This window comes from Musa acuminata, chromosome BXJ2-2, assembly GCF_036884655.1.
Source record: "Musa acuminata AAA Group cultivar baxijiao chromosome BXJ2-2, Cavendish_Baxijiao_AAA, whole genome shotgun sequence".
NCBI lineage: Eukaryota > Viridiplantae > Streptophyta > Magnoliopsida > Zingiberales > Musaceae > Musa > Musa acuminata.
This window is the reverse complement of record NC_088339.1, coordinates 28,091,966-28,149,340: the sequence shown is the minus strand read 5'-3', so window position 1 is coordinate 28,149,340 and position 57,375 is coordinate 28,091,966. Positions and strand designations below refer to the sequence as shown.

The 57,375-nt window shown below is 37.5% G+C and overlaps 6 protein-coding genes and 1 long non-coding RNA gene across 12 annotated transcripts; 2 read left to right on the top strand and 5 right to left on the bottom strand.

Annotated features, from left to right (window-relative positions):
• Positions 1-8,498: 8,498 nt before the first annotated feature.
• Positions 8,499-9,465, bottom strand: LOC108952033 (uncharacterized). Its single transcript, XR_010484282.1, has 3 exons — positions 9,423-9,465; positions 9,279-9,340; positions 8,499-9,074 (listed from the first exon to the last, which is right to left on the bottom strand). It is a non-coding gene; the product is annotated as an uncharacterized LOC108952033 (long non-coding RNA).
• Positions 9,466-10,462: 997 nt separating this feature from the next.
• Positions 10,463-22,971, bottom strand: LOC135605815 (serine/threonine-protein phosphatase BSL2 homolog). Its single transcript, XM_065096305.1, has 21 exons — positions 22,187-22,971; positions 21,778-21,838; positions 21,497-21,575; positions 21,268-21,347; positions 21,090-21,184; positions 20,877-20,976; positions 18,976-19,045; positions 17,135-17,236; positions 16,955-17,036; positions 15,952-16,131; positions 14,042-14,315; positions 13,634-13,877; positions 13,299-13,469; positions 12,727-12,965; positions 12,281-12,365; positions 12,064-12,162; positions 11,778-11,977; positions 11,602-11,677; positions 11,387-11,522; positions 11,166-11,305; positions 10,463-11,039 (listed from the first exon to the last, which is right to left on the bottom strand). The coding sequence occupies exons 1-21, from the start codon at positions 22,548-22,550 to the stop codon at positions 10,956-10,958; spliced, it is 2,961 nt and encodes a 986-aa protein (XP_064952377.1). The 5' UTR covers positions 22,551-22,971; the 3' UTR covers positions 10,463-10,955.
• A 934-nt stretch (positions 22,972-23,905) lies between these two features.
• LOC135605813 (nuclear transcription factor Y subunit A-7-like) lies at positions 23,906-30,393 on the bottom strand. 3 transcript variants are annotated; one of them, XM_065096302.1, is made up of 6 exons: positions 30,230-30,386; positions 28,954-29,214; positions 27,931-28,040; positions 27,762-27,830; positions 25,102-25,242; positions 23,906-24,775 (listed from the first exon to the last, which is right to left on the bottom strand). In XM_065096302.1, exons 2-6 carry the CDS (start codon positions 29,048-29,050, stop codon positions 24,371-24,373), a joined length of 822 nt encoding a protein of 273 aa, XP_064952374.1. In that variant the 5' UTR covers positions 29,051-29,214; positions 30,230-30,386; the 3' UTR covers positions 23,906-24,370. The 3 variants fall into 3 exon arrangements, with proteins under 3 accessions (XP_064952374.1, XP_064952375.1, XP_064952376.1); XM_065096303.1 differs by lacking the exon at positions 30,230-30,386 and adding an exon at positions 29,976-30,102; XM_065096304.1 differs by lacking the exon at positions 27,762-27,830 and having other exon boundaries at positions 30,230-30,393.
• A 3,070-nt stretch (positions 30,394-33,463) lies between these two features.
• On the top strand, positions 33,464-38,650 carry LOC103975676 (uncharacterized). Of its 4 annotated transcripts, none has more exons than XM_009390701.3 (11): positions 33,464-33,515; positions 33,901-33,947; positions 34,317-34,373; positions 34,491-34,729; positions 36,183-36,297; positions 36,374-36,454; positions 36,541-36,682; positions 36,759-37,201; positions 37,438-37,562; positions 38,006-38,095; positions 38,391-38,650. In XM_009390701.3, the coding sequence occupies exons 3-11, from the start codon at positions 34,353-34,355 to the stop codon at positions 38,494-38,496; spliced, it is 1,362 nt and encodes a 453-aa protein (XP_009388976.1). In that variant the 5' UTR covers positions 33,464-33,515; positions 33,901-33,947; positions 34,317-34,352; the 3' UTR covers positions 38,497-38,650. The 4 variants fall into 4 exon arrangements, with proteins under 4 accessions (XP_009388976.1, XP_009388979.1, XP_009388975.1 ...); XM_009390704.3 differs by having other exon boundaries at positions 33,468-33,515; positions 34,311-34,373; positions 36,541-36,664; XM_009390700.3 differs by having other exon boundaries at positions 33,468-33,515; positions 34,311-34,373.
• Positions 38,651-40,942: 2,292 nt separating this feature from the next.
• Positions 40,943-44,000, top strand: LOC103975677 (uncharacterized). Its single transcript, XM_009390706.3, has 4 exons — positions 40,943-41,093; positions 41,838-41,939; positions 43,020-43,180; positions 43,736-44,000. Exons 1-4 carry the CDS (start codon positions 40,994-40,996, stop codon positions 43,838-43,840), a joined length of 468 nt encoding a protein of 155 aa, XP_009388981.2. The 5' UTR covers positions 40,943-40,993; the 3' UTR covers positions 43,841-44,000.
• A 121-nt stretch (positions 44,001-44,121) lies between these two features.
• LOC135605812 (methyl-CpG-binding domain-containing protein 11-like) lies at positions 44,122-49,647 on the bottom strand. The gene is made up of 3 exons (XM_065096301.1): positions 49,399-49,647; positions 45,098-45,248; positions 44,122-44,972 (listed from the first exon to the last, which is right to left on the bottom strand). The coding sequence occupies exons 1-3, from the start codon at positions 49,516-49,518 to the stop codon at positions 44,344-44,346; spliced, it is 900 nt and encodes a 299-aa protein (XP_064952373.1). The 5' UTR covers positions 49,519-49,647; the 3' UTR covers positions 44,122-44,343.
• An 897-nt stretch (positions 49,648-50,544) lies between these two features.
• Positions 50,545-55,681, bottom strand: LOC103975679 (uncharacterized). Its single transcript, XM_009390708.3, has 4 exons — positions 55,069-55,681; positions 53,164-53,313; positions 52,232-52,894; positions 50,545-51,864 (listed from the first exon to the last, which is right to left on the bottom strand). Exons 1-4 carry the CDS (start codon positions 55,402-55,404, stop codon positions 50,785-50,787), a joined length of 2,229 nt encoding a protein of 742 aa, XP_009388983.2. The 5' UTR covers positions 55,405-55,681; the 3' UTR covers positions 50,545-50,784.
• Between the last annotated feature and the right edge of the window lie 1,694 nt (positions 55,682-57,375).

Genomic DNA, 57,375 nt, shown 5'->3' with positions numbered 1-57,375 from the left:
TTTACAATTTATCACAACAGATGATTTTATTTTCATCGAAAGCATAAAATATCTTTACCTAACTATGAAAAAGAAAAAAGTTATAAAGCTAACCATTAAAGAAACATAAGAAGATGCTATTAATACTGATATGAAGATCATTATTGTTTAAGATCCAAAAGCTATAAAGATAGATGAATATTCCATGATAAGTCAGATATATATGCAAATGATTATGTTGATCAGATAGATTCTGTATTTGAAGATTGGTTCAAGAAATCTAACAATTCTAACCAAATCACAAAGTTTTATAATCTATCAGGGCAATTAAGATAGATCGAGCACATGGATGACTATTATGGATTTTATCTCAAAATTCATATATTCAAGAAAACATTATATATAGTAAGAACATCAAAGGAGATTACATCAAGCTTCAAGGCTTTTCATAATTTTTTTTTATAAAATTTAATTTATGGGAGGAAATTAGAATATAAATCATATTTTGTCACTAGATAAAATTGTTTGAGTCTCAATCAAAATAAGAGTTCTCGTAGTAGAAGTCAAAGTTTTGAATTTACCCCTATATAAATAAAGAAAAAAAACTCATGTAATGCTTTAGGCACACACTCGTGTAATGCTTTTGTCACTCCTCTTTGATTTTTTTATGTTCACCATTTTTTTTCGAGAGATTTTCTAACTTAGTATCAAAGTTTTTCTATTTATAACATGATATTAGAATATGTTTGATCCTGAAGATTAAGTTAGAACTTATAAAGAGATAGATCAAGAGAGAGAGAGTAATCCACCCTAAGAAAGAAGTGTGGGAGCCAAGAGATTACCGAGATAAATATAGGTGCTATGAGTATCTATTTTATCTCGTATAGAGTTCTATTAGAGAGAAAAACAGATATGTTAGAGAAAGAAATAGACCTATAAAGAAAAAACACTACTATTAAAGAGAAAAATAGTAGAAAGAAAAAAAATCCAATAAAAGAAACTATAGAGAGAGATGATTTGAGGAGAAAAAAAATTCTGGAGAGAAGAATTATTCACAACATCAATGTGGAGTAGATCTGATCGTGACAACCATCAAATAAGAGAAGATACCGATTTCAAAATAATAACTAACATATTAGATTGCAATAACAAAAAGATGATCAACAAAAGAGAACATCACGACGTTGATTATTTGATTAAAAAAATCGAGAGATTGAAAGTTTGATCACTTTCAAAAAAAAAAATTTTGAAGGTATGGATGTTTTAAAGATATAACAGATAGAGATTTTGAGTTACTCATAAAGATATAACAGAATCACGAGAAGAGACGAGGTACAACTTAAAAATGGTCAAATATCTAAAATTTAAAAGTAGTAATTTCTCATATTCAATAAGTTTTTATGAGTTTTAAGGTCTCATCTATTCTCTTTTATTGTCACTCTATGATTTCTCGATGTCCATTACTTTTTTCGATAGATTTTTTAACATGATATTAGATATTTTTTAATTTCTAACATAGTATTAGAGTGGGTTTGATCCTGGTAGTCTTACAATTTAAAGAATAACTAATTACATATTACCACTTGTAGTTAGTTCTTTTTAGCATCCCGATCCTTAAGAAATATTTTTATCTAAGAAAAATCTAAGGATCGGAATGCCTAACTATAAGAGATAATCTATAATTAGCCCTTAAAGAGATAAATCAAAAGAGTGAATAATACGCTAAGAGAGAGGTGCAAGAGTCAAGAGATTGTAGAAAGAGAAATGTATTAGGAGTATTTATTTTTTCTTGTCCAGAATCCTAATTGAGTCTTATTAAAGAGAAAAATAAATATTTTTAGAGAAATAAATAGATCTATAGAGAGAAAACACTTCTATTAGAGAGAGAAAATCCAAGAGAAAAACTATAAATAGAGAAAAAATCCTAAAGAGAAAAGAATTACTCATTACATCAATGATAAATAGATCAATAACTATCAAATAAGAAGAGATACCGAGATAAAAAAAAAATCAACTTATTATATTATAGCAAAAGAAAGATGGTCAATGAAAGAGATTATCACAATGCTAATTAATTAATAGAGAAGGATCGACAAATTAAAATTTTAATCACTTTCAAAAGAAAAAATTGAAAATATGGATGATGGCTTTTATAAGTTATTTTGGATCATGTTATTACTTAGATTTGATATAAAAGATTACAAGAGATAAAAATTATGATGAAAACTTTTCTTAGATAAAAATATTTTTAAAAAATTATTTTAGATGATTTTAAAGATGTGACAAATGAAAGAGACTTAGTTACTCTTAAGAACAATTAGTTTTTAATAAAAAGAGAGAGATAAAAGAGCATTAAAGGTTATCTCTCAATCAAGATGAGAGCATTATTTTCTAAATTTTTAGAACTAAGATAGGAAGACAAGTCTGCTTGATTTTAAAATATATTTATGAAAGAGGTGTCCCAACTATAAATTTTAAAATATATTTGAAAATGTTAGAAGATATTCATGTGTGAGAATTAATTAAAAAAGAATAAAAAATAATCTCACATTGATAAATATCAAGAGAATCGAATGATATATATTTGAGTCTCACCTATGGTCTAATAACTTCAACTTTTAAGTTGAATTGATGTCCGTCTTGATATATGTTTATCCTGACTAAAATTATTTAGACTAATCAAGTTTGCAAAGCCAAAGTTCATAAGATGATAACTAACTCAAGTTTGCAATGCGAATAAAGTTAACTATACCAAACAATCAAGCTTATGATTGCAAACAAAGTTAATCATATCACTTACTAAGCTAAGGTTATGGATAGAGTTAGTCGGACCATCTATCTAATGATTGAGCCATATGAATAATAAGAGATTGTTAAAAAGATATTCAAATGTGAAGAGATTAGAAAAAGATTAAGAAAATCGTTTGATATCGATAAATATCGAGTTAGATAATATATATTTGAATCTATTTAACAATCTAATAACTTAAGCTAAATCAAAGATAAATGATACAAAATTAAAAGAGACTAAATTGAGATCTTGCAAAAACAAAATCAAATTACGATATGGATAATATTAATTTTGTTGGAGCAAATAATTTTCTTTTCATGAAAACATAAAAGTATTCTTACCTTCCCATAAGAAAAGAAAAAATTACAAAGCCAACTATCAAAGGTACAAAGGAGGAAGTTGTTAATGTTGATATAAAGATCATTATTGTTCAAGATCCAAAAGTTGATAAATTTTCTATGATAAGTAAGTTAGATATATGTGCAGATGATCATATTGATCAGATTAATTTCGTATTTGAAAAATGATTCAAGAAATTTGATAATTTTAAATAAATTAGTTTTACAATTTATCAGAACAGATAATTTTATTTTTATCAAAAGTATAAAAGTATTTTTACCTCCTTATGAGATAGACAAAAATACACAACCAACTATTTAACATACAAAGGAAGATGTTAGTGTTGATACAAAGATCATTATTATTTAAGATGACGGTTAAAGACAAATGAATATTCTATGATAAGAAAGTAAGATATATGTGGAGATGATTATGTTGATCAAACTAATTTCAGATTTAAAGGTTGGTTCAAAAAATCCACTACTCTAGACAAATCAAAGCTTTACAATTTATCAATCAATTAAGATAAATTGAACTATTATAGATTATGTAATTCAAAATTTAGATAGTCAAAAGAAAACTACGTATAGCAATAACATCAAAGGAGATTACATCAAGCTTTAAGGCTTTTCATAATATTTTTTTTATAAAATTTAATTTATGAGAGGAAGTTAGAATATAAAATAAATTTTGTGATTAGATAAGATTGTTTAGGAGTCTTAATAAAAATAAAAGTTTTTATCATAATTGAAATCAAATACTTGAGTTTACTCCTTTACGAATAAAAAAGCTCATGTGATACTTTAGATACACAACTAGGTGAAGAGGTTGATAGAACCTGAAAAGACCAAATATCTAAAATTTAAAAGATGATAAGTTGTCGTATTCATTAAGAGTTTTTGAGTTTTGAGGTGTCCCAACTATAAATTTTATATTTAAACCCAATGCATTAGCTATCAGTGGTTCATATTGGATTGTGCAGCTTATATGTAATTAAGTATTCTCAATATTCAAATTGCATTGCATATGCTTTAGCATACTGTCATACGCAATACTTTTGACTGTCGAATGTCGGGGCTGCTTCTTTCAGTATAACTCACGTCACGCCTCGGAAGAGTAAAGAAAGAATATATCGTGGCTATTTTTATTATAGTTGTCGTCGCCCATATGAATACTATATGACACACAAACCCATCCATCTTATAGTCCAGACACTCTTGGGATGTCAGACGTCAACTCATCAAGAATATGATGATACTTTTGACTAAAGTAAATTATCTGCCTCAACATCGTCTGCTGAAGACCACGGAGGAGTGTGACGAAAGAGATGATGGTAAATCATACAGCACCATCCGACAAACAAGAAAAGACACCAGCATCTGCTGGTTGGAAGTCAAAGGTTAGATCAAGTCATTTTCCCGAAACCTCACCAATCACGGTCCATTCTCAAAATTGCATAATCCAATGTCGACACTGATATCCCATGCTCGTCTTCTTTATAGACACGGAGTTATAGTTGAAGTCCCTCAACCTTATTCGAACTTTTGTGTCATTAATGGACAAAATTGGAAAGGGGAGGAAGTGGCCACTCAAACACCTCCCACTTCATCCATTGGTCGGCAAAGCTGCCCTTCAGAATGGAGGCTAACGGGAAGTGAGCAACCCTAATCCCTAGAAGGATAAGCAAAACAACACTAGAAATAATTCCCTAATTATGAACCCATCTGAAGTGGGCGGCGGCATCAATGGAAGGTTGACTTCAATTAAATTACTACGAAAGAGGAAGAGGTTTCAAAAGTCAGACGCTATAATATTTATGTCAGCCACATTCTGATCAAGTCTACTTGTGAAAGTGGAATCACAGGCAGCAACATCACATGGGTCAAATGATCTTCGATTTCATTATACTTCCTTGGACAAAGTCAACATGCGACCAAATCTTAGAGTCTGCTTCACAAAGTGGCTTCCTAGGCAAGCATATCATATCTAAAAAGTAGTCCCAAATGGGATTTGGACTGAGGCCTGTGATGATATGAGCAAGTTTCCACCCAAAATAGATATTTTGAGTTGACTTATCTCGTCCATGTGGTTCCAAGCCACTGGTGAGGTATGATACGATACAAGAGCAACAAGACACTCGCGTAGTATGAACGACAATGGGATCTAATCTGCATCCCGATGACCATCTAATTTAAGTTTACGATGTATGAGTCATACATTTAACCTAAAAGAAGACCTTATTATTACTATTTTTCAGCGTTTTGATCAATGAAACCTTCGGATTTAGATTGTGACGTCACAGCCTCTCCAATGATCCTCGCTCCTCCGATAAAATACTATGATGGATTTCTAGAATGCCCAAAAGATATACAAAAATGAAAGTGCAACATTCGGATCATCACAATGAACATCAGCGGCAGCAAGGAACTGCTGCTGACTGGAGATTGATAACTCATTACAGCCACTAGGTGGTGCATACACTTTGGTGGTAGAGCACAAGGAATCAATCGGATCTTATGTTTATAATAACATCCAATCAAATCGAAGCCGTTAAAGAATATCTTTGTGTGTCGAATGATATTCAAAGAGGGGCAGAGCAATTGACCGAGCCACGGGAAAGGCACAATCAGACCATCCCACTATAGAACTATTCGTCGATTGGTGGAGAACATGTGATCAGTAGTGCTCGTCTGATGGACTGAAATGTCGACGTCTACCAGCTAGCACAATCTATCCATCCGTTAAGGGTCAAAATTAGTGGAGGTTTGGAAGCAATGTGGACTTTTAACACCATAGCAAATGCGTCGGCCGTGATGCCATCAAGCAGACGAGGCCCAACCGAAGCATGATGGTAAATGAGATACTTGCAAGTGGCGTCTCCAATACCTTGCTGATTAGGCTGGTAAAGAGAACATCACTTCTTTGAAGGGGCCGATATATGATCAGCCACATCTCTTGGACAGTGGACTTCTAGTCTGGCTTACGGCTCTGGAGTTGACCAAAACAAACATGGTACTTCACGACCAAACAATCCCCAAAAGACACGTGAGCCTCCCAGATACCATGAAGACAACGGTCGATATACCCTACTTCAACTCGAATTTGATTAAAGATTATAATCCATATCGAAATCCAACTCAACCACCTATTTTCCTTATTCGAAACTAAAACAACGATCTATCATCATACCATCATTTAACACGAATTAGAATGAGCAATACACTTACTTGCTAACCCTACTAGAACCTGGATCAAGTTGAAGTTGAATATAAACCAGTCTCAAACCCAATTAAAAAGTACCCCAACATGATGATTTAATAAGGGCTGAGTAGGGGGCATATATCCAGAAAACCCCCAGTACACTGTCATTCCTAAAGAACGGAGGACGCTACACTAGACGTGCACAATGACAAGCACAAACACAAACACAAAAGCTAAGATTTCAATGTCAGAAGCTCCAATGTCCCGTAGATGTCTTTTCTAGCACTAGTTTATGATATACATTCCATTCAAATTAGATATCCACATTTTGGTCGGAGTTGATCTCTTCACATGGACGCATGCACCCAAACGCAAAGCATAGTTTTTATAATTGCAAGTCCCATCACGCCATCTATAAGTCCGCCCTTCTATCAGTTGTTTTCCTTATGGCGTCTATATCCGATTAAGACGCATATGGACCGACCAACGATCTAAGGCCAGGGTGATGTTCGTGAATAGCTGAAACTCGAAACAATTTTCTGCTTGTAAAGCATGAGAGCCAAACCCAAACGACGAATAAAGATGATGATTAGTAACGGGGCCTATTTAGTTCATGTTGGGCTTAGTAAAAGCCCAATAGTATTTAGTTAAACCAGTTTGTATATCACAAATAATATGACGACAACTACAAGCTAGATAATGATTTAGATAACTACAACATAACTACCTCGCTTGTAGTAATCTATAATGATTTAGATAATCAAATTAGATCGGAAACGCAAAGCCAATCCCCGCCTTGCTCTCTTTCTCTCTCTCTCTCTCTAAAACTCTCTTCCTCTCTTCCATCCTACCCCTTTTTATCTTTACTCAATAATCATTCTCCCTAACCTGACGATCTATCAAAATCTAACTCTGTTTAACAGAGCTGTCGCATCTATCATAGAGATTTTGGATGATTGATCGACAACCTCCAATACTAATTTGCATGGATAATTACGCTTTTGCCTATAAGTTAACCTTGCCATCCACCTACTCGGTGACTTAAAAAGGCTACTAACTACATTGGCCGCACCATTATAATGTCCTTCACTTGTCCCAGTCCGGCCTGATATCCTCCAAGTCCAAGACCTGGGCTCCTTGGCTCCCTTCAAGTCACCTTCGAGCTCAAAGCAACTCTGAAGTCAAGCAATGTAAATTTGAGGCTAAGCCAAGCCCAAACACGAGAAATTGATCTCTTCTAAAACTTGAAGCAACGATAACAAGGAACATAAGAAGATAGAAGGGTCATGATTTAGCACTACGTAACTACTATAGTGCTTCAAATGTTATTCAATGCTTATGAAAATAATCATTAAGCTTAGGAAATGTAGAAACTAGATGCAGCAGGAAAGTAAATGGTGAGTACAACTGACGGAACAAAATCAATGAGACAGTGGGTAGCTGAGATACTTACAAGATGATGGAAGTATAACGAGATCCTTGATAGACAATGGAGGTAACCAACATTTTTGCAAGATGTCACACCCAGCGAGTCATTTACACTGTTGCAGAACTCAATGGTGTGTAAATTGGAACTAGAGCAGCAAATCAAAGAAAATTTATGACGTCTTATGCAGCAGACACTAGATGTGATTGTTATTGTTCATTAGTAGCCATCTATTCCACAGCAATGTTGCATAAAGAACAGGACACTGATTGGGAACAAGTGTAACATTCATTAAATGATAGCTGACACTGATTGAGAACAAAAGGGTGACGGAAATTCATGACAGGAATAGGATCAAACAATATTGAAAATGAATCAGTGTCACAATTTTAGATTTCAAATTAGGAATCCTATGGCATAACTGGAATCATTCCCAATTGCAGACAGAAATTTCCATGCACTCGTAACCAAATCAGTTAAAAGCTAACCCAAAACAGGGTAGGCTAACGGGGTTTAAAGTTGGTGAATACTCATTTAAATGTTCCTCCAAGTCAGGAACACAAGATAATTTAAACTACTCAAAATCGAATCAAAAGCAAAACATGAAAGGTAAATGAACAAAAATCATCTTGCTATTATGTTTCCAGAAAGCTAAAATTGCATGCCTGATATAACTCCTGGTAAGAGATCCTACATCTGTATATTACCATCTGCCTGTGCATACATGAATAAGCACATTCAAAGTTTAACATATCTCCAAATCTGAAAACCCAACTTCTGGAACATAAATTGAACTCATTATTTAAAATTTGATGCCACAACAAAGCATCTTACCCAGTCCTTCTAATGCTTAAAGTTCAAACTTCTAATCAATATTGAGAACTTACTGATTTATCGTTTTCCATCATGCATTGTCATATAAATAACTAGTTCCCCTGTCCATAGCTCAAAATAAGCCAATATATCATAGTTTTGTTCCATACATGGCTAAAATTTAAACCGTCCTCTCTAATGAGTCCAAGAAAGTCTGAGTCTACAATATACAAAACACAGGCGCAAATTTAATATTAATTTACCACTTTACTATACTGTTCCAACTAACACCAAATATAGAACTGAAATCATCTCTTCGGCTTCTTCAATCCTTCGCACAGCAACTACAACAACCACGTCTATCAGGCTTCAAGAGTTCAGCGGCACTCAGCGACTAATGAATTGCATTGCAACGATCTTATTAGTGAATACTGATGTTGCATTGTAACGATCATGGAAGACCAATCACTATGAAGCGACTAATGAGCCATCTATACTCAGCATTGCTTGAAAACCATATCCGTCCTAATAAACCAACACCCAAATCACCACCATCAAGGACAAAGTAATCTGATCTTCATCAAAACACAAGTCGAGGAACAAGAACCAAATTCAACATTCACATGCCATCTCGGTGAACGACACTAAACCGTAAACGCATCGACAGGAAGTAAAAGAAACACGCAAAAATATAAGATCAAAGAGGTAAAGACGAAAAAGAACCCTAACCTCCCGAACCGGCGATCAGCTTTCGCGCGACACCACCTCTCCCTGATCACAAACCAGAGGAACTGTGCTGCGATTAGAGGTAGAGTGATCAAGCCAACACGGAAGAGAAGAACCAAGGAAAGAGGGCGAGCCAAGATCGCTTACCTTTCGGTGAATCTCGACCTCAAATGAAACAACGAGAAGAGGAGAAACCAGCGAAATGTGCCACAGCATCGTCTTCCCTCATATATATACCTCCATGGCATGTAATTTTCCAATTTACCCCCTACAAAGTATAGTTTATCATATATGTCTCTATCACAATATGGATTAACGTGTTGTAGGAATGTTTCCACATTTAAATAGGGTCGAATATGTTATTTATAAACTTCGTAAGGATTGATATGAAAAAATACCGAAGGCAAAGACAAATCGAGTTCTCACTGTCAGTTGGGATCCTCTCCAATCTATCCCTGACACTTCTCTCGTTACCATCCGTCGCCATACGTTATGGATGTCCGCCTGTCACACGTGGCAGATGGTCAAGATGATGGAAGTCATAAGACACAAGCAGAATTGAACAGGATCCCATTGTCTCGACTTTCTCTCTTTGGCAAATGCCCGCGCTGGGTGACTTGGGCGCCAAAAGTTAGTTAGGGAATAACTTTTATGTTTTTTGAAAATTCAATGAGACTATCTTTGTATTTATGTTTCTAGAAAACACTTCACACATGATTTTTTTAGCTGGTTTCTCTTCCCAACGTTTACAAGAAAAGTGATCAGGATTTGCGAGAATTTTTATTTTTGAGATTTTTAGTTTTTATGTAATTTAATTGCAAGCATTAGATTAACTTAAACGAAATAAAATGAAAAAACTTCAAATTTCAATTATCATTCCATCGACCAATAAAAGTTAGATAATAAATAGGAAAATAAAAAAACACTAGATGGTGTTATAACAGTAACCAACTGATTCCCCCCAAAAATATGTCAATTGTAAATGAGATGAAATCTATATTTGAGTGTCAGATTTTTATTTCAAATTAATAGAAGAAGTAAAGAAAAACCTCAGAGAACATGGAGACGACTCATGTGTTCATAAACGACTCAACGATCCAGCAATCTTAGGTCAACCTTGATCGTCGGTCTTCATCCCAAACTGCGTTGTACAGAACACAATCACACAAATTACATGGCACGAGTGGTAAGAAAGAAAAAATCTACTATATTTATTATACAGGATTTCTCACAGAATTGCCAGACTCAACGTTTGCTTTCACCATCAACATTATGTCTTCTACAAAGGAGAGATGTAAACATAAAGAATACCCGCCATGGCATGGTAAGCCTATTGATTTGAAGAGATGACACGACCACATACACTAGCCTACTCAAGCAGAATATACAGGCGTGAAGCTTCTCTCGGTCAGTGAGGCAATTTCGAATCCATTTCTTCCTGGTGCAGGTAAACCAACAGCCTGGGTTTCAGTTTACAGGATGATGACCCTGAACCATCAACATCAGCTACTATGCATCTTTTTGGATTTAGCTCTCCCTATCTGGAACCATCTAGATCTTTACAAGTTTGGATGGTTATCTCAGAAACCCGTATGCCTGGTTGTAAAAAGAATGGGTTGGGCAAACCCCCACCAGGAGCCTCAGACCAAAGAACACGAACGACTGCGACATCAAAGATGGCTAAATCCAGGCAAGAGAACCCCGATCACTTGCCACTTGAGGACGGCCCCTGGTAGGTGTCGGTGGTCGATTGGCATTGAGCTCCTAATGAAACATGAAAAAGGGAAAAGGGTCAGAAACCCCAAAACTTCTGGTGGTGGTTACAAACTCACAGTTATACTGTAAACATCAAAGATCCAAAGATGTAGACTGAAAGAAATCATGCCATACCTGCATCCATGTATCTTCAATGTGATGCTCTGGTGATGCTTCAGGTGAACTTACGGCAGGTGGTAAAGGATGAATCAGCTTTGGAACAACTACAAGATCTCTGCCCAAAACCAAGATTGCGCCTGCATTGTTTGCAGTGCCTGTTTATAGACCAAAAAAAAAAATCAGGGATGAATACCTAAATACAGACATCTAGGCACATCATGAAAACCAATCCTTACCGCAATAATTAGTTGCAGAGAAAAGAGTAATCAAATGACCCTGAGCAAAACGCTCAAAACCATCCATGACGCACTCATGTGCTCGAACTATCAACTGGAGGTCATTATTATTGCAGAACTCCATAACTCGGTCAGGCTGTGGCCACAACAAGCAATCAATCTTAACAAACTAGCAAAAAACAGCAGAATAAAAAATCAAAGGTAAAATCACTAACCCCAAAGGTAACCAGGCCTGGACCCCTGGCATTTGGCCTTAAGCCCTCAACACTATCGTTCTCCGTTGGATCAGACCTGCATGAATAAGAAAAATGCCAGACAATTATGTACTGACAGACCAGAACACACATACCTAACAAAGAAGTCATTTTCTTTTAGCTGTTGGAATATTGACCATAGTAAATCCATAAGAACTACTGAGCCTGTTTCCATGGTGATGGGTCGTTGAAGGTTTTCAATCTGTTCTACATGATTTATTGACCGACCAATTCCGCCATGCATGCAGATAATTTTCTTCTCAATTAAAGCTGCTAATGGTAGCCAATTAAATAGTCGATTAATGCGGTGCCAAGTCCAGATTCCATCACGCTCACCCTGTATCCGAATAATGAAAAATGACAATAAGGAGCAAACTTTACTCAATAATTTCAATAATAGCAGTAAAGGGTAAATAATAATACCATTCGCTCAATGCACTCAGTCCGGAACCCAAATAAAGCATTAATATCTGCTGCCTCATGGTTTCCACGAATTAAATGTACATTGTGAGGATGCTCAACCTGAAAATATCAATTAACAGATTTTTTATTTGGCTCCTTAGATGACTATTCTCTTAAAAAATATTTGCAAAAAAAGATTGGATCTAATTAAGAGCTTGCTTGCATTATATACAATAACCTTCAATGCAAGGAGAAGGGCAATAGTTTCCAGACTATGCTGGCCCCGATCAACGTAATCACCCAAGAAGAGATAATCGATATAACTGAAAGTGGAAAAAGTAAAACACCATTATCTTCAGAGAAAGTGGGGAATGAACAATACATGATATATTTCAGAACAGGGAACATAGCACGCTATTGTGTTGTAAGAACTAAGAACTATAAGTGAATAATGGCCACCTATTTGCACTTCAATATAAGCCATACGGGTGGAAAAAATTGAGCTTGTTGGCTGACATACACATGTTAAAGCACAAGGGAACAAGATAAAAAAGATCGATAATGTTTTACACTAATTTAATGACAAATTATATTGTATTAGATAACTTCCAGAAAAGATCAATCTACAAAAGAAATCCAGCCTCGTCATAATTGATGTATCTAATGTAGTAAAAACAAACTTACGCTATGTCGCCTGCTGTTGAAGGGGCACCATACTCATCAAACAAACGCATGAGATCTCCAAACTGACCATGTAAATCACCAAAGATTTTGACAGGAGCCTTAATTTGCAAAACACTTGGCTCACTAGTAAATATTCTTTCGGCACTATCACAGAGATCAGCAATTTCATTGCAGTCTAAGAAGAACTGCCTGCGGACAGGGGGCTTCCAACCACGGGGTTTCAATAGATGAGCAATAACCTATATATTGAAAGCATGAGGTGAAGTCACTATCTGCAAACACATACTTTACGTACATCGTTAATAAGATAGCATAAGTGTCATTCTGATGCCTTGGTCTGAACTCTTTCACTTCGGTTTGCAGTAAAATAAGAAAAAAGGAAGTATAAAATGTTAAAACAAATTATTTTGCATCCATATTACATGCTGATAATTTACCAAGATTAAAAAAATTCACATAAAAAGCCTCTTGATTATTAAATAGCAAGGGAAAAATACAAGACTACACCTTCATGAACAGTACAAGCATACTATATCTAACTATCTAACAGTACAAGCATGCTGATAATTTACCTTTTTTGGCACACTGTTGATTGACATTTGCCGATCTAATAATTTCCTAGCTGCAGTTGCACTCTCAGGAGTGCCATAGCTGACCCTTCTGCCTTCATTTTCAAACTGATCAATTGAGAGCTGCCTAACCATACCACCCAATGCACCCCCTGTCTCGGCAGCAACGATGACCTGCATAAAGGATACTGTTATTTCATGACCCAACAAAGCAGCAATTGTTTTTTTTTTTTCCCCTCTAATAGCTATTTTCTCAAATGAATAACAAAGTTATGTTATTTCATATATTCTGGCAGAACTATGGCAAGGGACCAAATTTCATGTCTCAGTGAACTGACCGCTCTGTGATGTAGTCGGACCCCAGTGGGTGTGCCATTATTAGGTAGCGAAGAATCTGATGCTTTACTCAGGTTACACACTTGCTTTCCACCTAGAGTAGCCTCTGAACCATGAGCTTGATCAGGCAATTGCTCAACCTCACCATTAACTTGCCGAGCTTTGGCTGCAGCTAAAGCAGCACTAATTGCCTCAGCCTCTGCTGCTGAGGCTTCAACCAAGTATTCAACACCTTTGCTCAGTCTCCTGAAACCAAATAAGTCCCAAGTAATGATTCAAAATAAATTCCAGCAAATCCATTCTAGTGAAATACAAAGGAACTAAAAAGATTCGCAGTCTACGAAAAAAATCCAGATATATTAAGTCAAATAAAATGCTTTGACAAATCCTAAACCTAAGCAGTATGCTACCTTGATCCCTGGAACAGAGCATTTTCAGTACTTATGTCAGCAAACATATCTCCATTGACAGGAGGAGCCACTGGAGTTCCCAAGGCAACTGCACCATCAGGAACTGCTTCAGGACTACTTTGCCTTGATCTTTCATCAGAAAACATGTATCTTCCAGCTGATCTTCCTACTTGTACATTTGAAGCAGCAGCTACTGCAGCGGCATGGGAAGCCGAGTTTGTTGTTTCAGCAGCAGCCAGGTCTTCGGCAACAAGTAGGTCATCAAGCAGAACACCTGCAACAAAAAACATCTAGCTAAAACTATAGTGACAAAACTTGATGGATATCAACAATGAAAGAGCTAACCAATGGACCTAAATAGGCATCATAAATGCAGCATTCAGAAATAGAAAAATCCCAGTGTATTCATAGGGTTTGAACTTATGATCTAGGTGCGCTTTAATCCAACGAAAACTAGATAAACAAAATAGCTAAACTGATCCAGAATGTCAGATAGAATTGAAAACCAAAAAAGGTTCGTATATATGGTTAGACACTCCGGGTATTTCCATACGGGTCAACCAATAAAGATATGCTTCTATTTAAGATGATAAATAGTTCATACATGTTTATATTCAGAAACAGAGCAATGGGTGTGAATCCATCCTTTATCATCTACCACCTGTGCTTATAAGACTTTGATCTCACTAATCTAACAAGTCTTTGAAGTCAGTGGTTTTTCAAACATTGTCCTTTTAGGATAACTATGCTAGTCGACAGTCATTTCTTCTTTCCTTGTGCGATTCAGAGAGCTGTTGATTGATGCTACCACAAACATAAAGATATTACATAAAATAAAACAAATATATGAATGGTTCAAATGGCTAAAATGCATTATCTCAAAAATTGAAGTAGTTTGCAGTACGGATTACATGCTAATACCGAAGGAATGTTTACCAATTGTCTATAATAGAAAACAACCAGATAAAATTAACATTCCATAAGCATTCATATATTTGTAGAAGCATGATTACATGGCAGCTAATAGTAATTCCAACAGCAAGCAAACAAATGAAATCCTAGGATGATACCAGAAAGAAGGATTAAAGTTTTGGAGGCAAAGGACCTATCGGTAGAATGATAATGTTGAGATGGATGTGTGAACTTACTAAAAAAGAGAGAAAAAAATAAGTATCACTTTGATAAATGATAAAATAATAAAGAATCATTTAAGATGATATGAATATTTGCTCAGGAGATCTACAGATATAGTAGTTAAAAAATTAGAATGAATATTATTAGTGGTAACAAGGAAAGAAAGAGGAAGACCAAAAAAATTTTTAATAGAAACTTTAAATAAATATTTAAATATTTTTACCGTAACTAAACATATGCTTTTTACATGTCTCAATGATGACAAAAGATATGTAGCTAAGTTAGAAGTTTACGGCTTTTTTGTTTTGTTGTAATGGCAAGATAGGCTAAAGGTAATTACCAATATACATTTAATGATTCTTATTTGAAATACTTAAATCCAACGGAACTCCTTGGTTTTGGACTATGTGTTTTGGACCTATGCTCGGTATGACATGGCCCTTAAAACCATGACTAGAAGTTCTCTGAAAGCCTTGATTTTATCTATCCACTCTCAGTATAGATAATTTAACTTGTATAAATGCTGCAAGTACTGTCATAAAAAAATTGGAGGTTACAAAAATAGAGTGAATGAAGAATTTATCAGATTACTAATAAAAACAACAAAAAAGGTAGGCATAAATGCTTGTAGAATAACCAAAAAACTTCATGCAATGTAATGAAGCAGAATATAAACTGAGAATGTCTCAGTTAAGAGATACAGTAATTGACCTCTAGGTATTACAAATCAATCAAATAACATGTGCCAAAACAAAATAAAAGGATTCAATTCTTACCACCACGTAGTCCTCCATATATGAAAATTAGATCACCAACTGCAGCAGCTGCGTGCCTACAACGCCTTGTTAGCTCAACAGAAGCATCTCCACCGGCTGCATCAACACTGTACCTCCCTGGCCGGGGACTTGTAACAACAGACTTTGTATCACACCAAACTCCAGCAGCAGTATCCAGCACTAAACCAAACAAAGCATATAACAGGTTATGTAGTAAACTCACACCTATAATACAAATATATTAGACCATGAAATTCAAGATTTCAAGACATCCAATAGCAACACATGAACGTACTACCCTATAACTTGTATGACAGATCTTGCCACGTTGCCTAAGGTATTTATGCCTGAGTTATAAGTAGTAAAAAGTAGTCCACGGATTGAACTACTGGAATATCAAGATCTTCTCGCACAAATCCATAAAGACCTCATGAAGGCACCATGTATATCCTAGAATGTCTAACTAGTTTCAATATTTATATTAAAAAAGTTAAACTATTCTGTACCAATGCTATCCCAACTAGCTAAAGCTTCATTGATTATCATACCTCCATCATACACATTTAAGCTTCCAATAGCCGGACAAATACCATCCACTCATATTGCATCATTAATCAACGAAGCAATTTGGTTCTACCGGCTGATCAAGCATCACCCTTCTCTCACACACACTGAATTCAATGTCATCACTGTTCCTTTGTAATACTCATTTTTCCATTTCAATAATTTTTGTTTGAGCTTGAGATTCCCTTCTCAAATATAAATGGTAGACTAGGACGTGCTTGATATCAGTAAAATTTTCAAAACATCAATATAATTCAGAAAGCATGTTGTCTTAGCATACTCTAAAATACGATAACTCAACTTCCATGCTTCAGCAACCAGTCAATTATCTCACAGGCTAATATATGATAGGAGTTAACACATCCAGTTATCGAACAAGCCAAACACAGAGTTGGTGTACCTTAAAAATCGAATTTTTTAATCCATAACTATCAACTACCTGCTATGCTTGAAGAATCTTCAACCATGCGTCCACCACCAAGAGCCCCTCCAGAGACATGAAGTCTTGCATTGACAAATACCTACAAGATTATTGATATATGTACAACTACAGATTTAGTTATAACACATAAACAACAATAACAAAAAACAAAAGAGAAAAACGAAATGCAAGTCCCACAGCAGCATGCTGGTATCTCGGAGATGGAGAGACCCCAGGAGCAATAGCCCACTCCCAACGACCATCCCTGTGTTTTGCAAGACCATATGCACTTGATAAAGGCTGCAGGAGTAACATATATGTAAATCAATCATAAAATACCTATTCAGTAATATAGACAACACACAGTATCTACAATAGTTCAGATAATCCTACAAGCTGGTTTGCTCACTTATGAACAGGACATATCCCATTTGTAGTTAGCAGCCTAGGAAATGCTCCACAGATTGCTTATGAAACCAGACAAGTTATTAAAATCTCAGTAGGCATTTTTTCCTGAACAGATTATGTAAAACGAAAGACAATGATAGGGAAGTCTTACAAGAATCCTAGCATCTTGGTCACTGAGAACATTATTCAGGACAACGATTCAGGCTAGTTAGAAGTCTTACAAGAATCCTAGCATCTTGGTCACTGAGAACATTATTCAGGACAACAATTCAGGCTAGTTAGATCAGTTGACTTACGGTTGACCTAAAGAATTAACCCAAAAGGAACCTCCGGATGATACATGTATCAAGTTTGAGCATGGATATGCAATCACATTTGCAGATTTTATTTTGCTTTTATTATAATTGTTCTTATAAATGTTAAATTTAATATTGCCACAACCAAATAGTTCTTATGTTAAAAGACAATCAACAAATAGAAGAGAATCATTTGGAGCTTTACTCATTTTTAATTGCTTATCACATAATGATTTCATAAATGAGTACATATATCATCCGTTAGTGCCATATAATAATATTCTTTATTAGTACTTGATTATAAACTACTCTGATAACTTTACTGAAACCATGTGGAATATGTGTATTGCAGTTCCTTGACTGCCCCATAATGTAGCCACTGTTTTGAATTTAGATAATTGATTGCAGCAACTGGAACCAACAATTTTCTCTCGAAAGCATTGATATATTTATACCCTATTGGACATTGTGGTTCCTTGACTGCCCCATAATGTAGCCACTGTTTCGAATTTAGATCATTGGTTGTAGCAACTGGAACAAGCAATTTTCTCTCGAAAGCATGGATATATTTATTCCCTATTCCTTTGTTGTTTAGACATAACAACTCTCCTGCTACTGCTGCTTTTCCATACAATTTCCCTACTCAGTTTTTTATCAACAAAGTCCTAATTTACTGGATTTTGGATCCAGTATCATCAGAATAATCAGATAACTTAATCTCTAGCATTTGTAGCTTTTTGGTGCTCTAGCTGTAAACTAAGTGGAATCAAAGTGATCCTGTAAGTGATGAACTGTGTTACTGACAGAAGATACATACAAAGGCAAAGAAACCATTGTTTTGAACAATATAATGGAAAGAGTATAACTTATGTTCAAAGATTATTTAAGTTAAATATATATAACTCAATCCTAACTAACTCCTTTATAATATTTATTTTGATACTTTTGCTTGTGTTCACATCAACTTTCAACTGTGGGTAGCATACACACTAATATTAGCAGAATGTATTATGTTCCACAGGTCTACTGCACTAACAATTTTCTTCCTCTAATTCTTCTCATATACTTTATTACCCAAAGTATCTATGAATTTAGTTTCTCTCTTTATGTTCCTAAAAATTCTCCAAATTTCAGAAATATCTGTAAATTTAAGGTATTTAAATTCACCTAATATGCATTGGATCCTTGCAAGGCAGAATATGGAAATCACCTGGTGAAAACAAATTGAAATATCATATAATTCAAAATTGCAACTTACCACACCACTAATAATACTTACTTTTTCTGCTTTGCATATAGTTAAACCATTATTCAAAAGCAACATTGTTTACTTACCACACCATTTGCATCCCTCCCACCACAAAGCAAAAGAAGACCATCAGAGCGTGCACTTGCAGTTGCATACCTAAGATGAGAACAATCAACCACATCAACATATATCATGGCTGAAAAGACAACAATCACTGGTAAGAGTAATCATACAATTCCTTATTTAAATATTATGCATAAAAAATTCCACTCCTGAAACTGGCCACGAAGAATTTTTAAATAGTCATTATTGGATTAAAATTTAAAAATAAATTTAGCCAGCATTACATTCTATAATCAAATTCTTCACAGCTTTCACCTGAAAGCCTAAACAACTGATATGCTACAGATATAGAGTTCAGTCTCAAAAGACAAGTGGCAGCACGACCACAATTGGCCATTACAAGTGTTTGCATCCAGGAAGCCAATAACTAGATCCAAACAATATAACATTGAGTAAATTGCAGTTGAGTCAATTTAGGTCAAAGAAATTAATTAGGAATTGATTTGGAATAAGCATGAGGCTCCCGACATGCAGGGTCTATAGAGATTCAATTATATAATCTTAGCCCTATATGCTTGAAGGTTGTTTCTATTACTCAAACCTTAATCACCCAAGTGACAATGAACAACCTTATCATGGTGCTAAAGGTTTTCTGATTTCATTTATCTAGCATGATAATTCTAAGTAAATGATTGTCGCAGTTCATCATACTTTTATGTCATAACCACTTATGCCTAAAAACAATGTCAACAACCCAAAATCATAGAAGGTGCTTATATAACAGATAAGAATATGATATCCAACAATATAACAACATCAAGAATATAATTAATTGATAAAATTTTTCAGCATCAGCTCAGTATGCATGAAACACATTTTAAGACATAAATTACTACCGTCGAGGAAATAATAAAATGGACAAGTATGAACTTTATTTTATTTGTAAAAGAAAATCCAATAGAAGTAAAATTAAAGTATTTTTTAAACACCAAGAAACAAATCACAAGGAGGATATGCAGCATTCAGAAAAAAAATATGGAACATCCAAAGAGGCAACTAATCAAGCAAGTGATAAAACAGATGATGCACAATAATACAGAATATCCTCAAATACATCAAGCAAGTGATTTAAGTCACTATTCAGTGCATCAATCCTAGTTATCAATGGTTACCAGGATACCAGTGAAATTATCCATAAAAGTATATCACTTTGTAGCAGACCTAGAAATCTAGTATAAAGCAGAGAGTGCAAGGTTCTAGGAAGGTTAAGGATTAGTAATTATACTTAATAAGCATGCTAGAAAACCAAGCCCATGATTTTATTCTTCCATCCAAAGTAAGTGCAATATAGTCACAAAAGAAAATTTTAGAATATTAGATTAATTAAAGACATGTCTGGAGCTAAATATGATGCCTGTTAGGACTATGGCACATTCATATTCAAGAATGTAAAATTTTATTTTAAACATTCTCTTGGCCTAAATAACCAAACAAACGCTAAGGAGACTTCTATACCAAAATAAGAAACCAAAAAAATCATAATTTCAAATGGTCATAGCTAAAACACTAGCGTTGAACAGATCAGCCTATTCAATGATTAACTTCTAGCTGATACAAAGCATGAACTAAAAATCTGCAATCAGCTAGTCAACAAAATTAAGTTATCCAATTTTAGAAAACATTTATTAATAAAAAAACATTTTCATGACATTAAATAAGCAATCTTTACATGCTTCTAACATTGATTGATTAGATAAAAAGCATAAATGGATGAAAGGCCTGTAATTATACAATACTTAATATATAAAAAGCATTAACAACTAGGACATGCAGTATAGAAACACTCATCTACCAGATTGCCCCTACATGACATAATATATAACAAGACCACTCTTTTAAAAGAATAACAGCTTAGATTACTCACATGCACGGAGGTGGACCTTCGCCTTCCGGTTCCAACTTCCTCCATTCATATGGTTTGGCAGCAGTATCTAGGGCCCAAACATCAGCTAAAGGTCGCTTTCCTGACATCATAACTTGTTTTTATAAACTCATCTATAGAAAATGCAAACACATATACTAATTCTTTTTGGTACAAAAAACCAAGCTCCTACTTATACAAACAAAAAGAACCGACCATCATTTCCACCAATTGTCAGTAGGAATCTCTGCCCAACTAAAGCCATCACATGCCCATAACGTGCTCCTGGACCAGGTCCTTGGACAACAACCCTATGTGCAAGAATTTTATTTCAGCATTGGTAAGTAGAAAGTCGATATAATAGTCAAAACTGTCGTGTTGATGTGACCATGACCTATGCCACCGTGGCCGCTGTTGTGTCAAGTCCAGAACATGAAGATCCTCGGCAGACAAACCAGCAGGGCCAATTCCACCCTGAATAGATCGCAAAAGATAAAATCTTCCCATGAATGTATTCAAAGTGGTTTACTTTCTCACTAAAGGTTAAGTCATGTTAGAAAGTGCATACTATCTTAATTAAAGAATCATGCAGTAAAGCTACTGAATGCAATGTATAAGACTACCTGAATTACCACCATAGTACCCACAGCAGTTGCGACATGTGCAGCCCTGGGTGATGGGGGTTCTCCAAGAGGTGTCACCCTGAAAACACATACCAGGACCACTCATGATAGCTAAATAAATATCACACAATTTCTTGAAGGGATACTCACATCCAAAGACCATGAACAAGATGCTGTTCTCAAAGAACTTGTTGTTGCTAGATAAAACAAAATCAACTACAAATTCATGGAATTCGATGTATCAAATATAAATGAATTATCAACTTGTTAATGAAACTTACCTTGTCCATTTATTAGAGAGCACATCATAGCAATGAACATCAGCTGTTGCACCTGCAAGACCTGCAATCCAGCGAGGAATCAGCAATAGAAAACAATTGCAATAGCAGATCTTCATAGTTACAATCTAACACACACTAAACCGCTCATATAGAAGCCAACGTATAGTTCGTCAAATAGCATAATTCGAATTTTTTTTCTTCATCCGGTCCTACCCATTTTTTTCTGAATGCCTAAGCTAGGTTCCTAAGAGTTCGATAAAGATCCCAAAACTCCAGAACTATCTCAGTTCAAACCACTGACCGAGATTCTTTCTGTAACGAGAATTAGGGTTCCAATATGTTAAAAATGGGGATCCACAACTATGCATCGGCTTAAGAATCGAGGCTTTAGAGAAGAGAGAGGACATACGGATGCCAGCACTTCCGGTCGGTGATGCTGGAGCAGCTGAGTTGCCCTCGAGCGCTGTCGCTCCTCCAAAGAGTATAAGCCGCGGCCCGATGTACCCAGGCGTTCCCTCTTCACCGACGGCCGCCACGGCCGTAAGAGTGTGGCCACACCTGCAACCCGGGCCATCCTCCTTCCTCTCTATGACCGCATTCACCACCGAGTACCCCGGCGCAGGCCTCGGCCCGGCCGCGACCGGCTGCGCCTCCGCCGGAGGCACAGCCCCGGGAGCGGACGGCGACGAGGAGGGCTCATTCGGGTTCCCGGTGTGGTTCCCAGCAGCCGGATCGTGGCCGGACTCCGTCGACATCGTCGAATCAACCTCCATAGCAGCAGCTCGTCGCGGGGTAGGGGATCGGGTACAGGGAAGGGTGTCGACCTAGGACTCGGTCCACCGGACAGCGTTGCTCCTCCGCAGCGTCCCCGGCGCTTTCGGCATCACCGCTGTCCGGGGCAGGTTCAGCAATTCAACTCGACCGCTGCCGCCGCCGCCGCCGGCGGAGAAGGAGGCCCCAATCTATCGGAATCGCCCGCCCGTATCGGCTCGCGAGGGAGAATCTTGGATGAGAGGAGGAGAAGGAGCGATCGCCTTTTTCCGTTGGACTCTTTTCTGTCGATCTTTCGCCCAGGCAGACGGGAAATAAGAATTGAAGCGGAATTAATCCGGGAATTAAAGTGGATGAGAGAAATGAAGCGAGAGAGAACCCTTTCGTTCCTCCCGTGTTCTTTTCCTTCTTTTTTTGTCCTTTTTCCAACTATCTGTTAATGACGTCCAATTAAAGGTTTCAGGTTTCTAAACCTACACATACCCATCTGAACACTACCCGCATCGTTTCTCCGTTATGATACGAATATTAGGAAGAAGGCAAGAAAGCATAAATAAGCAAAAAAGAATGGCCAGGGACCGTCCGATCGAACGTGACCGCTGCTACATGGGACCCACCAGCTGTGATGCCGGTGTTGATCTGTTGATCGGGTAGGACTCGCGAAGACGACGGGTGTATGTCCGCGTTTTCCACAGAAATCCATGTTTTACCCGTTTTTGTTTTTCGTAGCACTCCTTTTTTTTTTTCAGGTGGGAGCCACTGGTTAACCAAATGGCAGAACAGAGGCACCGCTGGGTGGCTTCTACCAACGTAAGAAAAACAAGGTTGCCATTTCCTATGGCTCATCGGTGGGACCACTGTGGGTCCCATCTGTTCGTTAACCTGTTCCTCCGGTCTCCACGCAGGTAACTGAGCGAGTAGAGAGGAGTTGGGTAGGTAAAGCCTAAAGAGTGTTTGAAATGATGAAAAACCTACGAAACAGGTGAATATATATATATATATATATATTATAACTATATTATGGAAGGATACGAATGTATCATCTTATATGTATGTAAATGAATGCTATGAAAAGCAATGTGAAGAGGAAAGAGGGAAAGTGAAAAGGAAAACCAAACTGCCACAATGATGTCCAGATGATGATCTAGCTGCACATAAAAGGCAAATTTTCCAAAGGGATTTGTTATCAGGTCCCCAGTTCAAGGAGCAACCATCTGCACTTACAATGTTCAGGAAGACCTTGTTCACATCAAACCATTATTTCAGTTGTGATCAGTGTCATAATATCTTCATTAGGAGACCTGTAATGGAGCAAAATAGATCACCAACATTATTTGAAAGGTCCTAAGCACATAGATTGATCCAATGTAAGACCACTTTCACTCTGAGAAATAATACCAAAGCCACAACTTCACATTGTCACAAGGACTTAGCAAACAAGGTTTCAATCAAGCAAGCAAACTCCAGGGCCACAATGCCCACAGGTATCTGACTACTAATACTTCTGATACTTGGTGTCACAAGCCCTGTCCATATTGTTACAGTGCATAGAGGACTTCCATCATCACTGTCCCGAGACTGCAAGATTTCTTAGAACTGTTGGTGATTCTGAAAGTCTGATGAAGATGAGCCAAGAATGAATTGCCTTCTAAAAACAACCAAATGATAGCATGCCAAATGAAGTGCATAGAGGACTTCCATCTGGTCGTATTTAGTTTTGGAGGGGAAGTTACCAGGTCATGGCACTGCTCTCAAGTTGAAAATACTCAGCTCAAGGATGCAAATACTGCAACTTCCAGCAACCCTCCCAGTATCACTCTCATCAGACATTGAGGAGATCACAGCAGCCATCGGCTGCTGAACCCCACTTGCTGTGGATAACACTGGTACTTTGTCCCCCATTCATCACACTTGACAGAGAATGCAAAACAGATGGATGTAGATGCTGAATGGCACCAAAGTGATCGACATCGTTGTGAGTGCACACACTGGTCACCTCTGATCCTGATCCACTTGACCCACCCCTTGCTGAGTTGAGATTTAAGCTGTCAGATTGCAGGACTTCAGAGCTTGGAGATGCAGCAGGGAGACGAGGCACCAAATCATTCACCTTGTGACCACTGTTCCCAGCCTGTGCACTTACTTCTTTTTTTGTGTTAAAAAAACGACCACCACAGTCCCTAGCTCGGCGCGCTGCATGAAGGTGACGCGACACGTGCATATATGGCTGCAGGAGAGAGAAAACTCAATAAGCATACAATGGAATCTAAGACCATATATAAGTAAAAGAAAAGTAAGGATGATGCCTCCTACAGTAAATATATGATGATTCTTTTGACTGTTATAAAAATGTAAATTAAATGTGTCACAAGTATTAGCCACCAGATGGTATATAAAATGAAACGACTGCAAATTAATTATATTGAGCCCCTTAAAAGATTGATATGGTCTGCCAAAAATAGATAGCTCAAATAAATAGTAGCTACTGTTATTATTGGTCATACAGGAATACATGAATCTCAATATGTTGAAAACTTCACATCTATTGCATACCTTCCTAACTTTAATCAAGTTGTTCTCTTTCTCAGCCTTAGCTCGAGCTTTGCGACGGCGAATAATTGCATTGAACTGTTTTTCATTCACATAGATTGGTCCTTCAGCTGTTGTATCCATTGGTAAAAGCATTCGTCCATGCTGGAAAATTAACATAAGGAATTCACTATCACTTAATTTTTGGTAATAATTAACTACTAGAGGTAAGTTGCAAATGCTCATGATTGATGAATCTGTTCCTTGGTCTATCATTTTAACTATGTTAAGCCACCAAGCATCATGGATCAAAAACGAAGTATAATGCAAAGTGGTTGGCGAGTTCCTATTTTTATTTGTAGATTTGCTTCCAGATTCACAAGGATAAACAAGATTATAATTATTTTATACAAACTTCTAACCCCAAGTCAGTGAACTTGAATATATGTTCACAGATGAGGCAATTTCAAGAAAAATGGACCTCTATCACAATTCTACATCAACCAACAAGTCCTATAATTTCCAATAGCACCATTTAACTTTTCAAATGGGCTGCTTGTTGACTAATTAAGACCACAATAAGCACAAAATTCCATGTAGCGACATTTGATAAAGCACTGGAACTTTTTAATAAACGTTTTCAGATGCTTCAAATACCAGGCAGTCTACTACATAAGGCACTAGGTTGATGGTACTCAGCTTTTCAACAGTCGTGCATTTTTCATGTTCTGCTGGTAAGGAAGCATACAAGTTATAGCAAAGGTAACATATACTAAATTTCGCAATACTAGCCTACAGAACACAAGATATGCCTCAAGCCAGAAGTACCTCAATGGCTTAATTAGCATGTCATTCTTTTGGATTGTCGTGGACTATTGTCGCGCACCCACAACACCTTCGTGAACAGACCGTTCGTCGCTTTTGTTTGCTTTTACATATGTTTGACAATGTGTTTTACCTAGTTTTATGTGTTTTTGATTGAAAACTATGAGCAGAAATAGTTTGCAGGGTTGTAGGGCGATCGCTCACCAGAATGGGCAAAAGTTAAAAGTACCCCAAAATGGCCTAATTTTCATGTGTCATGACCTGTTTTATGCAAGTTGTGGTGCGGTGCAAAGTGTCAACCATCTCAGTACCCTAGAACCACCCGGGTGACACAGAGCTAGATGGCGGTTTTAGATAGTGTTGGGAGTTAATTGGATTCACAAGTTCGCATGTAAAACCTACGAAGACTTGCCAACACACCCTACACTCAGTGAGCAATCGTTTCGTTTATGGACTTGCAACTGTTCGTTTGTCTTCTTAAGTCCTGTTTTTCTCTTTTCTCTTTTTTATCTCTTGCACACCAAGTGCTTGCTGAATTGCTTATAAAACTACCCTCTTTGTGAGACGCCAGGACTTGTCCGTCATTCGTTTTTGGAACTAATCAGGTAGTTCTTTTACCGGTTGTTTGGGACCTAAGCGAGGTTGCAACTAGGCTGACCCTTTGCAGACGGATAATGCAAGGGTGCTTTACGACTTAGACAATTCCAGCTAAGTCTGTGACAAGATAGCAAATGCAGCAACCATGTTGGGTGGCAAATTGACTATTGTTGACCTGATTCATTGCAGCTCAACAAATTTTCTAGTCAATCATGAAAAAAATATTTGATGACAATCCAATCTCCTAGCATTTTAAATGTCAATTTGTCAAACCAATAATTTCACAACTAAGGTGATAATGCATTTATTATTATCATATTATGGAAATTCCAGCTTGTTTAGGTTATTTGATCTACGAGCAAAATCAATTGACTCTCATTAGGTTTCTTGGTTTAAAATAAATGTTCCAACCATTAAAGTAAAATGCATAACATGATGAGATGAAATCATTCGGATTAAAAAGAATCTCGTCGTTCCTTGCAAACAAACAAGATGCTGCTTGCAAACAATCAATAGTAGCATAATATTAGATTTAACTTGTCTTTATAAGAGAGCAATAAAAATAATCCGCCCATGTGAAAATTCTCAGAATGCTTCCTAATATATATTAGAGGTCTAATCCAAACAATATATTTCAGACCTATTCTGCAACTCATTGACCAACCTTCACCTTTCTTAGGTTCATTGTATTTTGAGATAGATGAACTTTGCCAGCAACTTAGGCCAAAGATTAACCAAGAAGAACCTCCATGTCAAAATTTAACCAAATAGCTTCCCATACATGTGTGTTAAGAAAGATTTAACACAGAAACCTAAGCATTTAATGAATCTAGTTCCAAGTCAATCCCAGATTCTTAGTCCATACTCCTAACATCTAGCAAAACAAGAAAAAAATTGTTGAGAGATTGATTTTGATTGCTGCTAAGCAAAGGCAGGACTTTTCCAATATAACAACATTAAGGATTAGATATTTATTATTTATTGTAGTTCAAAATTGAAAATAACCCAGAAAACTAGAGGCTCCCATCAACAATAACTGAAGACAGCTAAAATGTTCAGGCTCATATGCAAAAAAAAAAAAGAGTATTTTCTGTGAGAAATTGAAAATTAATGAGAAAAAGACCAGTATAACCACTCCAATGGATTTAATTACTTGAAATAATCCATACAGTCAAAATAGTTTCCTTCACTCAAGAAAAAAAAAAGAGCACAATTGAAACCCTTATTGTCATTCAGATTATATAAGATTAGAAGAAACCAACCATTGCTTGAGCTCCATAAGTTGCATATAAGCCATAGAACTGGTCAACATAAGACTGACTTGGACAAACCTACACCAGTATTATAAAAACAAAAGAAGAAGAAGAAAGCTAAGTGTCGTTGTGAATTTATTAGTCAAACAACTAGAGAGTGAGAAAACAGAAGCCCTACCACAGACTGACCAACTCCTTTGAAACCTGAATTTTCAGGTAATAATGACTGTAGAGAGAAGTGCCCAAAATGTTGCTGGGTCTTCTGCTCTCCTCCCAACTCCTTGGAGTCTAAAGTAGAAACACATAGAAATTATCAAATTTACGTTACACAAGCAACAGCAGAGAGAAAATTAGAGAGTACTAAAGCTTGGAAGAAACTTGTATGTAGTGGAAATTTATACCATGAGTTCCTTTACAACTCTACTAATTAGTGTAACACATCACCTGGAGATCTATACATGGCATTTTAAGCTCTTACATGGTGGAAATAATTATCCAAAATCAATAACACTTTAAATAAATAACTTTGCTTTTTTATGCTTATTGAAGCAGATGATTATGTTCTAGTTCAAGGAATTGATTGTTATAAGTGATTTCTTTATGATACTCAAACATCCTGTATAAATCCTTTAAATAATTCTTTATTTCAGCACATTCAAATAGCTCTTGCAGAAGGAGTTTTGTTCAGACATTGTATCCACTGGATCCCACATAAAGTAGTATCAAGATTCAAGTATCCACACCCTGAGCCAAATTATAGCAACTAGAGCAAAATTTTAGTTCCAGAACTATGATTTGGATTCAAATGTCAAGAGTAGCCATTAAAAGTCAACTTAAAACTATTTTTCTTAGTAGCACCAAGAAGATATTGAAACAAACACACCATCAAGGAAAAAGAGCTATAAATACTTTCACCAACAGCAATGATCAGAATACGAACAGTCACTTATAAATAATTTCCTGTTTAATGTTTTCTTTAACTATGTAAAGAGTTGTTTCAGGACCACAGATAAATAATGGTATTGTAACTATTGTTGCCAGAAAAATGGCACAAAGAGGCTTAAAGGAAGAAATATTTCAGTCAGACAAATAATAATAGATCATGATTAGATTTATTTCAGGACCACAGATTAATAATAACATCAAATGCAATGAAAATGGTCTGAAACAGGCTCAAAAACAGTGCCTGCAAAAACAGTACCTGGGAATATTGTGAACTTAGCAGTATTATTGCCCCCTTTCTCTGGGATTCCAAACCCCAGTAGTGGCCCCTGACTTGGGTCTTCTAAATGATTCATTTGTCAGGTTACTGCAGGTAGCTGATCCTCAGTTTTCTCACAAAAAGGTTGATCACGCCAAGATCCTTAGTTATTGGAAATCTGAACCCAAACAAATCTTAACTCCTACTATATCAGATATCTTGCTGCTTCTTGATTGTGATGATCAGCTTGTCTTCCATTACCTGCAATTTGAAGATCTATGTCCTAAATTCTATCTGCTATGAACAAAGAGAAGCGTAAATAAAAACATAACCAAATCAGTGCCATAAACCCGCACTACCAAGCAAGAAACAGGGTGGAGTGAAGGAGCAAGACGAAGTAGGGGGAAACTAAGCATAAGTAACCAACAAACATGAGCTCAGTTTCAACGAGCTATGATTACACACCAAAGTAGCATCTCTCCGCCCTTTCTGCTCCGAACCTTCATGAAAAGGTGCTCTCAACTTGTTATCGAGAGACCTTTGACTCGCAAAGCTTTCGAGATTTGAACTTTACAACGAAAACCCATTCGAAATCAAGAACACGGAAGCCAAACCAACCAAAGGAGGATCTTTTGGCGGTTCCATGTGCGAAAACACTCCATTCAGAGAGACCAAACATCGAAGCATCAACACAAGATCAAGAAAACGTGGAAGCAGCAAATCCAGCCAAAAGAATCCTCGACGGCGACAGAAGGCGCGTAGTTCCAACCAAGAACAGAGAGTGGGAAGACGCCACTCACGTTTTCGTCGCGGCGGCCTTTCAAGATTTGAACTTTCAATACGAAAACCCATTCGAAATCAAGAACACGGAAGGCAAACCAGTCACGGGAGGATCTTTTGCCGGTTCCACGCACGAAAACGCTCCATTCAGAGAGACCAAACATTCAAGCATCGATACAAGACAGGCAAAAAGAATCCTCGACAGTCCAAGCAAGAACAAAGAATGGGAAGACGCCACTCACGTTTCCGTCGCTGCGGCCTTGCAAGATTTAACCTTTCCGAGAAAAACCGTTCCAAATCAAAAACACGGAGGGCAAGCCAACCAAAAGAGGGTCTTTTGCCGGTTCCATGCGCGGAAATACTCCATTCAGAAAGAATAAACATCCAAGCATACACACCAGATCAAGAAAACGCGGAAGCAGCAAACCGAGGCAACAGAACCGACGGAAAGCGCGGAGTTCCAACCGAGAATAGAGATCGGAGAGACGCCACTCACGCTTCAGTCGGGGCGGCCGTCGCATAGAGCGGAAGACAAGAACGAGAGGCAAGCGTGCGCGTCATTGTGTGAGAGACAGGAAGAGGGAGAGATGGGGCCGTCGTGCCCTCTGTGAGTCTTCAAGCATTTGGTGGTGATACATTTCGACATGATTATCCACCACTACTTTAATCTCTCCATAGTTGTTCGCATGCTTTTTCTCTTCCATTTGGTGGTGCACGACTTCATGAAAAGGCCAACTTGGATCAGCTCATAGTAGGACGGACGTACTTTATTGATTAGTTAATTGGTGGGCTCGGAGAATTTTGCACAGCTATCCACTCACCTAATTAAGAACCTATTTCATTAAAAAATTAATTCTTAATTTAATTTTTAAATATTAGTAAATAGTAGGATTTTATAGTAAACTAATATAATTTTATAGGAAATAAATTCTTCGCGATCTCTTCAACCAATTACAATGGTTAATTGGTCTATAACTTCATTTGATCTAAATCAGTGATGAAAATATTTAAGCTGAAGTTGATAATAATACATTAATTTTACTTATTTCTAATATGAGATTAATTGAAGATGTTACGATCATTTATTACCTTTTGGCTTAAACAAATTAAGTTATTCTTTGGTTACCACTCTATGCACATAACTTTTATATTATCTTTGTCTTTGAGAATATAAAACTATGAAAAGACAAACTAATTATTGGCATAAAAAATATTTAAGTTACAAGTGATAAAAGATAAAATAATATAATCAATAATAAAAAAAGAAAATAATGCCTTTGGAGGATAAAATCCCACCTGTCTGCCATAGTAAATAATAATAATAATAATGATAATAATAATAATAAATAATTTTGAGAGATCAACTAAAGCTGTAAAATTCATATATAAGTACAACTATGCAATTTAATTTACAAGGACACAATAATTGATTTAAAGACAATGAATATTGAACACCTTAAGCTCTTTGAAGGAGGCAAATCAACATGCCAATTATTTAAGAATAGTACAAGGCTAATTGTTCTAGTGACATGTTTCTTGGTTCTTTTGTCCTCTCCAAAGCTTCATAGTTGACCTTTAACTTTTGAATGATTTACACCAACCATATCTAACATTGAAAAAAAATCTAACAGTATAGTTAGATCCAGACATTTCAGCTACTAGCAGTCACTTCAGTGCTAACACATTATGTAACATCTTTTCTGGCATAATTCAAATAAAATGTTCTTCTATATTAGCCATACATCAGCAATGCACAGACACACTCTGAAAAACTTGATGGAAGCAGCTAACTGCAATGATTGGTTGGTATCAGAACTAGAAGAAGGCAATGGAGAAGTACCAGTAAGCTTCCTGGAGGTCTACGAGCCCTGTAAGGATCATGGAGGAAGTTCTTGTCAATTCAGATGCACCTCAAAGAAGTTAAAACTGGTGACAGTAAGCATCGGCATTCAGTTAACGCAGTTTGGAGAACAGCCAGAGAACAGTAAGAGAGAGCAATAGATCAATGGAAATAAGCGTTGCCAACATTATTCCGTTCTCAGTCGAGCTTACTCAAAAGTGTTCCATAGGAATAAAATTTTAGAAGGAACAATTTCTAGTCTTATTGGAAATTTTTATTAGCCAAACTCACCATGAGACTACCTTGTGATCTCCTCTTCCAATCCAAAAAATTAGTCTTTTGCGAACTAGGTATTGGTAAACTTATGTGTTGGGGCCGAGGAGTCAGTACGACTTGGTCCACGAGTCAATGTCCGGAGTTCTTGATCAGTTGGAAAAAGTGCTGGAGCTGGCTAGATTAGGGGTCGGGACATTGATGCCGTCTTCCGGGAGCGCGTCTCTCGATCGTTTGGAAGAGGTTATGAAGCCGGTTGGGTCAGGGGTTGGGACGTTAATGCCTTCTTCCGAGAGTACGTCTCTCGGTCGTTTGGAAGAGGTGCTGAAGCCAACTGGATCAAGGGTCGGGACGATTGTGCCTCTAGGGATGGTTGAGTTCCTACGCACAGGCCCTGGTCGGGGGTTCTCAACTTGGGACGCTTGTAGATTAAGTCAGTGATTTTGTTTCCCTCCTTTTTTTTTTTTTCAAACCAGATGTTGATCAGGGACTTTTATACTATTGCTCGAGGATCAGTCGTATGCGGATTTGGCATGACGATCAATCCCCTGAGTGATGAAATGGTACCATTGTACGATCGTCGCTCGGTATGCACAGAACAGAACGGCGCCATGCGACGTCGTCCCGAGCTTTTCGGGATGAGACTCGTCGACAGGACGTCTCCCTGTACGGGCTCGGCGTGGGAAAGCACCCGCTCATGCTGACTTCACATGAGCATGACGCAGCGTGGGTCGTGATGATCAGGATCCAAAATATGGCTTGGAACAATGGAAACTAAAAAGAGAATGATCATCAAAGGTAAAACAAACACATATGAGATTGTGATACCTAAAACCAGTGTGACCTATAGCCTCAGATGGATCGACCGATGTTGTCAAAAAAATCCATATGGATTGGGAATTACTGTGCATCTTTGGGAGCGAACTAAATCCCACGATACCCGACAAACATAATCCAATTGACAACATCAAACGGACGACCAATAGCAACTGAATGAAAAATCGCGACTTGAGGACTAACAAACAAAAAGAGAACACAAAAGATTCGGTTTCAGCTTACGCGATACCGCCGGGGGTCAGAATCCAATCGACAACTTCAAGCGGACGGCATCGAGAAGGAGGGGATCAAGCAAGCGCCCATATCCGACCACACACACTCCGACGAGAGAGAGGGGGATCCGAGAACGGTTTCGAATCCAAAGCTCAACTGCAATGCCGCCTGTCACTTCCCGTCTCGCTTGTCCGCCGCCACTTTCCTCTTCCTCGCAGTCGCCTCCGAAGCCGCCGGTGTCTATTCATGATTACCCGGGGTAAAATGGTAAAATAGCCACCTCATTCCTGCTCTAAATTCCAATCTTACCCCAGACGCACAAATTGCGTACATTAAAAAGGTGATGCCTCGTAGTCGATCGAACCTAAATCGAGCAACCGTCGAGTTTGTTTTCGGCCAATGATCCAGCGGATTAATAATCGTTATCTGATCGGGTTTGATTCGAACCAAAACGTTCCCGGATCCAGGTCCGAGTTTGAGTCGGGTTATCGGGTTGTCATACTATTTCGGATCCGCGCCTCAACTCCCAAGTGCCACGGTCTATATAAACGTTACCCATTCCCCCCCTAGTCGCCCCTCTCCCCCGTCGGCCCCTTCTGCTCGTTGCGCTAGAGATCAGGTAATCCCTTCTCTTCTTCGGTTCCTTGTTTCCGTTTCGAATTCGCCTTTGTTTTCGATTTTTTGCGTTACTTTCTCATCGATGTATCAGTTTATTGCTTTAATTTTTCTCATGCTAGTTGTCTTGCGGGATCGAATTTTAATTCTGAAAGGAGGCGCTTACGGGAAGGCCGATTTTTTCTGTTCTTTTCCCTTCGTTTTTGGTTACGATTTTACTTTTAGAGTGATCATTTTTCTTATCTTTTGCCCCTTATTGTTTATTGGATTTGGCAGTAATTTAAGGGTTCTTGGATTGGATTAGGGTTTCTTTGAAAATGCTATAATTTTAATGGTTAGGTACTTTTTGATCTAGAAATCAGTTAAACGCTTTGATTTTTCTTGTGCAGGTCTGAGATTACGGCATCGATCTGCTTGACGATTTTCAAATCTGAAAGTATGTTCTTGAATCAAAATTTCATTTTTTTATTTTTTTTACTTCAAAGTTTGATAGGGTTCTGCTTTTGGAGTGATTATTTTTCTTTTCTTTTAGTTAGCGTCTTGCTCTATGGTTGAATTTGTAGTGATTTTGGACTTTTGGATTCAGGTTAGGGTCTCGGTAAATTTCAAAGTAAGAATCTCGATAGATCCGTATGTAGAACATATTTTGACAGATGAATTGATTTTGTTATAAATCCAAGAAATTCCCTTTACAAGAACTATTTTCTTCTTGGTTTGTTTGGTTTTTTCCTTTTCGTTTGCCACTTTGTTGGTATTTTTGTCAGATTAAGCAATGATCTTTACTTTTTTCTGTTTGAAGTTTCAGGTCTTCTTTAGAACCAGTTGAAGATTATAGAATAAAATGATTCAGCATCATAGAAACGTAAGTTATTCAATTTTTTTGGCCTTTTACCAACAATATATGCGCATGTTCAGTTTGCCTAAGATGCTCTGCTTGTTACTTTTGCTGATTTATTTTGGTATTATGTTAAATATGCAGGGTTTTCATCAAAGGCCTCATGAATATGAAATGGAAGACTATGAAGAATATGAGGAGGAAGCTTCTGAGCCTGATGAAGAGGAACTGGAAGCTCCAAAATCTACCAAGGATGAACAAGATTTTCTTAAGCTGAGAGAACAATTAAAAGCTAGATTCAGACAGAAACTGAAAAAACAAAGCGCTGGTGCTCTTGGTCGTCTATCTCAGACTCAGGACAAAAGAACAGCGACAAATGACAGGTATGCTATTTCAGCTTTGTACTTTTTAGGCTGGCACCGTGTGATTTTGTTATGCTGCAAAACTATTGTGAGTTTTATCTTTCTAGTTTGTATCATCTGCACGAGGACAAATTTGAGCAAGATCTAACAAAATGTACAATATAGTGTGTAACTTACCAAATAGGTGATGAAACTGGATAAAGGATGTATTTGAAATAATCAATACATACATGCGTTAGATTTTTATGGTCTTTGGATAATTTAGTGGTACAGTTGCTTTTGGTACAACATAGTTACATACTCGGTAACTGGAAATGTGAAACTCTCTTCATGGCTCTTACTAGTTTTAAAAAATCATTACATCATATCTCTCCAATCCATGTGTATACCATGAAGGTACATAAGTTGTACTTATGAATCAACCTCAAACGAAGTGAGGTTGAAATTCATTTATCTTTTTTAAAAATTGATGATCTGAAATAAGATAAATATCCTTTTTATTAATGGTGTTGGTGGTGCACATTGTATCATGACTTGACATGATGATATAATTGGCTTATTAGTTTCGTTGGGCCTAAACCATCGACTAAAATGTTTAAGCTTGAAGTTAACAGTAGTACACCCATCATACTCATTATAAGTCAATCTTAGTCTTAGTCCACTTTCGATATGGTACTAATCGGGGTGTTATAATATTTCCCACTTAAGGGCTTGATGTCCTCGGCAAGGTTCAGCATAGCCCGTATCAAACCCTAGCATAGTGCATGTGAGACATAGCCTGATGGTGGCTCCATGCTATGACAAGTCCTTTGACTTCGTCTAAGGATAGTCCTTTCTTACTCGAACCCCTCACTATGCCTCAATAGTAGGTTGACTTTGATACCAATTGTCACGATCCAATATGATAGAATAACTAGCCTATTAGCTCCATTGAGCCCAAACCATTGGTCAAAATGTTTAAGCTAAAATTAACAGTATTACACCTATCAAACCCTTATAATGTAATTTTGGTCTTAGCCTACTTTCAATGTTGGACTAATCAAGGTGTTACATAGTGAATTGAATTAAAACATGATCGCATGTTTTGCTCCATCTAATGTGTTAATTAAGTTTATCTGCAGAAAATCCAATCAATCCTGACTTGCTCTTTGTAATCATCTGCCATGTTGTATAGAAGGATTTGATAATCTAGATATCTGTGCTTATATTCATGTATTCAACATCATGCATGATGCTCAAAATAATAGTGAACTAAGGTTGAGATATAAGCCTACATTTTCACTGTCAAGTTAGGTAAACAAGGTTCATCGTAAGTGATGAGGCTTTCTTAACTGAAACTCGGGATAACTGCACTAAGATGAAAATTTTATTGTCAATGATCAATAATTCATACTTGGCTTGCTGGAATGCAAGAAATTTCTGAAGTTGTTCCTTCTTGTTCCTCTTTTCATGTATGAGTTAATTACTCTTGCAGATTTGGCTCCTTTTTTGGCCCTTCACAACCTTCTATTGCTCCACGAGTTATTGAAGAAAGCCGATCTATTCGAGAAACTAAACATATCATGACAAACTATTCAAGTTCTTCAACTGTATGTATATGGTCCATTTCTTCATTCCTTTAAAATTTTATCTGAACTTATATAAGGATCACTTCCTGATATGCAGAATAAAAGAGATCCCACGTCTTCTGTACCAAGGACATCTGCAGATCACCAAAATCACCAGCGACCAAAAATTGTAAATCAGGTAGTGACCATTTAGCATAGAACTAATTGCAGAGCTTGTGGTTATTTTATATGACTTTGACATGCTAAAATTTGTACTATTTTTAGATTAAAAATAAAGCACAGACACTAAAAGATATGCGAGACTATTCCTTTCTACTGTCTGATGATGCTGACCTTCCTACCGCAAAGGAGCAGCCTAAACCGAGGAGTGCCTCATCAGCAACGTCTGGTATGCACAAGCCTCTAGGTATTGACTAGTATATAATGGGGCATCTTAGTCTTTTCATAGAGGATACTTATACAGGTTTCTGATCATGTGGAAGATGGTCGGATGGCTCAATCATCATTAAAGAGCAAAGTACCAACAGGCAAACCTGCTAAATTAGCATCTGCCGGGCATGAACAGAAGAAACCAGCTCTAAGCAATCAACATGTACAGAATAGAGTTGGACATGTGAAGGAACCTACACTCAACAGACCCAAGTCATCTTCAAATGATTCTCAGAAGGTCTTCGGTGATGTTAGAAATGGACCTGGAAGAACTACAGGAAATATTGCTTTGAAGGGCAAAGTTCCTAATCAGAGTACGATCACAAATAGGCCTCCTAGGAGCGTTACAAATGCGCCTAGTATGAAGAAGAATGTTCCATCCGCCAAGACTCATTCTTCTGCACAGAATCATTACTCTGAGCAAAAAAGATTGCCTCCTGGGATGGATCGAGCAAAAACAACAATGAAACAACCAATGTCTTCCTCAAAAGCTGAGGTGTGTTTATCTCTCTATTTAGCTGTTTGTTTATAAATATGTCATGTGTAAAATTTATGCTGGAATGGTAATAATGTTACATAATAAATATACGGATTTCTTATACTACTATCGATAAGCTGTCACCATGTTCTTCTGCAATGCATACATGCCATGTACATATATGACGTCTGGATAATTTTGGCATTAGTAATTACTTTTGACTATCCTGACATTTGGTTTTCAATTTGGCGCAGCCTTCTAAGCAGAACTCATCACGTGGAGTCCATAATGATCGTCTAAATCAAAGGCCTGCAAAAAGAAAGTCCAGTGAGGAAGAAGACGTTGATGATTACCGCAGAGCGATCAGAGAAATGTTTGGGTAAATATTACTTCAGCAAATTTGCATATGTTTCTATGTTATTCATATCTCGATGTGGTTTTGTGCATCCTGCCATTTAAAAACCTCTGAAAGTGTTCTTTGATACCACTATCAAGTCAATAGACTCAAAGAGCATTTTTAGCAATTCTATTTTAATAGGCTAGAGACCAATTTGGAAACTCCACAAGTTCAGATACGAGGAATTCTCTTATTAGTGTAGTACTGTTTTTTCAATTTCTTATTACAGTTGGTGTAATTCTGTCAGACTACTGGAACAATGCTTGGGAAGTATGATTTCTTGCATAGAGCTTCAATTTCTTTCTAAAGAACTTTCGTTTTCTTACTAAATCACTTTGATTTGTTTAAGGGGCTTTCTTTTGGGATAAGTTTCATGTTTGTTGTGTTTTTGTATAGTGTACTGAGGTTATCAAATTTTAATGCAGGTATAATCCTAATAGATATGCTGGGATGGATGAAGATGACAGTGACATGGAGGTTGGTTTTGATGTAATCCAGAAGGAAGAGCGGATAAGGTATTATATTCTTTCTTAAAATTTCATGGTGCCATATAGCGCAGTATTATATTCTTTCTTAAAATGTCATGGTGCCATATAGTGCAGTAACACTGGAGTGCTGTGTAATTTTGAAGACTATCTTGCAGCTTTTGTTCGTGCTTTCTTTTTTGCATCAAGAGATGATATTGATTCTACCGATATATGTCTACAATTCCAAGATTGGTAGAAAGGAGGACGAAGCATGGATGTTTTTGTTATTGCATTCTTTTTTGCATCAAGAAATGAGATGAATTCTACTGAATTATGTCTACAGTTCCAAGATTGCTAGAAAGGAGGACGAGGAGGAGCTTCGCCTGATCGAGGAAGAAGAAGAACGAGAGAGAAGGATGAGGACGAAGAAGAAACTAAAACGAAGCTAGCGGTGAAGCGCAATGATTAGCATTTATCCAAGTCCATTTGTTGTGGAATGATTAGCATTTATCCAAGTCCATTTGTTGCTCTACTTCATGTGGTATTGTGAAAGCAAACGAGTCATTCTAAGATGGATGAATCAAAAGAAATCTCTTTGCTGCATTCATGTTCCAGGCTAGTATTTTGTAGGGCAGGTAACTTAATTTCTATGTTGATCATTGCTGTGACGATCAATATGGTCAATTCTGCTCTGGCATTTGGACTGCTGGAAATTTATACATTGCTTCCAAGTACAATGAGAAAGATGATTCAAGATAGACAATAAATGTAATGTTCAAATGAAGAGAGTATTATTCTGTGCCTCCCCTGGTGGGAATTATAGTCTATTCTAAACATCAGCATCAACCATTTTGGCATTAAAGAAGTCCTTTTGGTGTTCAAATCCATCATAACCAAAACATTTCGGGAGATAAAACGTTTGATAAATTACTATATTTTTCCTCAAAAAAAGAAAACTGTATATATATATATATATAAGAGTTATCCAATTGGATGCTGCAAACAACAAAAAAAAATTAATCAATTCATCAGTAGAAGCTTTGTGCAAAAGTTCAATTATCTTCTCCAAGCTGTATTACATTTCTTATGATTGCAAAATCGAAGCAACTCCCCCACTTTCCCACTCGAGTCACAGTTATTCTCTCTTTCTTCAACTAACCAATCCTCGCTTCCCACTACAGATCATAGACAACACAAAAACCGTTCTCATTTCCACTCTTCATTGTCAACCATATCATCCCGTAGAAAGGCAGAAGACTGTGATCAATGCGAGCCAAAAGGTGGCCGATCCAACTCCGACTGGCCGTCGTAGCCACTGCCTGCATTGGCTGTTCTCTTGCTCATCAGCACCTCGTAGGGGACTCCATATGGTCGATTCCTCCGAGCAATGAGTTCTACAGCAACTGGGCCAGCAACAGATCTTTCGCAGTCGGTGATGATTTAGGTAACCTATACTTTCACTCGCTAGAATCGTTCACATGCTTCAGATCTAAACGTTCGAGTCCTTCCTCAGTCTTCAGGTTCGAGTTAGGGTTCTACGACGTGGTGCAGGTGTCGAGGAGGGAGTTCGACAGCTGCAGCGCCGACAACGCCTTCCGTTCATTTCTCGTCGGTCCGGCGACGGTGAGTCTTAACGAAGAAGGTGTGTTCTACTTCATATGTAGCTTCGGAAACTACTGTCTTCTCGGCCAGAAGCTATCTGTTACCGTTCAGCGTCTGCTACCACCACCGACCGGTGCTTCTCCCTCTTCAACTCCTCCGGCGTCGCGACATCTCAAATGACGAGAACAGTATTGGAATCAGATCTCATGTACTGCACCTTTCGTGCTCTGCTTGTTTGGCTCGTTAGAATTTGATGCACTTGACTAACATAAAAGGAAGAGAAACTTATGCGTGCTGTGCATGGCACTACTCTCATGGAAGTGGATGATGAATACAACATCTAACATAAACACTATCTCATCAACATGAAAATTTAATGAAAGGAAATAATTGTAAGAAAAATAATAAAAAGTTCAAAATTTTTTTTCTGGAATCGTGTTTGATGATACCCTCCTAACGAACGGTTCGTTAAGATCGATTAAAATTAGACATAATAAGATTTTTTAAAACAGTGAAAGAGAAAAGAAGGAAATATATGACCGAGAAAGATATATGAGAAAAAGAAAAGAAAATAGGAATGAAATATGGTGGTGGTATCTTCGAGAAGAAGAAAAGATCTCGACGGTTTAGGTTACCTTAAACATTAAACCATAAAATAAATGACACGTCGAAAACAATATATAAAGGAAATAAAACGAAAAGATATGAAAAATAATAACGTTGAAATAAAACAATAATAACACGTCGACACATTAAAAATAATATAAAGAAAAAAATAAAGTAATTTTGATATTTTTCCGTTACTCAATCCTAACAATAATAACGTTGAAATCTCGGCTCCATCCAAACTCTTCAATAGTATAGATAAAAGGTTGGTTAATCTCTTGATGATATGGATGATCGAACCAACGAAGCAATCTTTCCTACGGAAAAGACGAGTCGTCGTCGTCTTCTATCCACCCGCCCTCACCTAACAGTCTTTTTCTTTTTTATTTTTGCTAAATTCTCTTGGAAAATTGTTCTGCGCCGTAGCAAATTTACATGCGTATATAATTATTAATATATCGTCACAAATTTATAATATTGATTTCTCCTCCTTCGCTTTTGTTATTTACTTGAAGCGTATTTATTTTAATTACTACAAATTGGTAATTAATAATGCACAGAATTATAAATTGTATTAATAATTCCCGTTAGAAAATTATTAATGGATTATTACCGGTTGAGAATTCGAGGGCTAAATATGTAATTGCATCTGTACAATTATCCTATAAATTCCCAAGGACAGAACGTTTCCCTCTATCATTGGATTCTTCCGCTTGATCTCCGCGAAGAAGCCAAACGATGGCGTCGAAGGTCGGCCGTCTCCTCGTCTCCGCCGCCTCGCTCCTCCTCCTCCTCCTCGTCGCGCCGCTAGCCGCCGCCACCGACGTTGATTACTGCAGTGAGTTCCCCTTCGACCCTTTCGCTTCCACTTTCCCCTTTCTTCTTTCGATCGGTCTGTGACCCCGTACAACCCCCTCGGCGATCTTGTTCTTGGGTCCTAATCTTTATGTTGTTGAGATCCTTAGTTTTTTTTCGTGGTCGCGTGTTCCCTAGTCTTGCCTTACCGATTGTTCTTGACCACTGCGTTCGCTCTTTCCCTCGTCGATCGCTTGGTTTTGGTCCTAGTTCTTCTCCAGCCCGGAAACCAGAGCAGGGATTAGGTTGGCCGACATGTGTCCTGTATCTCGTTGCGTAGATTTGCCGCATTAAACAGGAAAGGAATGTTTTTTGTTTATTTTTCTTTTTAACGAATTTTGATCTTATTATCAAGAAATGTTTATTTATACGATAGAAAGGGAAACTTTTGCAGCACTAGTTAACAATCTGTGTGCGTTCAATCCTAACATTATACTTCAATTTCCTCTTGTGTCTTCTTGTATCTCATTTGGTTTTATCTGAATCCTTATTTTGTTCTCAAGTTTGTCCTTTCACAGGAATTCTTAACTCTTTGGTTAAGCTTGCTTAGTTCATTATTGGTAGCTTGTACTGCTTGTTTGTTCGGTTATACGTTGAGCATGATGATCGAGTTGATTGTTCAAACAATCGTTATTTCCTCGAGGTTGATTATTTTAAAGGATGTGTGATAGCCACTATAGATGATATTTTTGCTGATCTCTTTCTGAGGGTTGAGTTATCTTTACAGAAAAGGGAGCTGACTATCCAGTGACGGTCAGTGGAATTGAAATCTTTCCTTATCCAATTGCTCGGGGCATGCCAGCGACATTCAATATCTCAGCAAGCACTGGTACGGTCAGATGCTTTGCATGTTTCTCATGTTCTTTCTTGTAGCAGCTTTTGGCATCCAATTTATTTTGCTTCAATCAACTCTTTTGTTTTGATAACAATTTATTGATTTTAAATGAACCACTTGTGGAAATTGACCTAGTACCGACAATATATCAAGTACATTTACATATTTTTATCATGGTGCTCCATGGTCATTTCGATAGTGGTCTATCTATCACTGCAGTATTACAAAGAAGGATTCTAAGAGATAACCAGGTTACCAGCTAGTTAGCAAGGGGCAAACTGTAAATACATTTGTTTTGTTTTGAAATCTAGATCAGACATTGGAGAGAAGTTCAGTGTAAAAGATAATCAGAACCTATGAACAAGATTCTCTTATTTTCTTTTTCAGACAACAGTATAGCTTGATTTATAGAAAAAAAAATTAAGTTTATATATGATGTCCCACAAGAGTGTTGATTGTGAAAGGTAGGAAGGTTCTTAGATATTATATTTTTTCTACAAGCTAGCGAGGGATGTTTGCTTCCGTGTCAGCAAAATAGAAGATAAGCAGGTTAATTTAGAGGAACAAGGATCGGAAGACTAGTAGATATCCCTATTACATATTTGGTAACATGCAGTAGTGTTTGTCCCGCTAAAGAGTATGTTATGGACATCTGGTAATATCTGATTGTTGAATGGCCAACGGTAATTAAGGTTAGATGATCAGTTCTCCAATGGAGAGGTAAGAATTGCACATGCCAGTTAGCATGCGTGGGGCTAGTGTTCCTGACCTGTCTTTGTGGGTTTCTTTTCTAAAAAACTTTTGTCTTGGCTTAGAAAAAATCTGTTAATTTTGGGATTTATGTTAATTAGAATTTCCAATACTGATCTAGGTTTTACACAATAAAAGTATGGAAAGAAAACTTTTAGCCTGCTTAACTTATGCAATTTGCTTCACAATTAATTGTTGATGCAAACAAAGTGTTTTTGAGAGTTCTTTGGAGTACATCATAGATATTAATTTGCTTATGTGAAGTTTCTACCTTGTATTTCGTTTGAAGCCCAAGTTCATTTCTGATTTTGGTGTCTTAAACAGGAGATGAAATATCAGAAGGAAAGTTGATAATTGATGTCAAGTATTTTGGATTTCATGTTCACCAAGAAACTCATGATCTTTGCCAGGAGACATCGTGCCCAGTCTCAACTGGTGACTTTGTACTATCTCATCAGCAGACTCTACCATCATTTACGCCACCAGTAAGATGTCCTATTCAAAGTTTTTGTCATTATGTTTTATTGTTATGGTTGCTTTAAACAACTTTGATTTTATATGGTACGAAAATGGGGTATGATTTTGGAGAATTGTGTTTGGCTTTCTTGACTAGTATGTTGATTGACACCTTACATCATTGTTGTTTTGCTTCAAGACTAAGAAAAAAGGAATAGGAAGGGGAGAAAAAGGAAGTGTGTAGATAGGGACTTAAGATGTTTATTGCATGATATGTACCGCCTACCAAGAGCAATATATATGATTGGAGTATCTAAGAAGAATTCCATTAGAAGAATTATGTCGTGGAACATAATCACCAGTATAAGCTATTCTATATTATTGTTCTACATTGAATGGAATCTTTTTGGTCTCTTCAACAATTTAAACGAAGCAAATTATATTTGCATGTTATACACTAGCGTGCAAGTTTTCATGTTTGTGTCCATAATGCTACTTGAACTTGAGATTCAGATGGAACCGATTTGATTGAATCACATCAGTAGTGAATCTGATTTGTTTGTGGTGGTGTCTTTATCCTGCAGGGTTCATACACACTTACAATGAAGCTGACTGGAGAGCAAGGAAAACAACTGACATGCATCGTTTTCGATTTCAGCATTGGATTTGCATCTGTGGCTGATAGCTGAATGTAATCCAAATTTACATAAGGTGGTGTGTTCTTTTGTCTATAATACTACAGCACTCAGAACCATAGTTCCTCCAAGGAATCAACCCAAATCTGGCATGTATCTAGAACATCCATCTGAAGACTCTCCTCCATAAATAAACTGTTTATATTTTATGGTTTGCCAGCGTTTTATGGATATATCGTGTAGAAGCTTCTCCTTGATGTTGTGAATTCTGATGATACCATTCCATCAAGACCACAAATGCCCTCAGTTTCTTGGTGTAACAACAGGAACACTCATGAGTCACAAATTAGTTCTTCTATTGACAGATTCTACTGGAACCTGTTCAAATGATACATACAAAGCATGACAAAAGACTAAACCACTTAGTAGTTTACACAGGATGGTAAGTTCCGGTTGCCATGATCGAGTGTCTGCAACCGCCCACTTATACCAACTACAAGTTCATACAAAGGCCTACAACTAAATGACATAATGGTACATCCGAGCATTTGTGAGTTTCAACAGTTAACAGGAGAGGTCTTAGGCAGATGTTGCCCATCTGTTGCCGAAGGGACTTCCTTCATGACCACGGCACCAGCATCCTCCTTGTGACTGCTTTTCTCTGATAGAATCTCTCCATCCTGGTTCTCCTTTGCAGCTGATGCCTCTTTGCAGTGGTCAGATGGAGGCGGTACCTCATTGTCAGCTGGTTTGTCATCTGCTTCCCCATTGTTCTCCAAAGTAGTGTCAGTTTTCTCTTCAACACTTCCATTGGTTTTGAGGAGGGAATTATCTTGCTGTGGTGCATCTTCATTTATAACTTCAATGGCAGGATCCTTGTTCACTGCAACCTCTTCAGTGACACCCTCATCCACCGAAAGCCCCACTGCAACATTCTCACCTTCCACCTTATTCACATCGTCATCAGCTTCTTTCATTTCCACATCAGTAGGCACTTTCGCTTCTTCTGTAGTGACATCCTCCTTCATCTCTGACATTCCATCCGCTGCATCTCCACCATCTTTCTTTTCTTTTGCTCCTTTCTTTGAGCTTGATTTCCTTTCTCGCTTCTTTGGCTTTTCGTCTTCTGGGGTTTCCACAGCCTTGGCTTTCTCCCTAATTCTTGCTGAACGTCTTGGGGTGTCGCCTGCACGCAAGTCGTGCAATGAAGGAAGCACAAACTGATTCTTTCATGCTAGATTCTTATGGGTGCACGCTACATAACTGTATACGTCCACAGGCACTTTAAAAACATAGGAGGGAGGAAGGTACCAGTTCCCCAGTCAAATTCAGATGATGAGGGCCCTCCAGGGTGAGTCTTCAAGTATTGCTGTAATTGTCGTTTACTCTTAATCTCCTCGCCAGTTGGTGATATGAAGACGATCTCATTCCTTCTTGGACTTCCATCCTCATTTAACATGAACTATCAATGTAAAAAAATATATATCATCAGTGTCGTAAAGAAAGAACAAGACGAATGGAAGCATTCCATAGTCCAGACATGTTGATTATATATATGACTTCTACAATTAAGAAGCAAATCGGCTAGAGGTATTAAGGCAATAGAATTTTTAAACAATAATGTCCAGAAAATATAATTGTTGCACAGCTGGTCTTACATCATTAGAGGAAAAAGTTCCAAAAAAATACGGAGTGGTTCAAACTCTTTGCTATCAATCAGAAATGATAGAAGAATATCATAGATACAAATGGTTAATAAACATCACTCGAACTTGTCATTACCTGATTCAAATAAGAAAAAAGAACATATAGAACATTCAAGTCTCTTAAGGCCGATGAGTATCTAGGGATTAGTGTTACTTTTAAGCAGTGATGGAGTAAGTTACCCCAAAAGGCAACAGAGCTTACTTTAATAAAAAAAGGTTTTCATCATAATAAATGAAGGCAAAAGGTAAAGGTAGCCAGCACTGTACAGGATATGGGCTGGCTTGTCTATACTAACATATTGATCCACCTAATGAACACACAATAGAAATGTCACATGTGCCTGGAATTTGCAAATTAATGATTAAAGCATCTAGCTCCCACATTTAAATAAAAAATATAAAATGACAGCATTATGTGCTTAAATAAAAAAGCGAGCCTCAAATTTTGGTTTATTGAATATGCTCAAACAATCAAAATCAATAAAAAAGAACACACAGGCACATGTTTCAATAGGCTAGAAACACTCAAAATCAATAAAAAAAAAGGTGATTAAAACATAGTAAATAGTAGCACATGTCTCTTATGGAAACAACTCTATAAAAAAGGAACAAATATGACACACATGAAGCACTCACTACCTTATGCCAATACATCCACGATTATTTGTGAGAACAAGGACTATGATTATTTTTGATAAATCCACTTCACTGTTACAAATCCTATCTGAAGCAATACTTGATTGTCATTTAGATTTGGTTTTGTTCTATTCAAAGGCTTTAATGCTATTTGGCACAATTCCTTTCTATATGGTCCCTTTTTTTTTTTTTACAAATTACAGCGATGCCTTCTAAGCTCTGATTGCTCATCTTCCTCTGTCTTCATCACAAGTCTGCCAGCAGGAGAATCATCAGATAATCGTCAATCTTTATCATAAGAAATGCAGCAACAAATTGTTTAATTAGTAAAGAGAAACTAGTCTGCTTTTCTCCTACATTGTTAATGAATTACTTTTTACATTTAGCTATATGTTGGCCATGTCATTCATTAAGGAAATAACATCCTCAATTTGGTGCAGAATGAGAAACAAAGAAACATTCTATATTAGAATATAATTAATCAACTGAGTTCTTACAAGTTGGCAGTGGCAAATACATCATCATATACAAGTAGAGTGAAACTAAAAACAAAGGGAATCAAGATATGCAAAAGAGGAAATGCTGACAGAAGCAAGAATAGATCATATGAAAGGGCTAAAGACCCAAAACAGCTCTTCAATCAAGTAGACATGCAATTCCAACAGAACAGTTGAACAAACCATCACAGGAAAGAGACAATTTAACACATTCCATTTTAGAATGGTAGAAAAAGGAACAATTGATAGCTGTTCCAGACTTTCCTTAATTAAATAATTGAGGACTATTTAGACTTCTGGTAGCGTCCGACTAGATCAAAAAAACTGCACAAGGCCTCAGTTAGCCTCTCAATGCATCCTTGTCTGGGTTGTATAATTGGTGTTATCAACAAGAAATTATAGTTCACAACTGGTGAACTGAAGCACTGAAGACATGAAAATTTTTTTAACCACCCTGATCAACATATAACTTTAGCAAAAAGATCCACTTAGGATTATCAAATGATGTCTATTTTTATCAAAAAGTAAAACCCGTGAATTTTGGAAAGTAATCACATGACTCGGAGGTTAGCTAATCACTTTCATATGTCTTGATCAACTACAATTAAAGACATCAATCACCTTGAACTTCACATTATATAACCAAAAGCTTCGCATCATCATCTACTCTGAGCATTTTGCCTTTATGAAAAAGCAAAAAAGAAAACAAGCTTGATCATATTTACTGCTAATGTTGACCCGATTTCAATTACTGTAATAGAAATCAGTTGCAGCCAACAAACAGGATAAGAAAAAATGATGGACAAAATTAATAAAAAATCTAAGAAGAATAAGAGAGAAGGGGATAAATGCTTCATTTCACTCTAAGAACTGATCTACCATTCCAAACCTGCCAAAGATAGATGATTAGTGAAGCTTAACTGGATAAATTGCCAAAGAAAGAGATGATCCGTAAATTTGTCCTACTTTAATATAAAATCCATAAAGGAAACCAGAGCAGTTAAGCAATCGTCATAGTTTAGTTAACTTAAAACACCACAATCCAGAGGGCAAGCTTTGTTACCACAATCCAAAGGGAGAGCTATATTACCGCAATCCTTTGAGACTTGGATGATCAAAGTTCGTGTCAAGAAGAAAACAAAGACAAGGTTGCATACATAGACCTTCCTGAAACCCCGCATTTGCAGGGAGCCTAGTACATTAGGTTGCCCTTATTTTCTTGAGGACCACACATAAAATGCCAACAAGCAGAACACAGAAAAAATAGAAAGGTAACAACGAGTCAGCTATTATGTGCTCTTCACTGAGTTGCAATAAAACAAATCTCAAAAAGGAAAAAAAAAACCATAGTTAGTTGACAAAGTACCGAAAGAAAAAAGTTTCAAGGTGTTTCAAGAATTCAAAGCCCTTGTTTGGATGACAACAGAGCCATTAACTTCCTTCAAATAACAACTAAAGATAAATATAATGACAGAAATTCCTGCAACATACCAAAAATGACTCAAAGACCAATAACCTGCTACACAAATTTGTTGACTACCATATCAATTAATTCAGGATAACATATCACAAAAACCCAAATAATTTCAGTTCTCATCAATATGCAGCAGGATGTATGTTAGACATAACCAAGCCATGGATTTCATTTCAGTAGTTGCTGCCACGAGTTTGAATAGCTTCATATGTCAGTTTTCAGTTAAATCAGTAAATCAGCCATTACATAGATGACTTTTATCTAAAGCTAAGATCAGTACTTTGCGTCTAAGCATCTTCTGGACTTAATTTAAATGTCTTCTCCCCTCTTCCTCTTCTATTAAATCTCAAGTGACATGTGATTTGTGTACAGGATCAACCGGAAGCCAGTGCTTTTACTTAGATTTTTTGGTGGTCACAAAAGTATCCAATGGTGAAGCCTTCGTTACTTAAGTAGCTTTCACCCAATTCCACACAATAGAAAGATTGTCTTATGGACACATATTCACTATGTAAGTTTCGAATTTATGAAATTACCAAATTTCTAGTTTGATGGTGAACATGTTAAGAGTCCTTCCCCAGATTCCATGGCATCTCGAATGCAGAGCTTGGGCAAGCACATCTCCTGTGCTCTAATCTAAAAGCAATTAGATGCTGTACTAATTAAGGCATGCCTTGAAGAGTAGGTTGCATGCCGCCATCACTTTTATCATGCAGCTCAGAGCAACACTACGATAAAGATCTTCAGGGATAAAATGGCATGCAACAAACTATTTAGCAAAAGCTAGTCCTTGGACAAGAAAAGGCGCGTCTTTAGCCAGAAACTAAAAACCATTCATGTTTCTGACAGCGCACCTTGCAGGAATGCCACTAAGCACCTACTTCAACAAGTATAATTCTAAATACAGACTAAGCATAAAGACCATCAAATCCATACTTGGACAGCACTACATCCAGAGATAAACCACCACTCAGCAAATATACGAGTACCAAACCCTAGGTCGAGCTAAAACAGGGACACGAAGCAAAGCAAGAAGAATTACCAAAAAGGAAGCAACCACGACCACCAATTTGACCATGCTCATACCAAATACCCTTTCAAAACCCTAATTCAAACGCATACCTGCTCCAGAAAGCACGGAAACCCTAGAATGCACACCACACAATCATGAACACACACACACACACACACACACACACAACAACAACAATTACGTGAGCTCCCCAGTGCAGCTGAAACCAGAGGACAAGAAATTAGGGCAGGGGGAACCGAACACGAAGGGATTCCTTGGAACCGGACCTTCTTTTTCCACCCGGTGGGCGCCGGGAGCTCGACGGAGACGACCTCCGCGTCGTCCCTCGCCTTCTCTGGCGGCGACCCCTTCTCGGCGCTCGCCCCTCCGCCCTCCTCCGCCGTCATCGCCCTCTCCTTTTCGCGCTGCCTCGACTTCCCGCTCTCGGATGCGCCAACGAATCAGCACGAAACCAAGCGAAGAAAACGAGCAGAATAGTTCCTCCGTCTCGAGGCCGCAAAAGCGAAACACCACACCGTAAACGGCGTCCGGGAAACGGCGGAACTCGAAGTGAATCCTGCGTCGGATTGAAACATGGGCTCTCGCGTCCGAGATTACCGACTCCGGATCCCCTGTGTGGTACCGTTCGCAACCATTCTGTGTCATCGCTTCCGTCGATCGGATTCGGTGGGACCCAGCAGCGCTCCGCGGTCACCCATCAGATAAAAGATATAATCTTGAGATGGGTTCAGACAGGGGATTCACAGCACGGGCAGATTTTGATGCGCGCCACCGCTGTGGGGGTTGGGCTCGGGGAACGTGGCGGACTGCGATTGGCGAGAGGTGAGGGGATAGAGCAGACAAGTGAATCTCAGGAGTGGCACGTGTGGCGTCGACGAGGTTTGACGGCGTTTATCAAACCTCGTTTATGGTTGAGGATGTGAGCGGGGCGGAAGTTGACAGCGACGCGTGGCGTGGTGGTATCGCCTCGGCATATGCGCTCTCTCGGTTGAAATCTTATCCACTCCCACACGAGTTCGAAGAGCTTGCAATGTTGGATTAATTTAATATTTATTTTACACATAAATTTAAATTTAATTATTCTTTACTATTATTTAGTAATTATTAAAAATCTAATTGACATCAATAATCTTGATTTTAGTACTAAATTAATCTTCACAATTCCACACCCTTCCAATAGAGTGAATACACCAATAAAACAAACATAACTGCATATATACAGACAAACACCTAAGTTAATTAGGTTATATACTTACACATGCATGCAGAATTATAAACCGAAATAATATGATGTTTATCAGCAAAGCTAACACCTTCAAATTGAAAAAAAAATTTATTCGATAATTTCTCTGTCTATTAAATTCTATCGATGATCACCGAACCATCAACGATAATCCATGCAAGTTCAAAAATGATGGTAAAAATCTTAGTGTGCATTGGCTACTAGCTTACTTCATTAATATACAGGAAGACCAACAAGTTGAAACAAAGCATTCAACACAAACTTCACAATGTACCAATGCAAACAGACACAACAAAGTCCCTATAGTTAGTTGAGGTCAAGAGAGAAGCACACTATTTAATGTTTCTCTATTTTCCGTCATCCATCCAACTCAGATAAGCACATAATTACCTAACATTGGAGATCGATCTTATACAACCAGAACTGCAGGTGCTGTTGAAATTGCTCCTGCTGGTTTGACTGGCCATGACAACTCAGGAACAGACTCTGTTGATGAGGATAGAGTAGCCAAACCGAGCTCATTGGACAACTCTGTGTAATGGAACTCGATCTGAAGGCGGCGATGCAAGGGAGTGGAAGATATCCGCCCTTTCTTGATGTCGGCTTCGAGCTCCCTGATTGGAATTGCCGCAAGGAAGCTCTTGATGTACTCCTTGCATGCCTCCTTTCCCCTGCACACAAGATCCCCCTCCACAACAACATTTCCTTTTTCCAGGTCCAAACTCCCAGCAACACCATTTCCTGCTGCTGTGGCCTCACTGTCAACATTCTTGCTCCCACTAGAAACCTTGTGAATGGCCGTGCTATCATCAAACTTTAGGATGTAAGCCTGCTGGCACCCCTCGTACAGCCGCTCACCAAGCGTGTCTATTATGTAGCAAGCATGGTGTTCAACCATGAGGACAAAGAAGTGGTCATTCCAGCTTACTATGTATAGCTGAGGACAGCGTCCATCGCTTGGGCAGTCTAAGCCAATTCGGCTAATCTCATCCCAGATGCTGTCAAACGACATGGCTCCATGTAAGAAATCGAAGCCACTGTTGCTGGCGGGGCCTTCAGGATGGAAGAATCCAATGAAAGATTTCCTTGGAACAACAGAAAGTGGTCGAATCTTGGCTTGAAGAACTGTCTCAAGGTCAAAGTGCTTGTCAGGGAAACATTCACGATATGCCTGATTGTCGCAAAGGTTTCTCCACTCGAGGGAGCCTTCTCGGATGAGGCTATCAAACTGGGATTTGATAGGCATCATGTCTTTGTTCCTATGAAACCAGTCAGCAATGACGGCAACAAGAGCCGTGCATGCACTTTCACCAGAGGCTCGCTCGCTCCTCTGGTCAATGGATGCAAAGAAAACCTGAGTGGCAAGCTTCATTTGCCCATCACGGCTAACTAGTTCCTTTGATTCCCAACTGCCTATGACAAAGTAGTCATCACCAAAATCAGATAGTGATGATCGGTTCATAGCACTATCGTCATACCATTTGTGCCTCTGCAAGAAAATCATGCAAACATTCTCAATTTCCCTCCCAAATAGGCTATATAATCAACATAAAGAAAACATGTATAAAGACATTTTTTGGTCAAAATTCTGTAAATATTTGATTATCTTTACTGCATGTAGGAGAAACCTACTAGCCAATTATGACTGTCAGACAATCTAAAAACCGAGAACAGGACCAGGAAAGGGAAGGCTGCACATTATCATATGGTTAACCCTGAAAGGCTTGTTCAGTTATCAATAGCTGGAAACATCAACCCATACAAAAATAAAAAATAATAACAATGCATTCTATATATCAATCTAAATAGCTTTATAAAAAATAAACTAGCAGAAGCAGTAAGCAAGAGAAGCATACACCAGCAGAAAGTGATTCATCAGAGGAACTCAGCAGCCGCCGGTCATAGTCAATGTCATCACCTCCTTCTTCATATGCTTTCTTTAGCAACGGCTCCCCTTTGGGCTTGGGAGATCTGAAACTCAGCTTCCTCTTTTTCCATGGGAGGATACTTCTCTTAGACAGGGAAAATTCAGGAACGGATGCAATTGTATCCTCTGCATGTGAACAACCTACATCTGATCTTCGATGATTGTAATAGATACAATCCTCCTGGTCCCCATCTTCCCTCATCTCATAGCCAATATTGTTAACAGATGCTAATGTACCATAACTGAATGACTTTCTTACATTGGTATCCTCTTTGCTTTCTTCTACTTCTTCATCAAGTTCATCATCTGGGGAGTCTGTATCACACGGATAAGGGAATTCTGCATCATCACTCCTAGTAGAGCACTTCCCCTCACTACCAGCATCATCTTGGCATGTCTTTTTAGATTTACGAGTTGACACAAGCTCGGTCAAGATTTTCACCTTTCTTAATCCAGCTTTAAGAGCAGAAAGCTCATCTTTCTCAGGAGGAATAACATCCCCAGAGAAGGGTGACGAGGGTGCAGCCGGTGACCTCTGTATCATATCAGAAGAATCTTGTGAAGTTCTCAGTTCTAATATATTGAGAGCCAGCTGCAAAATAAACAGCTTCACATGTCACATTCTAGAATTTTGTAAAAATTCTTCTAACGAGGTTCAGCGATGAACACAGAGAACATAGGGGAAGAGTAAAGGGCAGAGCAGAAAAGTTAGTTGAAAATGGGCTTGGGGAGGAAGATGTTCCATGAAAATGAATCTTGAATGGGATATTCAAAAGCATCATCATTTCCTAAAACCATAGTTATCCACATTAAGTAGAACTAGTAGACTCGAAAATCAAAATCTAAGGTGTCTTAACATACATGAAGCGCCAAGTGAGACTCGACGGCACCAGGAAGCAACAATGGAAGGTAGAGCTCAATCTCCTGATCAGCAGTAGATGTGAATTCTGCTATGTTCACTGTAGCCACTCCAAGAACAGATTCCTTGTTCTTGGCACCATGGTTTGAGCCCTAGATCAGATGGAAATCAGTTTAGCTCCACCATACTTAATTTGATCAAATTTATAACAGATAGACTTTCACAAAAAAAGGAAAATCATAAAATTTCACAAAACAGATGGAAAAATAAAACACATAATAATTTGACAAGTAAAACAGGTCTATATGCCAAAAGGTAAAATAACTAAACATGTCCCTTCCAAATTGGTAATAATGACGCAGAGCAGATCTGGACATAAGCTGACTTATTTATTTTCCAAAGTGACTTGATTGAAGTTATATATGGAAGATTGCAAAGCTTCAAATTATGATGTTCAATATTAATTATTAAGCAATTAAGCATATCATTGCTCTACAGCAGCACATCTTACAAATCATTAAGTTAAGAATCATTGCCAATGATTTTATATATGCCAAACAACAATGTTTTTCATTTTAGAAATGGCTTTCTCATTAACAGCAGTACATAGCTTCCTAACAAAAGCTATATGCCACAACCCGGGCCTGATAGGTTAACTGGCTCATCAACTTAATTTTACCTAAATCACTGGTCAAAATGCTTAAGTTAAAGTTGATGATAATACACTCACTATTATAAATCAATCTTAATCTTCTCCACTTCTGATATGAGACTAATCGAGGTATTATAATTTTTCCCATTCAAGAGCTTAACATTCTCGCTAAGACCCAACATAACCTAGATCAAATCTTAGCATGGTGCATGTGAAGCATAACTGGTCGGCTTTGATACCAAATATTATGACCTGAGCCTAATAGGTTAATTGGCCCATCAACTTTGTTTGACCTAAATCATTAGTGAAAATGTCTATGCTAAAGTTGATATTAATATACTCATTAGACCCTTATAGGTTAATTTTAATCTTACCCACTTCCGATATGGAAGTAATCGAGGTGTTACACTATGAAGAATAAGTTAGTGTCAGAGGCAACTATTAGGCGATGTTAAAAGTTAATTAAAGAAAGTTGACTTTTTTTTTTTTGACAAAGCAACTCTTTAGATGTAAAGAACCAAATTACCATTAGAAATCAAACAACCATTAAAATTTGAGAAAGACATTTATAAAAAAAGACCAATATTTAGCAATCAATAATTCATAAATATAAAAGCAATACAAAATGTTTCTCGTTTTCATTCATGAAAATATGGAAAGAAAGGAAAAGGAGTAAGATGAGTGCTGAAAGAAGGAAAAAATCTTCTAAAAACTGAAAGAAAGAAAAAAGAAGAATAAAAAATTATGTGTGTGAAACACTTGACAGAAAATGACATCCTGGTTAAAAACAAAAATGAATTTACAAATAATATAACTAATTCACAGCGAAGGATGCCATCCGATACGGGATATTCAAAAGGCATACATAGGAGAAGATACAACTTGACCAACCTCTAACTCGCGTTCAAAGAATCGGTATATCTTTCTAGATTTCGAGATAAGAAAACAAACTTCACCACAAAACCCCTAAAACAAATATCAAAAACACATTTTTGATCAGCCTAAACGAAAACCGTGAAGAGAATTCGAAACGTTCGACATCAATTTCGACAAGTATAGTCTAAATGAATTAGCCCAATAATGAAGATTGTCGAGAACGAAACTGGGACCCTGGTATTGGTAAATGCCCTAATGAAACACCAAATCGCCAAGATTCGGCACAAGAAAACAAAAGTAGGATGAGAACAGAACAAGCAAATCAAGCAGCATTTCAGATGAGAAAACAACAAGGGAATCAGGGCCGATTTGGACTCACATTGAAGACGGCAAATACGATCTCCCATGGATGGAACGCGTTTCTCCTATGCGCCGTCAGGGTACAAACCATCTCAAATTCCTCGTTCCACGCTACCACACCCCCATCGCCCACCTCCTCCTCCCTCGTCCGGTTCCTCTTCACCGTCCTCCTCAACGAGCTCAGCGCCACCTTCGGCCCCTTCCACCTCACCTCCGCAGCCACCTTCCTCCGCACCTCCTCCGCCGCCTCATCCCCAGCACTGACCCCTTCGACCCTCCGAACCACCAGCCTCACCTGAAACTTCTTTGACAACAGCGGCGGCCACGGCCGCCACCGCATCATCGTCACCGCCATCCCTGCAGCCGATCCAACCGCTGCAGAGCCCACAACTTAGCACAGCCACGGGAAGCCAAATCTCGAGGTCCAGGCACCAAAACACATTCGGATCGCCAAATCTCCACCAAAAGGAGCTCAAAGACCACGAGAAAAACCGCGCCTTGGTATCAAAATCGACGCAGGGGTCGAATGATCAACAAGTATGGGAGAAAAGGAGGGTTTTTGGCGGAGATTAGGCGAGAGATTGAAGAAATGGGGGAGAGAACAGAGCAGAAGCGCAACGCATATACGAACCTTGACGTGGATGTGGATATATATATATATATATATACATACATATATATATATATATATATATATATACATACATATATATATATATATATATTTATATATATGAACAGATGAGGGGAGTTCTTCGAGGCCACTGCCGGCGTTACTCTGTCGTTAGCAATATAATATATATTCCCGATAAAGCTGGCACGACGGTTCTCGGACTTAACGGTGACGGAATCATCATACAATTACCAAACTAACCTTCCTGATTGCAGAGAATTCACTTGAAATGCACTCAATAAGAGAGGGGAAAAACACACCATCTATTTAATTAACCTAAAAAATATTTATAAAGAAGAATAGATGTAATATTATAAAATAATTTTTTTCTTTTTTGCAGTATTAACATGACTATATAAATCCTGTGATATAATACAAGTTATACTATAACTATAATTATTGATTATATCTAATTGCAGTCCACCATGTTTATCCTGATATGAACTAAGGTAACCGAGGGGTAATTTTGGAAGGGAAAAAATAATAATTGTGATTTTGATCAGATGTCACAGATGGACAAGAGTAATTAGAAGATCCAAGAGATATTATTTGATTTTGTTGGTGGGGTTTTAATATAATATTTTGGATTTAGAACATATTCTAGTTAAGCCAATTCCTAGTTGAGCATCTTTCATGTGGATAAGTTCTTCATCATTAATCCAATAAAACATTCATGAACAGGATCTTGTCGATATGAATCTTCTCTTGATACACTGTCCACTTATATATGTGTATGAAGGTAAAATATTGAAGTCTAATAAATTTGCATGAATGTCACCCAATTAAAAGCTCAGGATTACCAGACTTGTTTCTCTGCATTTGTTGTTGTGTGCCAATTCAACTCAACTGTATGAACTTATATGTTGACACAACTGATATTTGAGGGTTTCAAGTCAAGGTTGCCTCTTTTGTTTTCTTTTTCTTTTCTGTGTTTTCTTTACAGTAATCTTATATTTTTCATATCAGAAAAGCCTCAATCTTGATCATCTTCATGTGATCCTATTACACAATTCTTGTGTACTTTGTACTCTCTTCTCTCTTCTTCATCTCCTCCATGTGATCTCCATTTCTTGAAGTTTCATTGTAATATATTTATATGAGACAGCAAGAGAGAGAAATCATGGCTTCTTCTATATTTTTACATCTATCAAGAAATGAATCACATCATTGCAGTAATTCTTTTTGTACCTACCTTTAATTAGCTAGGCTTGTATTTGAGTGTTCTGATACAAGAGAAGGATGAACAAGATTCTATTGCTTCTCTGTAGCATGTATGATGATATGATTTTTTCCTTTGGATGATTGGTTTCCTAGTAAAGTGGAACATATGGAGATCCATTATTCCTTGAGTCCTTTCATGACACATCTAATCTGCAACAAAAGGTTGAAAACTTGTGCTTTCCTTTTTTTCTTCCACCAGTGGAAGTGACAGACAAGATCATTCATTCAGTCTTCTTTTGTCAGTGCTGTTGGGTTGCCATTACATGAGATTTGGTCTCATTTTCTTAAAGTCAAGCTCAGACACCATGCTTGATCATATAAAAGCTGGATATCAGGAGAGTAAGAAATCAGATATTTATGTGAATCTCAACCTTGGTTTTCTTTAGAGTGAAAAATGATCTCAATATCCTTCATAAGTTTACGAAACTTGAG

Bases quoted from the DNA above. Each gene is read 5' to 3' on its own strand.
- LOC135605815 (XM_065096305.1), bottom strand. From the start codon at position 22,550: ATGGAGGTTGATTCGACGATGTCGACGGAGTCCGGCCACGATCCGGCT. The intron at 17,237-18,975 runs GTAAGTAAACAA...TTACTCCTGCAG, and splicing joins GGAGGGATGCAAATGGTGTG to CCTTTATCAAGTGCATATGG. The intron at 11,678-11,777 runs GTCAATATTCCA...TTATTCATGCAG, and splicing joins GTTCTTATGGATTTACTATG to GTCTGATCCAACGGAGAACG.
- LOC135605813 (XM_065096302.1), bottom strand. From the start codon at position 29,050: ATGAATCATTTAGAAGACCCAAGTCAGGGGCCACTACTGGGGTTTGGA. The intron at 25,243-27,761 runs GTTGGTTTCTTC...TTAATTTTCCAG, and splicing joins CTTATGGAGCTCAAGCAATG to CATGGACGAATGCTTTTACC. The intron at 24,776-25,101 runs GTATGCAATAGA...TCTCTCCTGCAG, and splicing joins ACTTGATTAAAGTTAGGAAG to CCATATATGCACGTGTCGCG.
- LOC103975676 (XM_009390701.3), top strand. From the start codon at position 34,353: ATGATTCAGCATCATAGAAAC. The intron at 37,202-37,437 runs GTGTGTTTATCT...AATTTGGCGCAG, and splicing joins TGTCTTCCTCAAAAGCTGAG to CCTTCTAAGCAGAACTCATC. The intron at 38,096-38,390 runs GTATTATATTCT...TTATGTCTACAG, and splicing joins CAGAAGGAAGAGCGGATAAG to TTCCAAGATTGCTAGAAAGG.
- LOC103975677 (XM_009390706.3), top strand. From the start codon at position 40,994: ATGGCGTCGAAGGTCGGCCGTCTCCTCGTCTCCGCCGCCTCGCTCCTC. The intron at 41,094-41,837 runs GTGAGTTCCCCT...TTATCTTTACAG, and splicing joins CACCGACGTTGATTACTGCA to AAAAGGGAGCTGACTATCCA. The intron at 41,940-43,019 runs GTACGGTCAGAT...TGTCTTAAACAG, and splicing joins CAATATCTCAGCAAGCACTG to GAGATGAAATATCAGAAGGA.
- LOC135605812 (XM_065096301.1), bottom strand. From the start codon at position 49,518: ATGACGGCGGAGGAGGGCGGAGGGGCGAGCGCCGAGAAGGGGTCGCCG. The intron at 45,249-49,398 runs GTCCGGTTCCAA...TTACATTGATAG, and splicing joins CCACCGGGTGGAAAAAGAAG to TTCATGTTAAATGAGGATGG. The intron at 44,973-45,097 runs GTACCTTCCTCC...ACTTGCGTGCAG, and splicing joins TGAATTTGACTGGGGAACTG to GCGACACCCCAAGACGTTCA.
- LOC103975679 (XM_009390708.3), bottom strand. From the start codon at position 55,404: ATGGCGGTGACGATGATGCGGTGGCGGCCGTGGCCGCCGCTGTTGTCA. The intron at 53,314-55,068 runs GTGAGTCCAAAT...CATCTGATCTAG, and splicing joins TCGTATTTGCCGTCTTCAAT to GGCTCAAACCATGGTGCCAA. The intron at 51,865-52,231 runs GTATGCTTCTCT...ATTTTCTTGCAG, and splicing joins ATGAATCACTTTCTGCTGGT to AGGCACAAATGGTATGACGA.